This window comes from Oncorhynchus masou, chromosome 33 (assembly GCF_036934945.1).
Source record: "Oncorhynchus masou masou isolate Uvic2021 chromosome 33, UVic_Omas_1.1, whole genome shotgun sequence".
NCBI lineage: Eukaryota > Metazoa > Chordata > Actinopteri > Salmoniformes > Salmonidae > Oncorhynchus > Oncorhynchus masou.
In genome coordinates this window covers 20,386,845-20,458,787 of record NC_088244.1, presented here as the reverse complement: position 1 = coordinate 20,458,787, position 71,943 = coordinate 20,386,845, and the positions used below count along the sequence as shown (strand labels likewise).

The following is a 71,943-nucleotide window of genomic DNA, read 5'->3' as shown; positions in this document are numbered from 1 at the left end:
CTCTCCTCACCTTCTATAAGAGGCTTTGAATTAGGGGGGTATCTGGTAACAAATCAGGGCATCCTCAATAGTATTATTATATTAACATGGGCACTATGTGTTTTAAACTCATGTGAAATTTTAAACCTGCCTCTAAATGTCTTCCTTCCTTGGTCTGTGACCTCTATCAGCCTCTACCTGGCTCCTCATATCCTCCCTTTCTGTCTTTGTCTTTGTCTTTCACAGGGTGCACAATACAAGTGCTATCCTCTCTTTAAGAATGTAATTGGAAATGTGCCAATTAGGTTGTTCACATTTACATAAGATTGATCTAATATCATATCATACATTCATCATCTATTATTCAGTGTAGAGAATAACTTAGAGTTGACTCTTGATAAGTGTACTTTGATTAAGGTGAAAATGGGGCTTGTCGGTGGTGTTCAACCTGTCTTCAGGTTGTGTTTTTTTTAAATCTGTGAAGTTGTGTAGGTCAGTGTGTGGTGTGACCGACTGTTTTGTGTTAACACTCTCTTTGTGTAAGAAGAACCAATGTTTTAGTAAGGTAATAGACACAATAGCTGGTGAATTGACAAGTGTGCATCAACTACACTACATTGCCAAAAGTATGTGGACACCTGCTCATCGAAAATCCATGTCCAATGATAAACCCCTTTTGTTCATTCTTAAATTTGGTCTGGTTGCCTTTCTATTTTTTAACTAAGTGTTTTTTAAATTAAGCTAAATCATTTAACTTTTATATGGTATATTGGAACTTTTTCCATCCTATATTTTCTTTATCAATATACAATTAATTTTATTTAATTATCAGATGTTTCAGTATTTATTATTCTGTTTCATTCTAATAATAATTAGATTAGATTAGATTAGATTTTCTGTGTGCTACCACATATTTTTGAGTCTATAGCCTATTAGAGTACAAACATGAAAGTCTTATTAGCCTTGTGTCTTGTTGAATACATAACCCAAAGTATTATTGTTGCCAATTGGGTTTGGATTTTGCTTCAACTGTCTTAGCCCATATGAATAGATTTTTCATTTAAAAGAATGACGTTCTTACGAAATTGATGTAGTCATAGCCTATGTCTGTGAGTGCATATGACATACTGACATATTTGGTTTCCAGCAACTAAAAAGTTTGCCATTTGTCTTGCTCAATTGACTATATTTGATGTGATCATAGATCAAGTTTGGGGGTAAGGCCTTCATGTTATAGAAGACAATTGTCAAATCAGTTTGTCACACAAACACATTGCCTTATTATTTATTGACAAAGTACAATAAAGAGATTTTGTAAAAAGATTTTGTGCTGGTTTTTATTTACCTCAAAAGATTTTATCATTTTTGAAAATCATGGTATGCTTTGTTGTATAGGCCACCATTAATATATCCCCTGTAATAATCATAGTAATGTCAGACTAGAACTTTCCTAGATGGTGCTGAAATGATATGAATCTCATAAGGGGACAGCACAACTCATTACACCTGGAAGTTGCCATAACTTACCAAGACAGTGGGAATATCTGGCTGTCAAACAGCTCACCTGTATGTTAAATTAACTATACAGTGACAATCATAGGCTTCTTTAAATTGCATAATAATGTATTATTATCCCTAGCCGTGTCCTCAGAGCATGTGCAGACCAGCTGGCTGGAGTGTTTCCAGACATATTCAATCTCTCCCTATCCCAGTCTGCTGTCCCCACTTGCTTCACGATGTCCACCATTGTCCCTTTACCCAAGAAAGCAAAGGTAACTGAACTAAATGACTATCACCCCGTAGCACTCACTTCTGTCATCATTGAGAGGCTAGGTAAGGATCATATCACCTCCACATTACCTGATACTCTAGACCCACTTCAATTTGTATACCGCCCCAATAGATCCACAGACAATACAATTGCAGTCACACTGCCCTATCTCATCTGGACAAGAGTAGTCCCTGTGAATAGTCCCTGCGAATAACATTGAATAGTCCCCGTGATATGCAACTGTTCAGAGAAGTCAGGAACCAATACACACAGTCAGACAGGAAAGCAAAGGCTAGCTTTTTCAAAGAGAAATTTGCATCCTTTAGCTCTAACTCCAAAAGGTTTTGGGACACTGTAAAGTCAATGGAGAACAAGAGCACCTCCTCCCAGCTGCCCACTGCTCTGAGGCTAGGTAACACGGTCACCACCGATAAATCCATGATAATCTAACATTTCAAAAAGCATTTCTCTACGGCTGGCCATGCTTTCCTCCTGGTTACCCCAGCCAACAGCTCCGTCCCCCCCGCAGCTACTTGCCTGAGCCTCCCCAGCTTCTCCTTCACCCAAATCCAGATTGCAGATGTTCTGAAAGAGCTAAAAAACCTGGACCCGTACAAATCAACTGGGCTAGACAATCTGGACCCTCTATTTCTAAAACTATCCGCCGCCATTGTTGCAACCCCTATTACCAGTCTGTTAAACCTCTCTTTCGTATAGTCCGAGATCCCTAAAGATTTGAAAGCTGCCGCGGTCATCCCCCTCTTCAAAGGGGGTGACACTCTGGACCCAACTGTTATAGACCTATATCCATCCTGCCTTGCCTCTCTAAAGTCTTCGAAAGCCAAGTTAATAAACAGATCACTGACCATTTCGAATCCCACCGTACCTTCTCCGCTGTACAATCCGGTTTCCGAGCTGGTCACAGGTGCACCTCAGCCATGCTCAAGGTGCTAAACGATATCTTAACCACCATCGATAAGAAACATTACTGTGCAGCCGTATTCATTGATCTGGCCAAGGCTTTCGACTCTGTCAATCACCACATCCTCATCGGCAGACTCGACACCCTTGGTTTCTCAAATGATTGCCTCGCCTAGTTCACCAACTACTTCTCTGACAGAGTTCAGTGTGTCAAATCGGAGGGTCTGCTGTCCGGACCTCTGGCAGTCTCTATGGGCGTGCCACAGGGTTCAATTCTTGGACCGACTCTCTTCTCTGTATACATAAATGATGTCGCTCTTGCTGCTGGTGAGTCTCTGATCCACCTCTACGCAGACGACACCATTCTGTATACTTCTGGCCCTTCTTTGGACACTGTGTTATCAACCCTCCAGGCAAGCTTCAATGCCATACAACTCTCCTTCCGTGGCCTCCAATTGCTCTTAAATACAAGTAAAACTAAATGCATGCTCTTCAACCGATCGCTACCTGCACCTGCGCCCCTGTCCAACATCACTACTCTGGACGGCTCTGACTTAGAATACATGGACAACTACAAATACCTAGGTGTCTGGTTAGACTGTAAACTCTCCTTCCAGACCCACATAAAACATCTCCAATCCAAAGTTAAATCTAGAATTGGCTTCCTATTTCGCAACAAAGCATCCTTCACTCATGCTGCCAAACATACCTTGTAAAACTGACCATCCTACCAATCCTCGACTTCGGCGATGTCATTTACAAAATAGCCTCCAATACCCTACTCAACAAATTGGATGCAGTCTATCACAGTGCAATCCGTTTTGTCACGCTCCAGCAGGTATATCTCTCTAGTCACCCCCAAAACCAATTATTTGTTTGGCCGCCTCTCCTTCCAGTTCTCTGCTGCCAATGACTGGAACGAACTACAAAAATCTCTGAAACACTTCTCCCTCACTAGCTTTAAACACCAACTGTCAGAGCAGCTCACAGATTACTGCACATGTACATAGCCCACCTATAATTTAGCCCAAACAACTACCTCTTTCCCTACTGTATTTATTTAGCTCCTTTGCATCCCATTATTTTTCTTCCACTGCAAATCTACCATTCCAGTGTTTTACTTGCTATATTGTATTTACTTTGCCACCATGGCCTTTTTTTGCCTTTACCTCCCTTTTCTCACCTCATTTGCTCACATCATATATAGACTTGTTTATACTGTATTATTGACTGTATGTTTGTTTTACTCCATGTGTAACTCTGTGTCGTTGTATGTGTCAACTTGCCTACTTGGTTAAATAAAATAAATAAATATACATTGAAGAATCTCAAATATAAAAAAAAATGTTTTGGACTGGTACTGTATATACAGTGCCTTGCAAAAGTATTCGGCCCCCTTGAACTTTGCGACCTTTTGCCACATTTCAGTCTTCAAACATTAAGATATAAAACTGTATTTTTTTGTGAAGAATCAACAAGTGGGACACAATCATGAAGTGGAACGACATTTATTGGATATTTCAAACTTTTTTAACAAATCAAAAACTGAAAAATTCGGCGTGCAAAATTATTCAGCCCCCTTAAGTTAATACTTTGTAGCGCCACCTTTTGCTGCGATTACAGCTGTAAGTCTGACTGAAAGAGAGACTGAAATGTTTTCCCATTCCTCCTTGCAAAACAGCTCAAGCTCAGTGAGGTTGGATGGAGAGCATTTGTGAACAGCAGTTTTCAGTTCTTTCCACAGATTCTCGATTGGATTCAGGTCTGGACTTTGACTTGGCCATTCTAACACCTGGATATGTTTATTTTTGAACCATTCCATTGTAGATTTTGCTTTATGTTTTGGGTCATTGTCTTGTTGGAAGACAAATCTCCGTCCCAGTCTCAGGTCTTTTGCAGACTCCATCAGGTTTTCTTCCAGAATGGTCCTGTATTTGGCTCCATCCATCTTCCCATCAATTTTAACCAACTTCCCTGTCCCTGCTGAAGAAAAGCATATATATATATATATATATATATATATATATATATATATATATATAAAAGCAGGCCCAAACCATGATGCTGCCACCACCATGTTTGACAGTGGGTATATGGTGTTCAGGGTGATGAGCTGTGTTGCTTTTACGCCAAACATAACATTTTGAATTGTTGCCAAAAAGTTCAATTTTGGTTTCATCTGACCAGAGCACCTTCTTCCACATGTTTGGTGTGTCTCCCAGGTGGCTTGTGGCAAACTTTAAACTACACTTTTTATGGATATCTTTAAGAAATGGCTTTCTTCTTGCCACTCTTCCATAAAGGCCAGATTTGTGCAATATACGACTGATTGTTGTCCTATGGACAGAGTCTCCCACCTCAGCTGTAGATCTCTGCAGTTCATCCAGAGTGATCATGGGCCTCTTGGCTGCATCTCTGATCAGTCTTCTCCTTGTATGAGCTGAAACTTTAGAGGGACGCCCAGGTCTTGGTAGATTTGCAGTGGTCTGATACTCCTTCCATTTCAATATTATCGCTTGCACAGTGCTCCTTGGGATGTTTAAAGCTTGGGAAATCTTTTTGTATCCAAATCCGTCTTTAAACTCTCGGACCTGCCTGGTGTGTTCCTTGTTCTTCATGATGCTCTCTGCGCTTTTAACGGACCTCTGAGACTATCACAGTGCAGGTGCATTTATACGGAGACTTGATTACACACAGGTGGATTGTATTTATCATCATTAGTCATGTAGGTCAACATTGGATCATTCAGAGATCCTCACTGAACTTCTGGAGAGAGTTTGCTGCACTGAAAGTAAAGGGGCTGAATAATTTTGCATGGCCAATTTTTCAGTTTTTGATTTGTTAAAAAAGTTTGAAATATCCAATAAATGTTGTTCCACTTTATGATTGTGTCCCACTTGTTGTTGATTCTTCACGAAAAAATACAGTTTTATATCTTTATGTTTGAAGCCTGAAATGTGGCAAAAGGTCGCAAAGTTCAAGGGGGCCGAATACTTTCGCAAGGCACTGTATATAACCAATTATGAATGTTTAGCTGCTTGTTCAGCTTCGATTTATTTTACTGTTTTAATACGTAAAATAAATCGACTTTCCGCTAGTTTTGTATCCGTATTGTATTATTGATGAATTATTTATTTGCTGTGCTTTTTGACCCACCGTAGGTCCCGTAGGTAGATCTCGTTGAAGATGACATTCAAAATAGGTACCGTGTAGCTCATTTGATCTAAAAGCTACATATTACTTAGAGTTGCAGATGGCGATGTTATGTGTAAACTCTAGATAGATTATTGTTGTCATTTGTTATCGATTTAATTAGCTAGTCCGTTTATTGACGGTGATTTCGTTAACTAGCAATAGTAGCTAACATTAGCTTGCAGGCTACAGCTGGTCTAACGCAGGGTTTTCTGGGTGCACGTTTTGGTTTTTGCCCTAGATCATCACAGCTGATTCAAATAATCAAAGATTGAAGATGGGTTGGTTATTTGAATAAGCTTTGTAGTGCTAGGGGAAAAAAAACTAAACGGTGCTCAGGACAGAGTTTGGGATACCCTGCTTTAACGAAACGAGGTCAGGGCTACACTGGCTGTCTCACTACGAAATAACTACGGTCTATCCTCTGAGATTACATTAGATTATTTTGCAATGTTAACTACATTGACCAAATTTCAAAGCCGAAGATGGTTTGTCCAAGAGATAAGTCGACGATTTGCCCAAGTTTGCGTTAGGCACGAGTTCATTGGCAGCTTGTTGCTAGGGCTCAAAAGCAACTTGGCAGCACAGAGGAAAACAACTGGAATCATGAATGTCAGCACGTCCTGTGCATTTTACGCCAAACCTCGAATTTCTAAAAAGAAGGAACTTTCAGAAAAGAAACTGGTATGTCATGATATACTAGTCAGATGGCTATCTCATATCCGCTGTCCTCATCACACTAGCCAAGCACACGTTGGTTTGTTTATATTTGCAATACCCAAGTTAGCTAGTTTGTTTAGATTGCTTGTTTTCTTGGTCTTCTGCTCTATCATGCACTCACACATGGATAAGTAGATATTGATGACACTACGACTTAAGATGAAACATTGGTGCTATGCCAGTCCAGTGTGATATGAGTTTAGACCAATGACTTGTGTATATAGACTGCAGGTGGCTAGTTAACAAAGCTTATGTTAATGTTCACTTTGGGTCTCTCTCTGTTGCTCAGACTCGCCACTTTGTGGACCACCGCATTGTAAAGCTACAGGCTGGAGCAGGTGGAAAAGGGGCCTGCACCTTCCACAGTGAGCCCCGGAAAGAGTGGGGTGGACCAGACGGAGGGAATGGAGGAGATGGTGGGAACATAATCATCAAAGGTGTGTCGGACACACCGTCACACTCACGTGTTGCACTGTTCCCAAACAGAATTGTTTATTAGAGGTCGACCGATTATGATTTTTCAACGCCAATACCGATTATTGGAGGACCAAAAAAAGCCGATACTGATTAACCGGCCAATCTTTTTATTATTTTTTAAAAACATTTTTATTTGTAATAATGACAATTACAACAATACTGAATGAACATTTATTTTAACTTAATATAATATATCGATAAAAATCAATTTAGCCTCAAATAAATAATGAAACATGTTCAATTTGGTTTAAATAATGCAAAAACAAAGTGTTGGAGAAGTAAAAGTGCAATATGTGCCATGTAAAGAAGCTAACGTTTGAGTTCCTTGCTCAGAACATGAGAACATATGAAAGTTGGTGGTTCCTTTTAACATGAGACTTCAATATTCCAAGGTAAGAGGTTTTAGGTTGTAGTTAATATAGTATTTCTAGGACTATTTCTCTCTATACCATTTGCATTTCATATACCTTTGACTATTGGATGTTCTTGTAGGAATTATAGTATCGCCAGTGTAACAGTATAGCTTCCGTCCCTGTCCTCGCCGCTACCTGGGCTCGAACCAGGATCACATCGACCACAGCCACACTCGAAGCAGCGTTACCCATCGCTCCACAAAAGCCGCGGCCCTTGCAGAGCAAGGGGAATAACTACTCCAAGTCTCAGAGCGAGTGACATTTGAAACGCTATTAGCGCAAAGAGCTGCTGGGAAAAAAAGCACAAAAGTGCTGTTTGAATGAATGCTTACGAGCCTGCTGCTGCCTACCATCGCTCAGTCAGACTGCTCTATCAAATCATAGACTTAGTTATAACAACACACAGAAATACGAGCCTTTGGTCATTAATATGGTCGAATCCGGAAACTATCATCAAAAACAAAACGTTTTATTTCAGTGAAATACGGAACCGTTCAGTATTTTATCTAACGGGTGGCATCCCTAAGTCTAAATATTCTTGTTACATTGCACAGCCTTCAATGTTATGTCATAATTACGTAAAATTCTGGCAAATTAGTTTGCAATGAGCCAGGCTGCCCAAACTATTGCATATACCCTGACTCTGTGTGCAATGAACGCAAGAGAAGTGACACAATTTCACCTAGTTAAATATTGCCTGCTAACCTGGATTTCTTTTAGCTAAATATGCAGGTTTAAAAATATACTTCTGTGTGTATTGATTTTAAGGAAGGCATTGGTGTTTATGGTTAGGTACAGTTGTCCAACGATTGTGCTTTTTTCGCAAATGCGCATTTGTTAAATCATCCCCCAGCTTTGCATCGATTATATGCAACGCAGGACACGCAAGATAACTACACATGGTTGATGATATTACTAGTTTATCACTAGTGATTATGATTGTTTTTTTATGAGAAGTTTAATGCTAGCTAGCAACTTACCTTGGCTTCTACTGCATTCGCGTAACAGGCAGTCTCCTTGTGGAGTGCAACGAGAGGCAGGTGGTTATAGCGTTGGAATAGTTTAACTGTAAGGTTGCAAGATCGGTTCCCCCGAGCTGACAAAGTGAAAATTTGTCGTTCTGCCCCTGAACAAGGCAGTTACCCCACCGTTCCTAGGCTGTCATTGAAAATAATAATAAACTTGAAATTGTCCCTAATTAATCGGCCATTCCGATTAATCGGTCGACCTCTACTGTTTATACATTGTTTATAATCTCGTTACAATGTGTTGGTCTTCTGAGGTGCTCTCGTTTGGCTATTCAGATCAATGTTTTGATCATCAGGAGATCCACAATAGGCTTACAATTTCACACAAGGATATAATCAGGCCGAAGAACATTTTTTTTTAATTTGTAGGGATATTTTAACCAGGGCATTGGAGACTGTTTTCGTATGTGTACTTCAAGTCCTATTTCCGAATATCTGTGATTTGCGTGCCTCCAGTCGACCTGCAGGTGAAATCCCTGGCGCAGGTCGCCCCCGTTTACAAAGGAGACAACGGTGATTCAGGAGGCAGTAAGAACTGCTACGGACGCAACGCCAGCACAACCTACATCGCTGTGAGTTAGTTCCCATGACTACAGCTGGGGTGTTGTTTTTAATTAGGGGTTCTTTATATTATCATTTTTTAAACTTTCGTTTAGCCGTGTAATTGCCACAAATACCAGATACTAAAATGCCGACTGTAAAATAGTGTAACTGAATATTGTTTGTTATTTTGTGATGGTGCAGGTGCCAGTGGGCACGGTGGTGAAGGAGCAAGGGAAGACGGTGTCAGACCTCTCCCAGCACAACCAGGAGTATGTGGCTGTGTTTGGGGGGGCAGGGGGAAAGGGAAACCGCTTCTTCCTGTCCAATGAGAACCGCGCCCCCATGACGGCCACCCTGGGAGAGAGGGGACAGGAGAGGGTCCTCCAGCTGGAGCTGCGCACCATGGCCCATGCCGGACTGGTGAGACACGGAAGAGGGACTCACTCCACTGACTAGGCCTATCTTATTAAATGTGGGCTGGTTAAAATAATATCGTAGAAATATAAATGGTATGCACTCTATCCCCCAAAAATGTATAACATTTTCTTGATTTACCTGTTGGTGTGTGTCTTCCACTCCAGGTTGGGTTTCCCAATGCAGGGAAGTCTTCCCTTCTAAGGGCCATATCCAATGCCAGACCTGCTGTGGCTGCCTACCCCTTTACCACCCTTAACCCCCATGTGGGTATTGTCAACTACAGGGACCATGAGCAAGTGGCAGGTAAAGGAGTTTTTGATTTTAGTGTTGTATATTATGTTGGACACAAAGGTTGGTGTTGTAGTTTACTGTCCCCATCCTCTTGTCTAGTGGCTGACATTCCTGGTATCATCTGTGGGGCCCATCTAAACCGAGGCCTAGGGATCTCCTTCCTGCGCCATATTGAGCGCTGTCGCTTCCTTCTCTTTGTCCTGGACCTGTCCTCCCCAGAACCCTGGACTCAGCTCCAACAACTGCGCTATGAGCTGGACCAGTACGAGCCCGGCCTCACCCACCGGCCCCACGCTATCGTAGCCAACAAAATGGACCTGCCTGGGGCTCGGGGAAACCTTGAGGCCCTCCGGGGCCACGTGGCCCACAGGGTAATCCCTGTGTCTGCCCTCACAGGCCAGAACACAGAGGAGCTGATCCTGCACCTCAGGGAGTTATATGATGGCTATCTACAGATCCATGGACAGGGCAGTGGACATGACATGCCCACCAGGTGGTAGGTCTGCCCTGGAAAAGGACTGAGACTTCCATGCCTTTTCCTCACTGCTCCTCACCTGCTAGGTGTATTTTGTTTAAATTATAGAACTAAATAAATACACTGCTCAAAAAAATAAAGGGAACACTAAAATAACACATCCTAGATCTGAATGAATGAAATTCTTATTAAATACTTTTTTCTTTACGTACTTGAATCTGCTGACAACAAAATCACACAAATTATCAATGGAAATCAAATGTATCATCCCATGGAGGTCTGGATTTGGAGTCACACTCAAAATGAATGTGGAAAACCACACTACAGGCTGATCCAATTTGATGTAATGTCCTTAAAACAAGTCAAAATGAGGCTTAATAGTGTGTGTGGCCTCCACGTGCCTGTATGACCTCCCTACAACGCCTGGGCATTGTCCTGATGATGTGGCGGATGGTCTCCTGAGGGATCTCCTCCCAGACCTGGACTAAAGCATCCGCCAACTCCTGGACAGTCTGTGGTGCAACGTGGCGTTGGTGGATGGAGCGAGATGATGTCCCAGATGTGCTCAATTGGATTCAGGTCTGGGGAACGGGCGGGCCAGTCCATAGCATCAATGCCTTCCTCTTGCAGGAACTGCTGACACACTCCAGCCACATGAGGTCTAGCATTGTCTTGCATTAGGAGGAACCCAGGGCCAACCGCACCAGCATATGGTCTCACAAGGGGTCTGAGGATCTCATCTCAGTACCTAATGGCAGTCAGACTACCTCTGGCGAGCACATGGCGGGCTGTGCGGCCCCCCAAAGAAATGCCACCCTACACCATGACTGACTCACTGCCAAACCGGTCATGCTGGAGGATGTTGCAGGCAGCAGAACGTTCTCCACGGCGTCTCCAGACTGTCACGTCTGTCACATATGCTCATTGTGAACCTGCTTTCATCTGTGAAGAGCACAGGACGCCAGTGGCGAAATGCCAAACGTCCTTCACGGTGTTGGGCTGTAAGCACAACCCCCACCTGTGGACGTCGGGCCCTCATACCACCCTCATGGAGTCTGTTTCTGTCCATTTGAGGAGACACATGCACATTTGTGGCCTGCTGGAGGTCATTTTGCAGGGCTCTGGCAGTGCTCCCCCTTGCACAAAGGCGGAGGTAGCGGTCCTGCTGCTGGGTTGTTGGCCTCGTCCACGTCTCCTGATGTACTGGCCTGTCTCCTGGTAGCGCCTCCATGCTCTGGACACTACGCTGACAGACACAGCAACCCTTCTTGCCACATCTTGCATTGATGTGCCATCCTGGATGAGCTGCACTACCTGAGCCACTTGTGTGGGTTGTAGACTCCATTTCATGCTACCACTAGAGTAACAGCACCGCCAGCATTCAAAAGTGACCAAAACATCAGCCAGGAAGCATAGGAACTGAGAAGTGGTCTGTGGTCACCAACTGCAGAACCACTCCTTTTTTGGGGGTGTCTTGCTAATTGCCTATAATTTCCACCTGTTATCTATTCCATTTGCACAACAGCATGTGAAATTTATTGTCAATCAGTGTTGCTTCCTAAGTGGACAGTTTGATTTCACAGAAGTGTGATTGACTTGGAGTTACATTGTGTTGTTTAAGTGTTCCCTTTATTTTTTTGGGCAGTGTATCTATTCAACTGTGAAAATGGAATTGATTTAATAAATGCGTTTCAGTAAATCTGATTCCTCATTGTTTTATTTACACAAGTACTGAGATCTGTGTACAAAGGTCAGTACTGATGACATCAGATAGTTATTGTGATGTCATATGTACTTGTGTTTTCCCTTATATCAACATCACACATTTTACCCCTTGGGGATGTCTAGAAACACACTTCATCAAAAATGCAAGTACTGGTACATCTTAGACATTTGGATTATTTTAACTACGCTGATAAAAAATATTAACGCAACAGGTTTCCTTATATGAACTGTAGCTCATTAAAATCTTAACTTGTTGCGTTTTATATATTTCTTCAGTATAATGACAGGAATTGTCATTGATGCATCTGTCACCTTCTCTAAAGGATTTTTCTGTGTTTCTTGGTTGAAAAACAAAACAGCAGTGAGTTTCTGCTGACCCTTGACCTCTGAGAGCAAACGAGATCAGGTATGGGCTGGCACACCATGGCTAGGTTTCATTCTAGAAAACTGATCCCTCTGTCCTTGTTATATGGCAGAAACTAGGTGGAGCTATTGTATGTAAAGGGGAAACAATTAGAGAATAGAAGGGGATAAAATAAAATGTAGCGATGGGGTTGGGTCTAGTCATGTGACAAACAAAACAACATCCAATTTAAACTTGAGTGGGTGTGCAAGCAGGTTAGCAGGAAATAGCTAGGCTTTAACAGCAGTAGAGCTCTGCTGATGGTTTCTCACAGATATTTCACTTTGGAACCTTTCAGATGCGTCTACTTCTTTCTTCTCCACTTAGAAACACAATCATCAGCCTGCACTCAGACCAGTCAGAATCAAATAAAAATGGACAAAGACAGTTATACACTAATGCCGCGTTCGTGCTTTAAGAATTATCGGAAGCTCTATGTTCCCTGTGGGAAATTTCGCTTGATAGACACACCAAATCGTAATTACAAGTGGGAAACAAATTGTTTGCCAAGTTGTGACTTTTCACTCACAGACCTTTTACCTTTTCAACCAAAAGATGACAATAAATCAGTTTATTACAATACATATTGACCTTATCAATATGTATAATGTAGCTAATTTGACCATATGTCAATGTTAAACAAGCTAGCTAATAACTGGGAACTCGGAAAGAAATGTGGTCAAATCATGACATCAGTGATCTTCAGGTCAGAAAGTCGGAACTCTAGTTTCCGATTTAGAATTCCGTGTTGGATGACCGTTCAAAACGATTTATCCTAATCGGATATCGTTTTCCCTCTAGTTCCCAGTTGTCTTGAACACGCTATAGCCGGAGATTTACCAGTTCCTAGTTGTTTTGAACGCGGCATTACAGAGACTCACCAACCAATCGAATAAGAGAAAGGAGGCCTAATCAGCCGGTCGGATAAAGAGTAAAATGTAAATTAGCCAATGAGAGTTAGACTGAGCAGCTGGATATAATTTAGACCAGCCAATCACAATAATGCCATAGAGTGGAATATGCAGTGGAATATGCCGGAACATTGGCAGTGCATCCTGGGTAAGAAAACATTGACAGGTGAATGAGAACAGTCGAGTTAGGGAGAGTATCGCGCAGGATGAAAGAAAGAGACCTGGATAGAGAGCCGCTGGGGTGTGTAAAGCTTTCATCCCTGCGACAAATGAGAAATAGAACGACAATTCTAATGGCTTCTGAATGATGTTCGGGAGTTAATGAGTTTAACACTGGTGCAGTGCAGTGTAGTGTGTTGAGCATGGCCACGTCTGCAGCAGACGTCTGTACTTTTAAAGGATGACCCACGACACCTGCCCTCAGGGCGCTGTTATTGTGGTCGGCATGCTGCTGTTGCGTCACATGTTCATTGTCAACTCGACGGGCCTCTACTACAGCTCAGTTTGTTCTCCCCTGAGGTGAGGTGGAGTGCCTCCTCTCCACACATGTATTTAATGAGGACATTGTTGACCTGTGAAAAGGTCTACTTTTAAGTATTGATTCATTCAGTATCATGTTGTTTATTCCATTTGGTTCTGCATTTGAAGTGTCTTTCTCTCCCACAGACCAGCATGTGAGAGAAATGGACAAAGAGAGTGAGAAGTGGGCCAGAATTCTGTGGGACTACCTTTGTCTGCCCCATTCTCTGGAAAAGGCAAGCCTTCATATCTGATTGTACAGACACATAAAATACGTTTTGACTGGATTTAAAATGAACTGCAATCAGAAATGTAAGCAGTATGATGCTACATCCTTCCGCATTATCTTTTGATTTGATATGATTATATGATATGCTCTTCTGGCTTCACCAAAAATAACAACATAATGATCTGTACTCTTTTAGGATGATGTCATACTCCTAGATTTTCTCTCAGGGTTTTGTAACAATCAATGCTGTCTCCGTTGTTGAATAATCAAGTATGTTCTGTCAGTGATGTCATAATTTGAAATGCCATGATGTCCTCTGAAGTGCCATAATCCTGTCATAGTGATGTCATAATTTATGTATCTGAAATTGCATCATAATCCTGTCTGATCTCAGAGTGATGTCATAATAGGCCTGGGTTGCCATGATGTGCGTGTGGCGGAGAGGTCAGCCGCTCTCTTCCTGGAAGGGTGGGCTCCTTGGCTGCTCTTCACTGGTTACAAAGGCAACCAGACTGCAGGTCAGCAAGACTGAGCATCATTCTCTCTTTCTGTCCCTCTTTCTGCCAATGCAAGAAAGCACAAAGGCACGCACACACACCATTTTTCTACCCAATGTCTCTGATGTGTATCTTGTGTGGTCCAGGTGTGTGGTCGAGGCCAGAGGCTGACGTGTTCCTGGATGTGGCTCTGAGGATGGGAGTGCCCAGGGTGAACATACTGCTGGAGACAGAGGCCACCAACACTGGAGACAACATCTGCTTCTCATACAGGCTCCTCAAGGAGAGAAACATCCCAGGTGAGAGACTCCTCATTAGACACCATGATGGAGAACCTTTCTTATGAAATGTCTGTTATTGTTGTTGCATTATTCTACAGCTAGGGGGCAGGACAGCACAACTGAATCACTGGAACACATTTCAGCCAAGCCAATATTGTATTCCTATTACAGGAGGCTGTTGAGGGGAGGACGGCTCATTATAATGGCCTGAACCGAAAAAATTGAATGGGATCAAACACATGGTTTCCGTGGAATGGCATCAAACACATGGTTTCCGTGGAATGGCATCAAACACATGGTTTCCGTGGAATGGCATCAAACACATGGTTTCCGTGGAATGGCATCAAACACATGGTTTCCGTGGAATGGCATCAAACACATGGTTTCCGTGGAATGGCATCAAACACATGGAAACCGTGGAATGGCATCAAACACATGGAAACCGTGGAATGGCATCAAACACATGGAAACCGTGGAATGGCATCAAACACATGGAAACCGTGGAATGGCATCAAACACATGGAAACCGTGGAATGGCATCAAACACATGGAAACCGTGGAATGGCATCAAACACATGGAAACCGTGGAATGGCATCAAACACATGGAAACCGTGGAATGGCATCAAACACATGGAAACCGTGGAATGGCATCAAACACATGGAAACCGTGGAATGGCATCAAACACATGGTTTCCATGTGTTTGATGTATTTGATCCTATTCCGCTCCAGCCATTACCACGAGCCCGTCCTCCTCAGTTAAGGTGCCACTAACCTCCTGTGATTCCTATGTACAGTATGCTGACGTGTATTTTGTCATGTCTACCCCAGCCAACAGGGTGATCCTGGTCCAGCAGCCCTTTATGGAGCGCAGGGTCTCTGCAACATTCCTGCGCCAGTGGCCTGACCAAGGGGAACACACGCATGCCATCGTTACCTCCCCCCAGATGGGCATCTCTGCCTACCCCCATCCCACTGTGGGCACTGCCACGGACCTCATCACATACATGCTAGGTATGTTCTCTGTCCATAATCCCAGGACTTGTGTGTTGTCTTAAAGCATTTAGACCATGTAAAATAAATATTTATATGGTAAGCCCACCTGTCATCTTTCTATTGCAGAAATGTATGAAGGATTTCAGAATCAAATATTCTAAAAGACGTGTAGAAACAACAGACCAGAGTATGATGCTGTGAGTAAGGTGTAAACGTGTGTTCCAGGTGTTCTAGAGAGGATCCGTGACTACCCACAGAAAGGTTTCCAGGTGGAGCAGGAGATCACACCCAGTGCTCTCTCTGCCTACCACTGGTTCCTGCAGGCTGGCTACATTCCCAAATGAATACACAACACACACACACTTGTGCTTAAGTTTCGCTATGGACATGTTGATGCTGCTGATGGTTGGGAATTTAACATTAAATTGCAGTAAATTCATATTGTGACGATGGTTGTTTCATTGATACCGTGACTTGAGGTTTATGAAAATATGCCACAACTCAATTTGTGCTTAGCCTTATTTACATAGAATATACATTAAAAGACAACCTCAAAATATACACCCAAATAAAATAACTGGACTTAAGCCCAAGTGTTTAATTGATAATAATCTTTAACATGACCATCATATATAACATCATTAGACTATTTGTCTTGCCATATGTTGGTAAGAGATGGTATGTTAAAAAAATGACCTCTTTCTCTCTCACCATTATAGCACTATTTCATTGTAGCCATCGCATTTGTAAAATCAGAGCTTAAAAGTAATTGACATTCAAGTATTTTCCACTCCACGTTGCTCACTTCCCTGGTCTGTTCTCAGTGCAGAAATCCTTTTGTTTTTTGCTGGCTGGTAAAACCTACATAGCTACTGCCCATGTAAGATCCATTGGTAAATTGCATTTATTTTCCTTCCAGCACGGAGTTCCATCTTGGTCTTTGTATTGGACATTGAGCTCCATAGTCCTGTGTATTTTATGCTTTAAAAAAAAAAGTAAGTTTAACATTGCTTGTTGTTATACAGATTTTCCAAGAGCAGGTTTGCTGTTCTACCTCATTTTTAAGCATGAGTGATCCAGTTCAATTTCTAATCCATGAAAGCGGCCGGTACCTAGCCTGTTATGCCCATGCTAACTAGCCAGTCCTGGCAGAGCCTCTTGCCCAGGAGGGTGAGGTGGGCTTAGGATGGTATGGGGTGTTGCAAATGGAGGCCAGCGTGTTGAACCTGGCGCCCAAGTAGAGTAGCAGAATTAACATCGTCTGGAGAAGGAGGGAGGGATTGGAGGTCACAAAAGGTTAATGAAGGGATAGAGTTCACCAGAGATTTAAAAAATAAACATTAGAAACTTTTTTTTTTGTCACAGTCATGATTGTTTATGACTGTTGCACATTGTTACATGATTGAGTAGAGTCACCAAGGGCCTGGTGTTATGGGGAGAATTATTCTCTCAATAAGGATATCTTGTTTTTGTCATCATTGATCTGCTCATTGTTGACCCCTGAGTGATCAGAAACATACTCTACACACACAACCAATACAATGCAACATTAAGCAAGTCAACTACTTTTTCTGAGAGTTCCACAAGTTTAATTGAAATTATAGATATACCTGTCCATAACCATTGGAGTGTAATTTTGTGGGCGCACTCTGAAACCAAATTCAAAATGTTGCTGTTCAGTGCCACTGAAAATGTAATTGACAGGTCAAAAGTGGATGAAGGTAGTAGATTTATTAGACTTATATAGCCTACCTTGCGCAGAGAGGTTCCTCGTTGAAACTGTTCCCGTTGCTCTTGGTATGAGGAAAAATATCCTGAACATACCGGTGCTCGCATACTGGTGGACCTCTGTTCAGCCTGGGGAAAGAGCATCATATTTACTTTGCATGGATCAACAATTTTCGATTTGCCAAATATGCCCAGTGTGAACCAAAACAGTACTGATGAATGGTGATTAAATATGGCTGGTTTCCTAACTGGCATCTTGATTGGTAGAAAAGCAGCTTTTGTTCCCAGCAAACTGTCCACTTTGAGTGTGATACATGTAGGCACCTATGATCAAAATAGCATATTGTGTGATTGGAAAAAAAGCAATGACCAGAGATGAATGTGATGGTAATGTCTGTTACCTTGCAATCAGTTCCTGGGATCTCAATGTTAGATTTGATCTGACGTTCTTCAGAGTTTTCATCTGTAGAGATCAGCTTCAGTTCTCTTTTACTGGTCAACAGGAGGGACAACAGAAAACCGAGGATTAACTCATACTTGAATAAATACAGATCTCCACACACACTGAAGTTCTAACGAACTATACCAAAATCAACACTGGGTGGGGATGTAGGCCAGTATGTCTTAAGTGTAAGATTCAGATCAGTGGTGAAGTTTTCCCTTGGCACAGAACTAGGATCAGCTTCCCTTCCCCAATCCTAACCTTAACCATTAGTGGGGAAAATGCAAAACTGGCCCACAATTAACATCTAGGGGAATCTTCAACCTACGCCTAAGATTGACTTACTTAGCAGTAGCAGCGTGACACCGATGACAATCCCTACAGCCCTCGCTCCAATCTTGGTTCCAGAGGCCCTGCCGGGACTGCAGCTGGCCACCAGAGCAGTCATACACGGTGACAGACAGGTTGTGGAGGGCTCCCTGACCCTGCTGGTCCAACACCATGAGCAGCAGGTCGTAGTGACCTGCGTACCCTGGGTTCTCCTTCACCAGGTTCACTGTGTATCCTGGAGGGATGTGTAGTAAGAAAGAGTCATTAACAGCATTAGTTTAGCTAGTTTATGACTGCATGAAGTGTAGGCTAATAGTATGAGACTTGGGCCTACTTGAGGTGTGAAACCTACAATAGTGGTGTGTAAAGGTCAAAGAGACCATACGTAATAATGGATGAGGAATGAGATTCCAGATAGTGTGTACACTCTTTAAAAAAGGTGCTTTCAAGAACCTAACAGGGTTCTTCAGCTGTCCCCATAGGAGAACCCTTTGAAGAACCCTGTTTGGTTACAGGTAGAACCCATTTGGTTCTAGGTATAACTTTCCACTGATGGTTCTACATGGAACCCAAAAGGGTTCTATCTGAATCCAAAAATGGTTCTACCTCAAACCAAAAAGAGTTCTCCTATGGGGACACCCGAAGAACAGGTTTTGACGGTGTGGGTGAAGATTGGCAGATCGTTGACATCCTCCACCGTGACTGTCACCTGATGTGTTGTGCACTGAAGTCCACAAGCAAAGGGAAAATGTGTTCAGAGGAAAGCGCGTAGATGCGAGAAGGAATTCTACAACGAGCAAAATTATCATGCTGTTTGTATGTGGCTGCTATGAAAGGGAACTGTGTTTGCGTGTGATCAGGGGTGTATTAATTACGCCGATCCTGTTGAAAAACGTTTCTTAGACGTAAAGAATTGGGGATAAACATGCCTGAATTTGTCCAATAGAATATCTTGTTTGCAACTATTGGACTGATTACACCCTAGATCAGCTAGACGCAGACAAGAGTGTGCAAGGCGGTATTGAATGTGTCACTGTCTGCCACCTTCATTACAAAATGTTCCTCTCGACCTGTTCACCTAAATTGTAAACTTTCATTCATAGACTAGGTTTTAGCAACCTCATGATAAGTATAGAGAAATATTAGTATCATGTAGTAGACTAAACCTATCGATGTTACATTGAGCTGGGTGAATGGAATATGAATGACAGTCTATTACCAATATGCTGTAATAGAAATGGCCATGCTTATAAAAAAAAACAACGTCACCGACTGCCATTGGTAATCCTAGTCTGAATGAAAACAGATGGTTCGGTCCCTCTCACAATAAAACTCCTATTCCACAAGTCACCAGAGGGAATCTCAAATGGTCTTCCCAAACTGTGTCCTAAATGAATTGTTGCGCATGATAAACCACTGTGTCTGTCTGCCCGTCAGTCCATTGACCCTGCATCCCTCTATTCAGCAGATAATCGATAGCAAACATCAATCCTTACCAGTAACATGAGCAGACATGTAGTTGTAGTCATGCCCATCATGTATCCAGATGTGAAATTATGTTACTCCAATGCCACAGAGTGTGGGCTTGATCCCTAAGTACAATATAGATCCAGTCCACCTGAGGTGAAAACACAGCTCAAGAGACGTGTCCTGGCTTCAGTATTTATCTCTCTCTCTCTCTCTCTCTCTCTCTCTTTTACTGTCTCTCTGAGGCCTTAGTCAGTCATGCAGTAACTACAGTACCAGTCAAAAGTTTGGACACACCTACTCATTCAAGGGTCTATTTTCTACATTGTAGAATAGTGAAGACAACAAAACTATAAATAACACATGGAATCATGTAGTGACCATAAAAGTGTTAAACAAATCAAAATATATTTTACATTTGACATTCTTCAAAGTAGCCACCCTTTGCCTTGATGACAGCTTTGCACACTCTTGGCATTCTCTCAACCAGCTTCATGAGGTAGTCACTTGGAATGCATTTCAATTAGCAGGTGTGCCTTGTTAAAAGTTCGTGTGGAATTTATTTCCTTCTTAATGCATTTGAGACAATCAATTGTGTTGTGACAAGGTAGGTTTGGTATACAGAAGATAACCCTATTTGTTAAAAGTCAGAGTCCATATTATGGCAAGAACTTCTCAAATAAGCAAAGAGAAATGACAGTCCTTCATTACTTTAAGACATGAAGGTAAGTCAATTCAGAAAAATTTCAATAACTTCAAGTGCAGTCGCAAAAACCATCAAGCGCTATGATGAAACTGGCACTCATGAGGACCGCCACAGGAACGGAACACCCAGAGTTACCTCTGGAGGAGGATTAGTTCATTATAGTTAACAGAGTTAACTGCACCTCAGAATTTGCAGCCCAAATAAATACTTCAGAGTTCAAGTAACAGACACATCTCAATGTCAACACTTCAGAGGAGACAGCGTGAATCAGGCCTTCATGGTTGAATTGCTGCAATGGAACCACTACCAAAGGACACCAATGTGAAGAAGAGACTTGCTTTGGCCAAGAAACACGAGCAATACGCCATCCCATTAGGGTTGTGCTTAGTGGGACTATCATTTGTTTTTCAACAGGACAATGACCCAAAACACACCTCCAGGCTGTGCAAGGGCTATTTGACCAAGAACGAGAGTGATGGACCCCCACATTTTTAGCAAAAAAATAACGTTCTTTGGGCTTGCCTGTTTTGCATGTTATTTTGGTATTAATACGTGTCACATATAAGTTTGCAAACAATGTAAAAAAAAAAAATATATATAATTGAGTTAATAAAACCAAGTACAAACATGGTCTCTTTTTTGTTTTCTTGAATAAGGCAGCTACAAAATGCAGGTGTTTCAGCCTAGCTCAGTGCTTTCTGTGGTGGTGGGGCAGCCAGCAGAAAATACGGAGTATTCTGTCACTCATGGGGACACTACTTCACTGCAAAGTCTAAGGGGAGACCTCAAACATTCTAGCCCCTTGGGTGATGCCATAGAGTTACATTAGAAGTGCCCATCCAAGAAGGGTCAAGGACATTAGCCACAGATAAAATGACATCAAATCAATGGTCTTATCAGTGGTCTTCTATGTCTTCCATTTCCTAATAATTGCTCCCACAGTTGATTTCTTCAAACCAAGCTGCTTACCTATTGCAGATTCAGTCTTCCCAGCCTGGTGCAGGTCTACAATTTTATTTCTGGTGTCCTTTGACAGCTCTTTGGTCTTGGCCATAGTGGAGTTTGGAGTGTGACTGTTTGAGGTTGTGGACAGGTGTCTTTTATACTGATAACAAGTTCAAACAGGTGCCATTAATACAGGATAGTGGAGCCTCTTAAAGAACAGGTCTGTGAGAGCCAGAAATCTTGCTTGTTTGTAGGTGACCAAATACTTATTTTCCACCATAATTTGCAAATAAATTCTTTCAAAATCCTACAATGTGATTTTCTGGATTTGTTTCTTCTCATTTTGTCTGTCATAGTTGAAGTGTACCTATGATAAAAATTACAGGCCTCTCTCATATTTTTAAGTGGGAGAACTTGCACAATTGGTGGCTGACTAAATACTTTTTTGCCCCACTGTAGCTGGATATACGCTGCACTTGCAAGATAGAACAGCACACTCCGGTAAGACAAGGGGGGGTGGTCAGTGCATATTTGTAAACAACAGCTGGTGCACGAATCTAAGGAAGTCGCTAGATTTTGCTTGCCTGAAGTAGAGCATATTGTGATTGCATGCCATAATAATTGCCTAGAGACTTTTCAGCTATACTTTTCGTGGCTGTTTATTTACCAGCAGAGACAGATGCTGGCACTAAGACCGCACTCAGTCAGCTGTATAAGGAAATAAGCAAACAAGAAAACCACTCACCCAGAGGTGGCACTCCTAGTGGCCGGAGACTTTAATGCAAGGAAACTTAAATCAGTTCTTCCAAATTTCTATCAACATGTTAAATGTGCAACCAGAGGGAAAATAATTATAGATCACCTGTACTCCACACACAGAGATGCGTACAAAGCCCTCCCTCACACTCCATTTGGTAAATCCAACCACAACTCTATCCTCCTGATTCCTGCTTACAAGCAAAAATTAAAGCAGGAAGCACCAGTGACTCGGTCTATAAAAAGTGGTCAGATGAAGCAGATGCTAAACTACAGGACTGTTTTGCTATCACAGACTGGAACATGTTAAAGGATTCTTCCGATGGCATTGAGGAGTACACCACATCAGTCCCTGGCTTTATCAGTAAGTGCATTGAGGATGTTGTCCCCACAGTGACTGTATGTACATACCCCAACCAGAAGCCAAGGATTACAGGCAACATTCGCACTGAGCTAAAGGGTAGAGCTGCCGCTTTCAAGGTGCGGGACTCTAACGCGGAAGCTTACAAGAAATCCTGCTATGCCCTGCGACGAAACATCACACAGGCAAAGCGTCAATGCAGAGCTAAGATCGAATCATACTACACCGGCTCCGACACTCGTCTTATATGGCAGGGCTTGCAAACTATTACAGACTACAAAGGGAAGCACAGCCGCGAGCTACCCAGTGACATGAGCCTACCAGATGAGCTAAATCACTTCTATGCTCGCTTCGAGGCATGCAACACTGAGGCATGCATGAGAGCATCAGCTGTTCTCGACGACTGTGTGATCAGGCTCTCCGAGGCCGACATGAGTAAGACCTTTAAGCAGGTCAAAATACACAAGGCTGCGGGGCCAGACAGATTACCAGGACGTGTGCTCCGGGCATGTGCTGACCAACTGGCAGGTGTGTTCACTGACATTTTCAACATGTCCCTGATTGAGTCTGTAATACCAACATGTTTTAAGCAGACCACCATAGTCCCTGTGCCCAAGAACACAAAGGCAACCTGCTTAAATGACTACACTCACGTCCGTAGCCATGAAGTGCTTTGAAAGGTTGGTAATGTCTCACATCAACACCATTATCCCAGAAACCCTAGACCCACTCCAATTTGCATTCCTCCCTGCTGTTTCATTACAAAAGTATGATTTGATTTGATAAATTGGACACACCTGAGTGTCATTAATGTCTCTAGGACGGTCTAATAGGATAAAATGCCAGGGCTGAATTCTTGTCCCAGTCCATCCGTGACGGGAAGTCAATTCAGACCCAATGTCATTTACTTTAGAAGGTGGATACTGTATAAAAAATATTAGGACTTGCAATAATGTTACTAATAGAAATTGGTTTTCTAGCAAATGCATATGTATTATAAACAAATCAAACTGTTAGCTCCTCATCGATCCTCTGCTTAGGATATGTATTACATAAAGTTGCAGCTCTACTGCAACATAGAGGACAATATTATCTAGTGCTTGATGTTGTGTGCATACTGTTTTTTATATGGCACAAACTTTACAGAATCAAGTCTTGTACCGCACCTCTACACACTCTAGGTCTCTCCACTCCTCTATTCTGTAGTATTACAGAACCTTTTCTTCAACTTTGTCTGTAGCATCAACAGGAAGGGAGGTTCAGAGCATGTACTATCAGCATGATTCAAACTCAGTTTGCTGAGGGATCATTAGAATGGGTTAGATATGGGTACAAATTTAGATCTTAATTTGAGACAGTTTGCTAGAGCAGGAAAATAATCATGCAGCAACAGCAAATGTGCATTATTATGTGTATTATAATTAATGGACATTTTTGTAAGGGTTGATATATTCTTCATAAGAGAAAATCAAGTCTGAAATGTCCAAGTGGAAATTACGAACTTCAGAAGCCTTTTTAAACCTCAAATACACTACACGTTTTAAGATATCCTGCAAAAGACTGGGCAAATTAGTGCCAGGACTACACAAAAAATGACCTTCTCCTATTCACATGAATGGTTACAGTGGCTGTGTCAGTTTTACGGAGAACACAAGGGGGTGTTCCAAGGAATCCATGTCATTGAAGTGACTTCATGTCCATTTAGGATCATAATCGTGTTTGTTGTGAGGTATGGCTGAGAGATACGGAGACATATCTCCATGACGCGCATACTTTAATCAAATTTGAAATATAAACAAAAACATTTTGATATATTGACTATTGATACAAAAGCGGCACAGTGGACGTTAGCAGGGAGTAAAAGAGAAACAAGTCAAAAAGAAAAAAAAGACCAGTGCGCAAAAGTGAAGGAAACCAAGTCTAGTATTATACAGTGAACCTTTACGTTATGTTAAGGATACACAACAGTACAACTTTGATTGCTCTTAAAGGTTTGGTGAGGGCAGGGCACACACTGGTTCCAGGCTCTCAGATTAGCCATGGTTAGGCATTGCCACTTTTCTGCAGATAGGTGAGGATTCCAAAATAGCTATCAATTGTTCTCCTGAATCTGCTGTGTCCCAATTCTATACTACCAGATATCGTGTGGGATTCTACTCCATCGAGGTCAAGAAATTAGTTGAAAGCAACATGTGTAAATCATTATCCTAAACAGAGAGAGGTTATGAATTATCATTAGCACAATAGTAAAACTCCCACAGAGGTGATGATGACGTTTCCATTCAAGTGTTGGCATGCAAGTTATCCCATTCTGGCATAGCTCGTAGATCAAGAGATGATAAGCTGCTGCTGAAAAGTACTGTGAAGCGTGATGATAAAAAACACATTAAACAACAAAACAACAGTGGTGGACAAGTACCCAGTTGTAATACTTGAGCAAAAGTAAAGATACCTTAATAAAAAAGTAAAGTAAACGTGAAAGTCACCCAGTAAAATGTACGGATAGCCAGGGGTACACTCCAACACTCAGACATTATTTACAAACAAAGCATTTGTGTTTAGTGAGGTTGCCAGATTAAAGGCCCTATCGATGAACAGGGATGTTCTCTTGACAATTGTGTGAATTGGAAAATGTTCCTGTCCTGCCAAGCATTCAAAATGTAATGAGTACAAAATGTAATGAGTTATTTTCTTTAGTAATGTATTGGAGTAAAAATAAAAGTTGTCAAAAATATAAATAGTAAAGTACTATGAAGTATTTATGCTCAAGTACTTACACCACTGCAAAACAATCACCATACAAACACATCCCGGCCCTGTCAAAACATAAATCAATAAATCCATCCGAGCATGATGTGGTTTATTCAGTGCAGTGATTCATTGTGTCTTCAGACATCCAAAATATCAAAAGTGTCTCTCCCAGTCCCTCCTTGTGTGGGTAAAAGCCAATCCAGCTTGGTTTTGGTCGGTATTTTTTCCCCCCCTGTCGTATATGACGCAAAGCATGATCCAGAATCTCAATGGACGATGTTTGGTGTAACTGTGTCCTCTTCTCCAGCTGATGGCTCTTACCCTATCAGTGTCGTAGAGCAGTTACGTTAGAACCATCTCCAGTCCCAGTCCTGCCAGTTGTGTGTGTTTGTGTTCATGTGTGTGCGTGTCTACAGCCTGATGTTCCTCTCCTGCATGTCCTGCCGACAGATGCCCCCCAAGGTGTTGAACTTTGACCCCAGGTCCCCCAGGAACTCCAGGTTGTCATCTAGATTGTTTAGCGACAGCTCGTCCAGTGACTGGCACTTGCTGCCTGTCCCCTCGTAGACATACCCGTAGGGTTGGTAGTCCACCTCGTCTCCAATCATATGCAGCTTCTGGAGATCCAATGTGTCAATGTTAGAAAAAAGTTATCTTAAATCATATTTGAATTAGATTCTACAAAATCTTATAAAACTCTCAATACTAGTAACTAAACAAGTAGGGTATTTATATGTAATAGATCCAATAGAGGGATACTTCTTACATTACAGAATTTGTATTAATGATAAGACAAATATTACCACCATTTGTTCTTGTTTTCAAGACCACATGGTGCTTCACACACATCTTTACCTAAATGTCTCTCTCTGTTCCAACACCACAGGCTACTTACTGTATGTAACCTTTTCCACATGTCACCATGACACTTTCTGCATGTCACATACAGTACCAGTCAAACATTTGGACACACCTACTCATTCAAGGGTTTTTCTTTATTTTTTACTATTTTCTACATTGTAGAATAATAGTGAAGACATCAAAACCATGACATAACACATATGGAATCATGTAGTAACCAAAAAAGTGTTAACCAAGTGAAAATATATTTTATATTTGAGATTCTTCAAAGAAGCCACCCTTTGCCTTGATGACAGCTTTGCAAACTCTTGGAATTCTCTCAACCAGTTTCATGAGGTAGTCACCTGGAATGCATTTCAATTAAGTGGTGTGCCTTGTTAAAAGTTCATTTGGGGAATTTCTTTCCTTCGTAATGCATCTGAGCCAATCAGTTGTGTTGTGACAAGGTAGGGGTGGTATACAGAGGGCTCCAGTATAGCGCAACGGTCTAAGGCACTGCATCTCAGTGCTAGAAGCGTCACTCCAGACCCTGGTTCGATTCTAGGCTGTATCACAACCGGCTGTGATTGGGAGGCCCATAGGGCGGAGCACAATTGACCCAACGTTAGGGTTTGGCCGGGGTAGGCCGTCACTGTAAATAAAAATGTGTTCTTAACCTCTTGAAACTCTAGGGGCGCTATATCATTTTTGGATAAAAAGACGTGCCCGTTTTAAGCGCAATATTTTGTCACAAAAAGATGCTCGACTATGCATATAATCGATAGCTTTGGAAAGAAAACACTCTGAGGTTTCCAGTACTGCAAAGATATTCTCTGTGCGTGCCCTAGAACGTGAGCTACAGGCAAAACCAAGATGAAACGGCATCCAGGAAATCAGCAGGATTTTTGAGGCTCCGTTTTCCATTGTCTCCTTATATGGCTGTGAATGCGAGATGAATGAGCCTGCCCTTTCTGTCGTTTCCCCAAGGTGTCTGCAGCATTGTGACGTATTTGTAGGCATATCATTGGACGATTGACCATAAGACATTTACCAAGTGGACGTTGGACGATTGACCACCACATTTACCAGGTGTCCGCCCGGTGTCCTGCGCCGAAATTGGTGCGCAAACCTCAGCTGCAAGTATTTTTCCATGGAATTCAGAGAAGAAAGCAGGCTTCCACGAACGATATATCAATGAAGAGATATGTGAAAAAACACCTTGAGGATTGATTCCAAACAACGTTTGCCATGTTTCGGTCGATATTATGGAGTTAATTCGGAAAAAGTTTGACGTTGTTGGTGACTGAACTTTCGGTTCGTTTCGGTAGCCAAATGTGATGTACAAAACGGAGCGATTTCTCCTACACAAAGATTCTTTCAGGAAAAACTGAACATTTGCTATGTAACTGAGAGTCTCCTCATTGAAAACATCCGAAGCTCTTCAAAGGTAAATGATTTTATTTATTTGGTTATCTGGTTTTTGTGAAAATGTTGCGTGCTAAATGCTACTCAAAATGCTAAGCTAGCTTAGCATACTCTTACACAAATTAGTGAATAGCTATGGTTCAAAAGCATATTTTGAAAATCTGAGATGACAGTGTTGTTAAGAAAAGGCTAAGCTTGAGAGCAGGCGCATTATTTTCATTTTATTTGCAATTTTCAGAAATCGTTAACGTTACATTATGCTAATGAGCTTGAGGCTATAACTGTATACAGGTTTTTTTCATAGCCAAACGTGAACAAAATGGAGCGATTTGTCCTACACAAATAATATTTTTTTGAAAAACTGAACATTTGCTATCTAACTGAGAGTCTCCTCATTGAAAACATCTGAAGTTCTTCAAAGGTAAATGATTTTATTTGAATTATTTTCTTGTTTTTGTGAAAATGTTGCTGGCTGAATTCTAGGCTTATAGCTATGTTAGCAATCAATACTCTTGCACAAATGCTTGTTTAGCTATGGTTGAAAAGCATATTTTGAAAATCTGAGATGACAGTGTTGTTAACAAAAGTCTAAGCTTGAGAGCAAATATATTTATTTCATTTCATTTGCGATTTTCATGAATAGTTAACGTTGCGTTATGCTAATGAGCTTGAGGCTATAAATAGAATCCCGGATCCGGGATTGCGCGACGCAACAGGTTAACTGACTTGCCTAGTTAAATAAAAAAAATAAAACCTGAAGATCGCCCAATAAAACATTTAATACAGAAGATCACCCTATTTGTTAAAAGAGCAAGTCCATATTATGTCAAGAACAGCTCAAATAAGCAAAGAGAAACGATCATTACTTTAAGACATGAAGGTCAGTCAATGCGGATTATTTCAAGAACTTTGAAAGTTTCATCAAATGCAGTCGCAAAAAACATCAAGCTCTATGATGAATCTGGCTCTCATGAGGACCACCACAGGAAAGGCAGACCTAGAGTTACCTCTGCTGCATAGGATAAGTTACCAGCCTCAGAAATCGGCAATTAACTGCAACTCAGATTTAAGCCCAATTAAATGCTTCACGGAGTTCAAGTAACAGACACATTTCAACATCAACTGTTCGGAGGAGACTGCATGAATCAGGCCTTCGTGGTTGAATTGCTGCAAAGAAACCACTACTAAAGGACACCAATAAGAAGAAGAGACATGCTTAGGCCAAGAAACATGAGAAATGGACATTAGACTGGTGGAAATCTGTCTTTTGGTCTGATGAGTCCAATTTTGAGATTTTTGGTTCCAACCGCCATGTCTTTGTGAGACGCAGAGTAGATGAACGGAGGATGTCTGCATGTGTGGTTCCCACCGTGAAGCATGGAGGAGGAGGTGTGATGTTGTGGTGGTGCTTTGCTGGTGACACTGTCTGTGATTTATTAAGAATTCAAGGCACATTTAAACAGCATGACTGCAACAACATTATGCAGCAATGCACAATCCCATGTGGTTTGCACTTAGTGGGACTATAATTTGTTTTCAATAGGACAATGACCCAAAACACACCTCCAGGCTGTGTAAGGGCTATTTGACCAAAAAGGAGAGTGACGGAGTCCTGCATCAGATGACCTGGCTTCCACAATCACCCGATCTCAACCCAATTGAGATGGTTTGGGATGAGTTGGACCGCAGAGTGAAGGAAAAGCAGCCAACAAGTGCTCCGCATATATGGGAATTTCTTCAAGACTGACTACCTCATGAAGCTGGTTGAGAGAATGCCAAGAGTGTGCAAAGCTGTCATAAAGACAAAGGTTGGCTACCTTGAAGAATCTCAAATATTAAATATATTTTAATTTGTTTAACACTTTTTTGGTCTCTTACCCGGTCTATGTGCTCTGAGATGTGCTGGTTTGACAGCAAGCCGAAGGAACGGGAATACCTCGAAGAGTTACTCTGAGGAGAGAGTGGAGAAAACACAAAAAAACAAACATGGATGATTGATGGAGGAACAACAGTGTATGTCGTGTGTATGTATGTGTCAATGGTGTGGTGTCAAGTCGACCACATCCTGATAGTGCACGGCAACACTTACCCTCATGGTATTGTTCCTGCTTGTAGTCTGGTACTGCAATTAGAAAATACACATTCATATTATAAGGATCGACTGCATTAATGCACCCACTTCACTGTATAATTAACCAGATTAACCTGTAGTTAATTAGTAATAACCTGTATCTATACACCTGTCAAATCATACAGCACTATGGTAAAGAATTCATAAAAGGAGGGTTATGTTTCCCTCTAGTGGCTGCCTGGAGATGTCACTCACCATGCCCCTCCCACCCTGGCTTCTCAGAGTTCCGTTGGCCTCGCCCATTCTCTGGAATGTTTCCCCTCCTGAGAACCCTCCCTCTCCTGACGAGGACACCTGGGTGACCTGGGGAGAGATGGAGGTTGAGTTCTGAGACACAGGCGCTGCTGCTGGGACTGTACTGGATGGCCTCTGTTTTGCAAGCTCTGACCCAACTTCACTATTTTGTGATTCTTTTGTCATTCACTTTTACTTTACTTTCATGAAATGTATCCTCTATCATTTCTTACAACCGACAAGAACATTTGAACATCAGATCAGCAGTTAATTACCTAAATTCAGCCTTCATCTTCAACTCATCTTCCCTGAGTTCTTTTTGTAATTCCGACCCATTTTTTGGGATACGCAAGAGGAAACGGCGGCATTACAGAGGCAAGAGAGGAAGGATCCTGAAGAGTGTAAGGCGAAGGGAAAACCGGCCACCTCTTCCCTCCATTGTACTTTCCAATGTCACTTGATAATAATTGGCTTCTAAAGTAATTCTCGAACTGCAATATTCTCTGCATTTCTGAAACATGGCTCTCGGTCTCCCTCACCACTAGGGGTGATAAAGTCGTTGACCACTGTTATTTTACCCACAAGCAAGCATACAAGGCCCTCCCTCGTCCGCCATTCGGCAAATCAGATCATAACTCTGTACTCCTGCTTCCTGTTTACAAGCAGAAGTTCAAACAGAAAGTACCCGTGACACAATTTATTGAAAAATGGTTACAAGAATCAGAGAATATGCTACAGGACTACTTTGCTAGCGCTGATTGGAATATGTTTTGAGACTCCGCTAACAACTTCCCTCACCGGCTTCATTAGGAAATGCATTGGCGAATTTGTCTCCACAGTGAAGGTTCGCTGCGTCCCCAATCAAAAGCCCTGGATTAACACTGAGGTTGGCGCTAAACTAAAGGATAGGGCTACCGCAGACAGGGCTTTCGCAGCCAACCCTGAGGCTACGGCTGAGGACTGCAACAAGTACAAAAAGTCCTGCTATGTCCTCCGCAGAGTCATCAAACGAGCAAAAGGACAATCTAGGAATAAGGTGGAATCATATTACACATGCTTAGACACCCGCCGCATGTGGCAGGGGCTACAGTCCATTACGAATTACAAAGGAAGACCCCGCCGTAAACTGCCCAACATTGCCTCTCTATCAGACGAACTCATTGCATTTTATGTATGCTTCGACAATACCAACATTGTGCCGGGTGTGAGGGCCGTCACCGAACCCAGATGATTGGGTGATATCTCTCTCCGAGGTCGACGTGACTAAAGTCTTTAATCAGGTCAACACTCACAAGGCCTCGGGGCCCGACAGTATTCCAGGGCGCATTCTCAGAGCATGTGCAGAACAGCTGCCAGGCATATTCACAGTCATTTTCAACCTCTCCCTCTTCCAGTCTGTAATCTCCACATGTTTTAAGATAAAAGACCATCACTCCTGTTCCCAAGAACTATAAGGCTTCAAGCCACAATGACTACTGCCCTGTTACACTCACATTTGTAATCATGTGGTGGTTTGAGAGGCTGCTTATGGCACATATCAACTCCAATTTGTACACCAACAGATCCATAGATGACAAAATCTCAATTGTACGCCACACTGCCCTCACCCACATAGATAAAAGGAATACCTATGTGAGAATGTTGTTCATTGACTACAGCTCAGTGTTCAATGCCATTGTCCCCTCTAAACTCGTAACCAAGCTTACGACCCTGGGACTAAACACCCAGGTGGTGAGGGTAGGCAACATTACCTCTGCCACGCTGACCCACAACATGGGGGCCCCACAGGGGTGTGTGCTTAGTCCTCTCCTGTACTCCCAGTTCATCAATGACTGGTGGCTATGCATGATTCCAACACCATCATCAAGTTTGCTGATGAGACGATGTAGGTAGGCCTGATCTTCGGCATTGATGAGACAGCCTACAGGGAAGAGGTCAGTGACCTGGCACAACAATCTATCCCTCAGCGTCAGTAAGACCAAGGAGATGATCGTGGACAACAGGAAACGGGGGGCACACCCCCATCCACTTCAACAGGGCTGCAGTGGAGAGGGTGTCTAAATCACTCAAACTTAAAATGTTGACAGTTCCTCTTCCACCTCAGGAGGTTGATAAGGTTTGGCAAGGGCCCTCAAATCCTCAAAGTTCTACAGCTGTACCATTGAGAACCTCTTGACTGGCTTCATGACTGCCTGGTATGGCAATAACACCGCCCTCGATCACATGGCGCTATAGAGAGTGGCATGAACAGCCCAGTAGGTCATTGGGGCCGAGCTCCCCGCCATCCAGAACCTCTATCAGGCGGTGTGAAAGGAAGGCCTGGAAAATCGTTGAAGACACAAGCCACCCAAGCCATAGACTTTTCTCTCTACTTTCGCACAGCAAGTGGTACTGGTGCATCAAGTCTGACACCAACAGGCTCCTGAACATCTTCTATTCCCAAGCCATAAGACTGCTAAATAGCTAACAAAATGGCTACACACACTATCTGAGTTAACCCTTGTCACACACACTGACACTCCAACACACGTAAACACTCATTCCATAGTTTGCTCACGCACACATACATTTATACTGACGCTACACTCACCCACTCATATCCAATCATAATTTACTCTGCTGCTACTCTGTTTATCATATATCCTGATGCCTAGTCACCTTACCCCTATACAGTACATGTCTACTTCTAGCGATCCAGTATCCCTGCACATTGTAAATATGGTACTGGAGCTGACCCTGTATCTCGAATGCTTACTTACTTTCTCATGTTCTTCTTATTTCTTATTTTTTATTTCTTGCGTGTTTTTGTTCTACTTTTAATTTTTTTTGGTATTACATCGATATTGATTACTGCATTGTTTATAGTTTGCAAGAAAGGCATGTGACATCAAAACTTGAAAGGTTATATACATTTTAATGTAGACTGATGCCCTACTCCATCAGCTGACTGAATTGTGTACCACTGTTGTCACCACTATTTTGTTGCATTAAGTATCTAACATGGTATGAGCATGTTAGATAATGACATAGTAATAGGGAAAATGCACAAAGTGCAAAATGAAAGCATAACTGAGGATTATGAAGAGTTCAATTCTGTTATGTACACTGTGATGTAGTATCACTCAGTGTAGAACTACGGAAAGTCTACCACTGAGACAGGTAGGAAGGGCATTTAAGATCTACACTCTTTGAAATGTCTCTCACAAATAGTTGACACAGGTCAAATGCAATGTGTATCAGTGCTATTGACCAGTCAGGACAGACCAACGGGGTCAAGCTAAATAAAACATAGGCTAATATCCTCCCTGAAACAACGTTTCCCCCAGTTCAGATTGAGCTGTAGCCAGTGAACAAGGGCAGGCATGAACTGCAAGTATTTCACACTGCCCAAGTGGTTTGATGTGAGACTTCCATCGACTAGAGATGAGATGCATCCAAAAGGGAACAGTATTTCAAGGTATTTAAAAACACATACTTAAAAAAAAGAGTTTTAAAACAATGCATTGATGTTTAAGGCTGAAACTTCAATGCTTGAAAATTGTCATTGTCAGTAAGGATGTCACTCACAATGGTCCTCCCTCTGGTTCTGGTCTCTTGGGTCATCTCATTAGTCTTCTGAGTAAACTGTCCAATCAGAGAGCAAGAATTAAGCACAGAATAAACAATAGTTATTTAGACTGTGATCAAAGTGTTGTAGTAAGATGGTAGAAGATAAAGTAACTAGTCTTGTTGTTGGTGGTGACAGAAATAAGAATATAATAATATTTACATTTTAGTCACTTAGCAGACACTCTTATCTAGAGCGACTTACAGTTAATGAGTTCATACATTTCATTATTTCTTTTCTCCATGCTGGTCCCCCGTGGGAATCAAACCCACAACCCTGGCATTGCAAGCGCCATCCTCTACTGTACCAACTGAGCCACATAATATGATATACAGGTATGTGGAGTAGAAGTTCTCTAACGGTGGCAAATGAAGTGGTGTAGTACAGATGTAGGATCTTCATTTGATCCCCCTGTTGCAGGAGAACTTTTCACTTATTCTGTATTTGAGGTTTTAAAAGGCTTCGGAAGTTTGTAATTTCCACTTTGAAATTTCAGACTTGATTTTCCCTTACGAAAATCTATCAACCCCTACAAAAAATCTGTCCATTAATTATAATCCACATAATAAATCACATTTCCTGTTGCTGCAGAATTATTTTCCTGCTGTAGCAAACTGGCTCAAATTAGAATCCTACTTCTGTAGCAGATAGAAAGGTAGGGACAGGTATATAATAGGTAGTTCTGTTCAAACAGTAGCACTATCTTACAGATAGGAGACTTGGCTCCAACTCATTCTCCATGGGCAAGCATATGATACATATTGCTTGTAAATCCCCCAATCTTAGGAAACTATCATTTAATGTTACATTATATATACAAAAGATATATGGGCACCACTTCAAATGAGTGGATTCAGATATTTCAGTCACACCCGTTGCTGACAGGTGTACAAAATCGAGCACACAGCCATGCAATCTCCACAAACAAACATTGGCAGTAGAATGGCCTTACTGAAGAGCTCAGTGACCTTCAACATGGCACCGTCATAGGATGCCACCTTTCCAACAAGTCAGTTTGTCAAATTTCTGCCCTGCTAGAGCTTTCCCCGGTCAAATGTAAGTGCTGTTATTCTGAAGTGTAGGAGCAACAACGGCTCTGCCGCAAAGTGATAGACCACACAAGCTCACAGAACGTGGTGGTGTAAAGCTTGCTGCCATTGGAGTCTGGAGCAGTGGAAATGTGTTCTTTGGAGTGATGAATCACGTTTCACTTTCTGGCAGTCCGGTGGACGAATTTGGGTTTGGCTGATATCAGGAGAACGCTACCTGCCCATGCATAGTGCCAACTGTAAAGTTTGGTGGAGGAGGAATAATGGTCTGGGGCTGTTTTTGATGGTTCGGGCTAGGCCCCTTAGTTTCAGTGAAGGGAAATCTTAACGCTACAGCATACAATTACATTCTAAATGATTCTGTGCTTCCAACTTTGTGGCAACAGTTTGGTGAAGGCCATTTCCTGTTTCAACATAACAATTCCCCCGTGCACAAAGTGAGGTCCATACTGAAATGATTTGTCAAGATCGGCATGGAAGAACTTGACTGGCCTGCACAGAGCCCTAACCTCAACTCCATTGAGCACTTTTGGGACGAATTGGAACATCGACTGCGAGCCAGGCTTAGTCGACCAACATCAGTGCTCGACCGCACAAATGCTCTTGTGGCTGAATGGAAGCAAGTCCCCAACATCTAGTGGAAAGCATTCCCAGAAGAGTGAAGGCCGTTATAGCAGCAATGGCGGGACCAAATCCATATTAATGCCCATGATTTTGGAATGAGATGTTCAACGAGTAGGTGTCCACGTACTTTGGACATGTAGTGTATGTCAGTCAGCACCCTTCTAAATCTTCTGAATCTCACTGATGTGGTCCACCGGGCCTACTTCACCATGCACGCTGTGTCCTACACAATCCAATACACTCAATATCTTAGTACATAGTAATTCGCTCCATAATATCTGTACACTCTATAGATCTCTGGTACACACTACTTAGATGTGGCCTATACTTAGCTCTTTAGTAGTCACATCTGTACTGTATTCTATAATTAATCTTCACCCTTTACAAAATGCAAGTCTCCTCCAAGACTTGTAAGCAAATGTTTAGATTTCTAAAACTGCCAGAGTCCTCTTCCCTGCACAGTCAGCCTTACCATATAATTGTGGTTTGGAGAATGTGGTCAGTGTTGTAGGCTTACTCACTCTGTATGTGGCACATGTTCTCATGAGTCACACCAAAATCATGGATGTGATCTCTTTCACTCTCTCATTGGTACTACAGAAACGAAATGATGCTAATAGTGACCGAACCTGCTTCATTCAGTATGTTTTAGAGGGAAGCACACACCCTACACAGAAACCACTAATTACCTGTAACTGTCGTGATATTTATTCCTTTTCCCTCCATCATATGACACCTCACACACTCTCACACGCTCTCTCACACAACTCCACCTAACCGTGCAGAATACACCCACAGACACGACATTGACAAATCTCAGACCTTGTGTTGACCATAGACTGTTTTTTGTCTTCTTAAATAGGGGTTGTGACACAGAAAAATATGAGTTACAGAAAGAATGAAAAAGAAGACAAGAAGAAAGTAAGAATAGTGGCCAGTTTACCGGTATGCCTGGGGTGGCCTGCTTCATTCCATCTATCACTTCCCTGTTAGGAGTGGTGGGGGTCAGGATCAACATGGGCTCACCCTAAAAGGTGGACACAGGAGGAGAGGGAGAGAAGAAGAAAAAGGAGGATATGGGTATTAGAGCAGAAGAGAGGAGACAGGAGAGGTAAGTAGAGAGGATAAGAAAAGAACAAGAGTTTATGATTGCAGAGGAGAGGAAAGAGAAAAGAGACGAGGAGAGGAAAGAGAGGAGAGGAGAGGAAAGAGGAGAGGAGAGGAAAGAGAAAGAGATGAGGATAGGATAGAGATGAGGAGAGAAAAGAGAAAGAGATGAGGAGAGGAAAGAAATGAGGATAGAAAAGAGGAAAGAGATGTGAGGAAAGAAATTAGGATAGAAAAGAGATGAAAGAGAAAAGAGAGGAAAGAGATGAGGAGAGGAAAGAGGAAAGAGATGAGGAGAGAAAAGATAAAAGAGATGAGGAGAGAGATGAGGAAAGAGGAAAGATATGAGGATAGAAAAGAGATGAAAGAGAAAAGAGAGGAAAGAGATGAGGAGAGGAAAGAGGAAAGAGATGAGGAGAGAAAAGATAAAAGAGATGAGGAGAGAGATGAGGAAAGAGGAAAGATATGAGGATAGAAAAGAGATGAAAGAGAAAAGAGAGAGGAAAGATGAGGAGAGGAAAGAAATTAGGATAGAAAAGAGATGAAAGAGAAAAGAGAGAGGAAAGAGATGAGGAGAGGAAAGAGAAAAGAGATGAGGAGATGAGTAGAGGAAAGAGGAAAGATATGAGGATAGAAAAGAGATGAGGAGAGGAAAGAGATGAGGAAAGAGGAAAGAGAAAAGAGATGAGAGGAAAGAGATGAGGAGATGAGGAGAGGAAAGAGGAAAGAGATGAGGAGAGGAAAGAGGAAAGAGGTGAGGAGAGGAAAGAGGTGAGGAGAGGAAAGAGATGAGGAGAGGAAAGAGAAAAGAGATGAAAGAGAAAAGAGATGAGGAGAGGAAAGAGTAAGAGATCAGGAGAGGAAAGAGATGAGGAGAGGAAAGAGAAAAGAGATGAGGAAAGAGGAAAGATATGAGGAGAGAAAAGAGATGAGGAGAGGAAAGAGATGAGGAAAGAGAAAAGAGATGAGGAGATGAGGAGAGGAAAGAGGACAGAGATGAGGAGAGGAAAGAGGAAAGAGGTGAGGAGAGGAAAGAGGTGTGGAGAGGAAAGAGGTGAGGAGAGGAAAGAGATGAGGAGAGGAATGAGTAAGAGATGAGGAGAGGAAAGAGATGAGGAAAGGAAGAAGAAAAGAGATGGAGAGAAAATGAACATTGAAAGTTATTACAAGATGAAACATGTCAGACTACAAACTGTTCACATACCAGAGGAAGAATACCTGTCTTGCCAACAGTAAAAACATGTCTTACCCAGACTCAATGACAACAATAACATTATTAGGGTTTCAAAGCTACTGGTGATTTACCAAAGATTCCCGGGAATCTTCAGTAATTTTGGTTATTTACAGAACATCTATGGCAACCTATTGTAACTTTGGTCAATTATACTGGAATAACTTAAATGTATATATATTTTATATATCTGTGTCAATATCATCCATGAGTAACTAGTAGATAGACCATATGGTTCAAAAGAAAATAGCCCAATTCATGAATAAAGCATATAACTAACATGGCATTATTTTCAATTACCTCTGAAACTCTTCAACTATTGACTTTTTCACAACTGCCACCAGTTTGACGCCCAAACATTGACAACAAATACATACTGACATGGTAAAATAACTACATACTGACATGGTAAAATAACTACATACTGACATGGTGTAATAACTATATACTGACATGGTAAAATAACTACATACTGACATGGTAAAATAACTACATACTGACATGGTGTAATAACTACATACTGACATGGTGTAATAACTACATACTGACATGGTAAAATAACTACATACTGACATGGTAAAATAACTACATACTGACATGGTAAAATAACTACATACTGACATGGTAAAATAACTACATACTGACATGGTAAAATAACTACATACTGACATGGTAAAATAACTACAAGTGTGTAAAATATATAGAAAGGATATTTCATGCTGAAACCCTCATATTAAACACCAATGGTATTCACTAAGTTGATAGTTTATATTTAGGATGATGTTTTACAGCTTTGTCATTCTATTTTTATTTTAAAATAATCTTGTTTAATTATTACATATTTTACATGTGATAAGGCCACACAGAGTGCCAGAGATCAGACACCTGTGATATTCTGAAGTACCCAAGAAGGTCGCGAGATGTCTTGTGATAGATAACATCTGTGAAAGACACACAAATTCTGGTAGTTTCCTGGTAAACTTAGAAAGTTTCCATTAATATACCCTCCCTTTGCAACCCTACACATGACAGCTCAGTAAGTGATTGTATTGTACACTCCTGTCTTTGTGCTGGACACCCAGACACATAACTTAATGTATACAGATATACATGCACGCATGCATGTGAACATCTACACCCACACACACCTTGCATGCACTGCCCCCTGCCTCCTCGTTGTATTTGATGAGAGTCTGGTTGCCCTCTTCTTGCAGGTTGAGGGGGAGGTGTGTGAACGTCTTACCGCCACACTCACACAGCAGGAGGAAAAGCAGTAGCACTGGGAGAGGGACATACAACCACAGTCACCACTAACAGTCATATCTCATAGCATTTTACCATACAAAAATGAATGCATGTTTAGTCATGTTTTTATAACTTTTCATAGCATGCTGTATCACTGCTATCTATCAACATGTTTTAATTACAATAATGCATCAAAGGTTTGCTCTCAATTTGATAGATGTGATTTAGTTTAGACTGAATTGGTGTCTCTCTATTTTTTCCACTCTGAATTTCAGGCCACAAGCACTAAGTTCTACGAGTGTCTGAGTAACTGACTTACTGATTATCCTTCTACTCTATAACTATCCCTTATCCCTGTATACAGTACTCCATTCCTATTCCCTTCTAACTCACGTAAGAGGAGCAGCAGTCCAGCCAGCAGTAGTCCTATAGCGGCAGGGCCCAGGCTGGAGCTCCGGGGGAGAGAGGCCCTACACTTGTCTCCTTTCCCACAGTCACACACTATCACCTGGACAATGTCATGTGCCTCATTGCTTTGCTGGTCGAGGATCACCAGAGGCACCGTGTAGTTACCGTACGGCAGGGTCTTCAGACTGACCAGACCCGCCTCCATACCTGACCACCGGGGGGAGAGCGAGGGAGAGTGGTGAACGGAGAGGAAAATAAGGTAGGAGGTTAATTAAGCAATAAGTCCTGAGGGGGTGTGGTACATGGCCAAAATACCACGGCTAAGGGCTGTTCTTACGCATGACTCAACCCAGAGTGCCTGGATACAGCCCTTAGCTGTGGTATATTGGCCATAAGGACCTGGCGTCTGAGTAGTGGTATTTTCTAGGTTAGCAGGTTGTATGGAGATAGTTAGATGGATAAAAGCAGTGCTTTGGTGTGTGTGTGTCCGTGTGTGTGTCCGTGCGTGCGTGTGTGTGTGTGCGTGTGTGCGTGCGTTTATGGGTGTGTGTGATTCTGCTGACCATTGGCAGGGTCCAGTTTCCAGTGGCTCTTCAGTGTTTTGTCTCCATTGTCCACTCCCAGGGAGAAGGAACAGGGGCATCCATAGGGAGGTTTGTCCTTGTCTTCTACTGGCACAATCACTTTGTTACCACACATGACCAGCTCCTTCTCCACCAAAGAGGGTATGTTATCATTGATATCCCCCAGGTGAACCAGAATGGTGCCTGTGCCTGTGGCAGGAGGTTTGCCTGAGAGAGGAAGAAATTCTTTAAATACTTTATTATGCTCAATAGCATATACTGTGCATATGCATACGTACGTACACACACAGCTACATGCATGTTCACACGCACACAGGTGCACACGCAGGCACACACACAAACACTCACACACAGACACAGACAAGCGCACACCTCACGCACTAACCGTCATCTATGGCATGGATTAGGATAGTGTATATGTTGTCTTTGTTGACGTGAGGTGACTCCCGGTCCATCTTCTTCACTGTGGTAACCGCTCCTGTCTTGTTATCTATGGTGACCCAGCCTGCTGGGTCCTCAACTAACTCATACCTGGTCAGGACATGGATGGGACAGATAGATGCTTACTTTGAATGCATACTGTACATACAAAATAAGTTGTGGTTTTCAATTTCACAACCCAGGTGAATCTGAGTAATCACATGTTGCCACCTACCTGATTTTTCCCACATCTGAGTCAACGTCAGTGACCTTGGGCGTGTACAGCACCTTCCCTGTCACCTCCTCCTCCTTCGCGTACACGTCTACCACCTTTTTGTCAAACTCCGGGGGGTCGTTCACGTCAATCACCTTCACCGCCACGTTCACTCTCTGGGGGAGCGCGGTCAGGGTTTTAGGGGAGTTGGGCCCTCCTGAGCCACACACAAACAGAGGCTCCTCGTTCTCCACGGCGATCTCCATGTTGTTCACCGTCGTCCTCTCAAAATCCTTCCCCTGGGAAATGTAGTCAATAAGTCAATACAGAACAAAAATTGAAAAAACTACTTGGAACTAATATTATCTTAATTTGACCAGTTTCTCACAGCAGGAAAGTAATCCTGCATCAACAAGACATATGTGGAGTATAATTAATGGTCATTTATGTAGGGGTTCATACATTTTTCATCAGGGCAAATCAAGTCTGACATTTTAAGGTGGAAATTACAAACTTTTGAAGCCTTTTTAAACTTTGAATACACTAAAAGTTTGCATTTACTGTTGTGCAGGAAAATGATCTGCAACAACAGAGTGATCAAATTAAAATGGCATATCTGTAAGTGACGTTGATGCTCAGAACCTTGTATAAGGTCATAAGGTCAAACAGACTCACCTTGATGACAGTCAGTATACCCTCGTTGGTCTTGGGGTCGGTCTCAATCTTATAGTTCCCTTCCTCGTTCCCCTTCACAATGGAGTAAACAGCCCGCCATGCGGGGGTGTTGGGGGTGTCTGCGTCAGTCACAGCCACTCGGAGTATCTCCCTATTGGACTCCATCTCCATAACCTGAGTATTGTACTGCACAGAAAGAAGGTAAAGTAAATATTTGTGTTTCACAAATTACTTAAGACATGTTCACTCAATCAATCAGTTGATCAATTTATCAATCAACCAACAAATCATTGAATCAGTCAATCAACCAGTCAACCAACTTGGAACTTACAGTCTTGTTTTTGAACACTGGCTGGTGAGTGTTGGAGTCCATTATGTGGAGGTTGACCACTGCAGTTGAGGACAGGGCTGGTTTCCCATGATCCTTAGCTTCAACAGTCACTTTATACATCTTTACTTTCTACATGACGAACAAAATAAATAAAAAATTGATCCCACCATTTTAAAATACAGATTAAAATACATATTAAGAACACCTTTGTAATATTGAGTTTACACCCCCTTTTTGCCCTCGGAACAGCCTCAATTCTTCGGGGCATCAATTCTTCGGGGTTGAAAGTGTTCCACAGGGATGCTGGCCCATGTTGACTCCAATGCTTCCCACAGTTGTGTCAAGTTGGCTGGATGTCCTTTGGGTGGTGGACCATTCTTGATACACACAGGAAACTGTTGAGCATGAAAAACCCAACAGCATTGCAGTTCTTGACACAAACCGGTGCACCTGGCACCTACTACCTTACCTCATTCAAAAAGGTGCTTAAATATGTTGTCTTGCCCATTCACTCTCTGAATGGCACATACACAATTCATGTCTCATTTGTTTCAAGGCTAAAACACCCTTCTTTAACCTGTCTCCTCCACTTCATCTACACTGATTGAAGTGGATTTAACAAGTGGATTTAACAAGTGACATCAATAAGGGATCATAGCTGTCACCTGGATTCCCCTGGTCAGACTCCCCATGTCATGTTCATAATGTTTTGTGTATGTGTTTGTGCGTGGGTGCGTCAAGTGGGTGTGTGTCTGTGCATGTAATGGCTTGTCTGTGTGTGCGTGTGTGTTGTAGTGGAATCTCACGTCGTAGTCGAAGCAGCCGGTGAAGGTGAGCTGGCTCATCTTGGTGCCCTCCACCTGCTTCAAGTTGATCTTGGGCTCAGCTGGCTCCTGAGACAACACCCTTAAACTGATGGCGGAGTTCTCTGTGGTCGCCTCATCCATGTCCTTGACTATCAGAGGCACTGGCAGATAGCCTAAGACGGGGAGACGAGGGCAGGAGGGGAAGATCAGGAAGGATGAGAAGAAATATTGGGGAAGAGGAGAGAAGGGGAAATTAGTTCCCCTTTACATGTTCTCTCTGCTCAAAAAGAGCACCCACTTGACACTTGATTTCTCAGCTGAACGCAATGACTGATTGCTTCTTGTGCGAACAGTCTAGTTCAGTATATTTTGTGCAAGGCCTACATGCAGGCATATGATTTACAGCCTTTCTGTGTACTGACCCTCTGGTAAACTTTCTTTCACACTGGCTTTCGTGACAAGGTTCTCAAAGTAAGGCTCATTGTCATTGATGTCCTTAATCGCCACGTCGAACCCCAGAGTCCTGTCCACGGGATTACCTGTCTCCTTGTCCATGATGTCAAAATTAATCTGTAGGAAATAATATTATGATTGTCAATTTATGTTTAGATATTCTTTTTGGTTAAGATAGTTTTATCTGTCTGTTCTGTAGTTTATCTGTAGTTTTATATTTTATCTGTCTGTTCGTCTGTCTGTCTGTCTGTCCGTCCTTCTGTCTGCGTGTGTTGATGCTCACGTGAAAGAAGGGGTATGTCTCCCTGTCGATGGGCTTGTGTACAGAAACCACTCCGTCCGTTTCGCCGATGGAGAACACGCCCATCGGTTCCTCGGTCACTCCGGTTCCACTTATACGGAACTGGTAGTTGTTTATGAGCATTGGTGTTCTATCGTTGAATATCTGGAAAGACAGCCTTGTTGATTAGCAGTTTGCAGTGCTATGAATACTGGATCCCTGGTTTAGGAGAAGCCCAAAATGGGTCCAGGGTTTACAGTATGACTTACCACAGAGTTATGTTGGAAGCAACTGTTCTTCTGATGAATGACTATTAGATGTATGATGTGTTTACCTGTGTGGCTATCTTGGGAAAAGGTCCAGGGTCCTCCTCCACTAGCTCAATGGTGGACAGGACCCACCTTCTTTTGGAACGCACCAGCAGCTCCTTTAGGAAAGGGGATGAGGGCCATTGTACTTCTTTCTTTAAACTCAAAAATGTATTTCAAATTGTTCTCTCTTTTTGTCTGGAAATGCCCATGACATACCCGCTTTTTCCTCTTGTTCATTGTATAGTTGCCAGTATCGTGTGCCAGTGCTAATGCAACCATGATTGAGACCTGATGACATAAACAGTGCAAACATGCAATTAGAGAGAATATATGTGTGCATAGTAAAAGAAAATACACAAAGATGAAGGTGTGGTTCATCCAGTCATATTCCCACCCTGGGTTCGATCTAATAGCCTGCAGGTGAGTCATTGTAGGTGACAGACCTCTGGGAGACATGAGATCGAGATCTCTCTCTCTCTCTCTCTCTCTCTCTCTCTCTCTCTCTCTCTCTCTCTCTCTCTCTCTCTCTCTCTCTCTCTCTCTCTCTCTCTCTCTCTCTCTCTCTCTCTCTCTCTCTCTCTCTCTCTCTCTCTCTCTCTCTCTCTCTCTCTCTCTCTCTCTCTCTCTCTCTCTCTCTAGACATTTGTATAGACATAATAAAAAACACAAGTTATACCTAATGAATCATTCAGTGAGGTAGCCTAGCGGTTAATAGCGTTGGGTTAGTAACCAAAAGGTTGAGTGTTTGAATCCCTGAGCTGACTAAGTGAAAGATCTGTTGATGTGTCCTTAAGCAAGGCACTTATCCCTAATTGCTCTGAATAAGACTGTCTGCTAAATTACTCAAATGTACATTTAATTAGAAGGAAAACTAAGAGATGGACACTTATAGTTGGTCAAGGGATGGTCAAATTCGAAAGTTGCACCACAAATTACCAAATTAAAAAGCTGAATAATATGTTTATTCAGGGTCAGGCATTAAAAAGCAATGGGGTGTGTATTATGATGATTTAAGCAAAGCTCTTACGGTTGAAGGCAAGGTGAAGGTTTATAACAATTGATTTGGGATTATATTTACTGCAATCAATTGACATGTATATTACATAATAAGTAGTTTGAGAATGTGGGGCTACACCCCAATGAAGGCTGTCCGCTCACATCGACAGTTTTGGCTCAGTCCAGTAAAGAAGTTCAGAGTGAAAACGCAATTCGATAGATCTGTGATGATCAAATTCTGGAGAATGTTACAAAGTATGACGTGAAATGAGGGCACTTGCATTCTCACCACCATGGATTCTGATAAAGACTTCAGGTTTATTTATCCTCCAGAAGCCCTGCATACTCAGCTTTCAACACCCATTCAATGATGTCCCAATTATCATGGAAGATTTTCAAAGTCACTATTGATTCAAAGCTCAGTGAACTCCCTACATGCTCAGACAGGTCGTTTTAGTAGAGAGTAGTTTTGCATTAACATTCCAAGAAAGTTATTTAGCATATTTCAGTAAGTGATGCTGTGAAGAGATGAGACGAGACAAGCTTCACAAAATAATGGTGGTAAAAGTTTGAGGGAAGGTGGTATATTTACAGTTAAGTAGAGTGTGTGCAGAGCATTGGAGAACATAATTACTTACGCCTGACATGATTTTCAACAGAAAGTCTAGTTGAAAAAAGTTCACCAGATTATACCAGTTTGCAAGCTAGATTCAGCTAGCCTACAGTACAGCTAGCTAATTTCTCCGAGGGGATTCGGCTAGCAAGACAGCTAATATTGACATAATCAGCTTTGTAAAACTTGGATGAACTTGACTGATGCTCCAATAGGCAGAAGTAGAGATTCAAAGAAGACGGAAAATAGTCTCTTCCCATCAGTTGTTGATGTTTTGATTTGTAGTCTACTGGCCTGAAGCACACTTCGCAGCTGAATCTAAAATAATAGGCATCCTTGCACATTCACACTTAAAACCTCTTAAGGATCCGCTCCTTTTTTCAATTTTCACCTAAAATGACATACCCAAATCTAACTGCTTGTAGCACAGGCTCTTTAGCAAGGATATGCATATTCTTGCTACCACTTGAAAGGAAACACTTTGACGTTTGTGGAAATGTGAAGAAAAAAAACAAGAGAAAAAACAACAAAAATGTGTGTATTTTTTTGTACCATCTTTGAAATGCAAGAGAAAGGTCATAATGTATTATTCCAGCCCAGGTGCAATTTAGATTTTGGCCACTAGATGGCAGCAGTGTATGTGCAAAGTTTCAGAATGATCCAATGAACCATTGCATTTCTGTTCAAAATGTTGTATCAAAACTGCCCAAATGTGCCTAATTTGTTTATCAATAACTTTTCATGTTCAAAACTGTGCACTCTCCTCAAGCAGTAGCATGCTATTCTTTCACTGTAATAGCTACTGTAAATTCGACAGTGCAGTTAGATTAACAATAATTTAAGCTTTCTGCCACTATCAGATATGTCTATGTCCTGGGAAATGTTCTTGTTTCTTACAACCTTATTAGCTTACGTCAGCTCAACCGTCCCGTGGAAGGGACACCGATCCCGAAGAAGTTTTCAAGACAATGTCAATCAGATGGCAATGAAATCTCCCATTTGTCCAAAGTGTAATGGGTATATGCCTATATGTAGCCTAACTGAACATCAACGGCACCAGGCAGCCTAGTGGTTAGAGCGTTGGGCCAGAAACCAAAAGGTTGCTAGATTGAATCCCTGAGCTGACAAAGGAAAAATCCGCCCCTGAACAAGGCAGTTAACCTACTCTTCCTAGGCCGTCATTGTAAATAAGAATTTGTTCTTAACTGACTTGCCTTGTTAAATACAATGAAAAGCCCCAACTAACACACCTGACTCCAATAATCAACTAATCATGATCTTCAGTTAAAAATGCAATTAGTTTAAGTCAGGTGTGTTTGCTAGGGATGGAGAAAAGTGTGACACCAATCAAGCCCCGAGGACTGTAATTGCCCAGGACTGCCTGGAGGGTTAAAACCCCTGGTAGGTATTTTGTGCCATTTTTTACGAGGTAGGCTAGAGATACTAAAAAAACGTTCAACATTCAGAGAGAAAACACTCAAAGCATTGCAGAGTGGCATACTAATGTTATAACATGATATATTGCACCCAGATGACACTTCTGTGATCAATATTTCAGGTATGTTTACATTTATACCAGGGGTTGGAACCGGTTCATGGAACAGAACCGAAAATAAGAAAATATTTTTTTTTTGAGGAACATTACCAGAACCGAGAACAAAAGTGATCTATACTGTTCCGGAACAGAACTGTTATTTTAAAGCATGGGAACAGGTTATAATGTTGTTTTACACTCTGGACATTTTTTCTCCAATCCCACAAAAAAACACAACAAAGCGCCTATGCAAAACCCTCACTGTCACTCCGAAATGTGTCTGCCTGCTGAAAATCTTTGCCAGTGTGTGTGTGTGTGTGTGAAGCCCACCTGCCCCTCCCTCTGAAGCATGCATAGGGTACTGTAACTACTGACGTTACAGGCTTGATTCAGAAATTAGGGAGAGATTTTAATTAGAGAACAATGGATACACTTTTTCAATGCCAGTTAACAATATTAAAGTTATCACGTTTCACATAGTATTTATCAACTACAAAAAGGTAAGAAGTGTTTTTATTTTAATTCTGGTGTTGCTCCACACATACAATCTTGTTAGCTAGCTAGCTTGTTAGCTAATAATGCATGTCATAACAACAAGATGCCCAGTGCCTCATGCCCAGAGCTCTCTTCATCCTGAAAATGTAGGTCGCATGTTGCACCCTACACTACACTTCTTTGAACAATGCATGTACATAGCTTGCCCACTCCACAGCAAGCTACTCTATCCATTGGTGAAGCGATTTAATGTCAAGCTAAATGTAAAAAAATGTTTTTTTTTTAATTGAGATTTACAAAGGAACAGAGAGGAACAATATTACCATGACTTATTTTGGGTCGAAACGTTTCAGAACTTTATTTTGCTGGTCGGAACAGTGAAACTGAACACAAAAAAAATCAGGGTTCTGTTCAGAACGAAACGATTGGAAAATAATTTTAGTTCCAACCCCTGGTTTAGACAAATGTGCCTATTTTGTCAATGCTAATCTACTTCAGCACAATGAATTCTGTAGAAGCTGGTTTTGTACTCACTATCAGCTGAAGCAAGGACAACTTCCCCATTTTGGACCGTTCTGCTTGATATCCTCTGGGTGAATGTCAACAACTCACCTATGGTAGAGGAGCTTGAGGCACTTATGTAAGGGACGTATGTGAGGGACGGCCCACTATCCCTCCAGGCATAACAGGCGTGTTTGATCCTGTGCGTGTGTGTGTGTGTGTACATTATCAGGATCCTAATGTGCTAACAAATCACCAGAATGTCCTAACGAGGTAGGAGAACAAGAAGATTTTAGAAAATTCTGAACTTTTATCATGTTCTGAATAAGTTAAAATGCTCTTTTAGGCTTAAGGGTTACACTCTTAGAAAAAAAGGTGCTATCTAGAACCTAAAAGGGTTCTTCGGCTGCCCCCATAGGAGAACCCTTTGAACAACTCCTTTTGGTTGCATGTAAAACACTTTCCACAGAGGGTTCTACCCACTGTTCTTTCTAAGCTGTTCGCTGCACAGGACTGCGCGGTCCCCGGGACTGCCCAGGCAGAGAAGAACCAGAGTGAACTTCACTCCACTAGAGATTTCCCTGTTAGTTAGCACTATCAACGTTTCCCTTTACTGTGGGAATTGTGATCGAATCAACGCAATATTAGCCACTTTCAATGCAACATACTGAAACAAAACTAACTATGCTTTTGTTGTAGGCAGAACGCACTGGAGAGTAGGATTCTATTGCATTGACAGGCACTACTCAGGCCCATACTCTTCTACACAGACCTGTGCGCCATAACCAGTCAGAGCTGCAGTACGCCTATATGCAAATAGACCAGTGCAATGTACTGTACGGATCTGTGCCCTTCAGCGGTTGTAATTAGATGAGCTTGTTTTGAGATCAAAGAGAAACCTACATGTAGCGACGTGGGCACATGTGTACATTTGTTCATATCCTTTGCTTGGAAGTGATTTATTAGCCCCGTTACAGATAATGTGTATTCAGCAATGGAGGAGTGATTACCTCCTACAAGAGCACAAAACGTGTGCATTTCTAGACATTGTTGACCAATAAAATGTATAAAAATTCAAAATGAATTTACCTTTCGTCTCTCTGTGTCAATTAGCAAGTGGCTACTCACAGGAGAAATCATCCGAGTGAGGGAAACAGTGCCCCTCTGTCTCAGTATGTGTAGCCCATGTATCTGATGCGATCTGGAACAAAAGAGTATGACATGTTGCCGCCATAGGATTTGATTGATTGATGCTCGCAAGCATTTGGCCTCCCTTGATCATTTTTCAAAATAAAATAATTAGCCAATCAGCGTTGAGCTGAGCTCAATTGTGGGTTGTCCTGGCACAGAAAAATGCCCCCCAAGGGAAGTCAGTTTGGATTTGCCTTACACCAATCAAGTCACATCCTAAGCTAAACGTCATCGTTATCAGTCAAACGTGTCTGTTTCTGGTCTGCTTGTGTTGATGTCCTGCAGTAGCTAGCTTGCTAAATCAGCCCTTTCCTAAACCATGGATGGAGTTTGGATTTTGACTTGGGGTTTTGACTGAATTCTCTGTACAGGCCAATGATTATGAAGGCGATTCTGATCTAACCATGAATTCATATATTGTGCCACTGGTCTGTGATGATTTAATTTCAATATGTAGCCTTAACTAGCTAGCTAACTTAGCTGATTCCTTTTTGCCCATGCATTTTAGCAAGGTAGCCTATGAAAACTAAAACTAAAAGAGTACTGTATGACAGACCCATAAACCATTCAACTAATCTACAAGTAGGGTGAGTCAACATTATTTTGTTTAACTTGTGCATGCATGCAAGCACGAACACACACACACACACACACACACACACACATACCCACACCCACTGACAGAAATCAGTACCATTGCAAGCCACATGATACAGTGCATTCTGAAAATATTCTAAAATTGATTCAATTAATTGTGTTCCTCATCAATCTGTACACAATACCCCATAATGACTAAATTAAAACATATTTTTTAGATTTTTTTGCTAATTTATAAACAAAAACCTTATTTAAATACATACCAGTCAAATGTTTACTCTTTCTTACATTGTAGAATAATAGTGAAGACATCAAAACTATAAATAACATATGGAATCATGTAGTAACAAAAGAAATGTTAAACAAATCCAATATATATTTTACATTTGAGATTCTTCAAATTATTCACCATTTGCACACTCATGGCATTCTCTCAACCAGCTTCATGAGGTAGTCGCCTGGAATGCATTTCAATTAACAGGTGTGCCTTGTTAAAAGTTTATTTGTGGAATTTCTTTCCTTCTTAATTAGTTCGAGCCAACCAGTTGAGTTGTGCCAAGGTAGGGGTGGTATACAGAAGATAGCCATATTTGGTAAAAGACCAAGTCCATATTATCACAAGAACAGCTCAAATAAGCAAGGAGAAACGACAGTCCATCATTACTTTAAGATATCATGAAAGTCAGTCAATCCGGAAAATTTCAAGGACTTTGAACGTTTCTTTAAGTGCAGTCTCAAAAACCATCAGGAAAGGAAGACCCAGAGTTACCTCTGCTGCTAAGTTCATTAGATTTAACAGCCTTCAGAAATTGCAGCCCAAGTGAATGCTTCACAGAGTTCAAGTAACAGACACATCAACTGTTCAGAGGAGACTGCGTGAATCAGGTCTTCATGTTCGAATTTTTGCAAAGAAACCACTACTAAAGGATATCAATAAGAAGAAGAGACTTGCTTGGGCCAAGAAACATAAGCAATGGATATTAGCCTGGGGGAAATCTATCCTTGGTCTGATGAAACCAAATTTGAGATTACTGGTTCCAACCGCGGTGTGTTTGTGAGACACGGAGTAGGTGGACAGATGATCTCCGCATGTGTGGTTCCCACTGTGAAGCATTGAGGATGAGGAGTGATGGTGTGAGGGTGATGGTGTGGGGGTGCTTTGCTGGTGAAACTGTCAGTGATTTATTTAGAATTCAAGGCACACTTAACCAGCATGTCTACCACAGCATTCAGCAGCGATACGCCATCCCATCTGGTTTGTGCTTAGTGGGACTATCATTTGTTTTTGAACAGGACAATGACCCAACATACCTTCAGGCTGTGTAAGGGCTACAAATACAAAATATATTTAGATTTGTTTAACACTTTTTTAATTACTACATGATTCCATATGTGTTATTTCATAGTTTTGATGTCTTCACTGTTATTCTACAATGTAGAAACCCTTGAATGAGTAGGTGTGTCCAAACTTTTGACTGATACTGTAAGTATTCAGACACTTTGCTATGAGACTTGAAATTGAGCTCAGGTGCATCCTGTTTCCATTGATTGATCATCCTTGAGATGTTTCTACAACTTGGAGTCCATCTGTTGATTTGGAAAGGCACACAACTGTCTATATAATGGTTAACAACTCATGGTGTAATTGTAACAACATACAGGAACTCAAGTCATTTAGTTCACCTAAACTAGAATTCTTCTCCCACAAGAATTCTCTTCCGTTATTGTCACAGCCGTGTATATCCCCCTCGAGCCGATACCATGACGAAATTCACTGGACTTTATGCAAACTGGAAACCATATATCCTGAGGCTGCATTTATTGTACCTGGGGACTAACAAAGCTAATTTAAGAACAAGGCTATTTAAATTCTATCAGCATATCGTCTGTAGTACTTAAGCTGAAAAAAAGCAGGACCACTGACCCTCCTTTCAGCAAATCTGACCATGACTCCATTTTGCTCCTCCCTTCCTATAGGCAGAAACTCAAACTTGAAGTACCCGTGCTAAGGGCTACTCAACGCTGGTCTGACAAATCAGAATCAACGCTTCAAGATTGTTTTGATCACGCGGACTGGGATGTTTCGGGTAGCCACAGAGAATAATATTGACGTATATGCTGACACGTTGAGTGTGTTTATAAGGAAGTGTATAGGAGATGTTGTACCCACTGTGACTATTAAAACCTACCCTAACCAGAACCGTGGATAGATGGCAGCATTCATGCAAACTGAAAGCATGAACCACTGCATTTAACCATGGAAAGGTGACTGGGAATATGGCTGTATACAAATAGTGTGGTTATTCCCTCCGCTAGGCAATCAAACAAGCAAAACGTGATTATAGAGACAAAGTGGAGTCGCAATTCAAAGGCTTAGATACGAGATGTATGTGGCAGGGTCTACAGACTATCACAGGCTGCAAAAGGAAAACCAGCCACGTCACGGAAACCGACGTCTTGCCTCCAGACAAACTAAACACTTTCTTTGCCCGCTTTGAGCATAATACAGTGCCACTGACGCGGCCCGCTACAAAGAACTGTGGGCTCTCCTTCTCCGTGGCCGACATGAGTAAGACATTTAAATGTATTAACTCTCGCGAGGCTGCCGGCCCTGACAGCATCCCAAGCCGCGTCCTCAGGGCATGCGCAGACAGCTGCCTGGTGTGTTTATGGACATATGCAATCTCTCCCTATCCCAGTCTGCTGTCCCCACATGCTTCAAGATGGCTTGGGGGTAGATCTGTTAAGAAGCCTTTTGGACCTAGACTTGGTGCTCTGGTAGCGCATTTTAGCGGCAGGGACTGGGAGACTATTCAGGATCAAGGGAAAGATTAACGGAGCAAAAAGACCCCTTGATGAAAACCTGCTCCAGAGAGCTCTGGACATCAGACTGGGGCAAAGGTTCACATTACAACAGGACACCGACCCTAAGCACACAGCCAAGACTACGCAGGAGAGGCTTTGCGACAAGTCTCTGAATGTCCTTGAGTGGCCCAACCAAAGCCCCGTCTTGAAACCGATCGAAACATCTCTAGAGATGTCTCATCTCTTAGCACTGAGACGGCACTTGTGAAGGTGGTAAATTACATTTTAATGGCATCGGACCGAGGCTCTGCATCTGTCCTCGTGCTCCTAGACCTTAGTGCTTCTTTTGATACCATCGATCACCACATTCTTTTGGAGAGATTGGAAACCCAAATTGGTCTACACGGACAAGTTCTGGCCTGGTTTAGATCTTATCTGTCGGAAAGATATCAGTTTGTCTCTGTGAATGGTTTGTCCCCTGACAAATCAACTGTAAATGTCGGTGTTCCTCAAGGTTCCGTTTTAGGACCACTATTGTTTTCACTATATATTTTACCTCTTGGGGATGTTATTCGAAAACATAATGTTAACTTTCACTGCTATGCAGATGACACACAGCTGTACATTTCAATGAAACATGGTGAAGCCCCAAAATTGCCCTTGCTAGAAGCATGTGTTTCAGACATAAGGAAGTGGATGGCTGCAAACTTTCTACTTTTAAACTCGGACAAAACAGAGATGCTTGTTCTAGGTCCCAAGAAACAAAGAGATCTTCTGCTGAATCTGACAATTAATCTTAATGGTTGTACAGTCGTCTCAAATAAAACTGTGAAGGACCTCGGCGTTACTCTGGACCCTGATCTCTCTTTTGAAGAACATATCAAGACCATAAAAAGGACAGCTTTTTTCCATCTACGTAACATTGCAAAAATCAGAAACTTTCTGTCCAAAAATGATGCAGAAAAATTAATCCATGCTTTTGTCACTTCTAGGTTAGACTACTGCAATGCTTTACTTTCCGGCTACCCGGATAAAGCACCAAATAAACTTCAGTTAGTGCTAAATACGGCTGCTAGAATCCTGACTAGAACCAAAAAATTTGATCACATTACTCCAGTGCTAGCCTCCCTACACTGGCTTCCTGTCAAAGCAAGGGCTGATTTCAAGGTTTTACTGCTAACCTACAAAGCATTACATGGGCTTGCTCCTACCTATCTCTCTGATTTGGTCCTGCCGTACATGCCTACACGTACGCTACGGTCACAAGACGCAGGCCTCCTAATTGTCCCTAGAATTTCTAAGCAAACAGCTGGAGGCAGGGCTTTCTCCTATAGAGCTCCATTTTTATGGAACGGTCTGCCTACCCATGTCAGAGACGCAAACTCGGTCTCAACCTTTAAGTCTTTACTGAAGACTCATCTCTTCAGTGGGTCATATGATTGAGTGTAGTCTGGCCCAGGAGTGGGAAGGTGAACGGAAAGGCTCTGGAGCAACGAACCACCCTTACTGTCTCTGCCTGGCCGGTTCCCCTCTTTCCACTGGGATTCTCTGCCTCTAACCCTATTACAGGGGCTGAGTCACTGGCTTACTGGGGCTCTCTCATGCCGTCCCTGGAAGGGGTGCATCACCTGAGTGGGTTGATTCACTGATGTGGTCATCCTGTCTGGGTTGGCACCCCCCCTTGGGTTGTGCCATGGCGGAGATCTTTGCGGGCTATACTCAGCTTTGTCTCAGGATGGTAAGTTGGTGGTTGAAGATATCCCTCTAGTTGTGTGGGGGCTGTGCTTTGGCAAAGTGGGTGGGGTTATATCCTTCCTGTTTGGCCCTGTCCGGGGGTGTCCTCGGATGGGGCCACAGTGTCTCCTGACGCCTCCTGTCTCAGCCTCCAGTATTTATGCTGCAGTAGTTTATGTGTCGGGGGGCTGGGGTCAGTATGTTATATCTGGAGTACTTCTCCTGTCCAATTCGGCGTCCTGTGTGAATCTAAGTGAGCTTTCTCTAATTCTCTCCTTCTCTCTCTCGGAGGACCTGAGCCCTAGGACCATGCCCCAGGACTACCTGATATGATGACTCCTTGCTGTCCCCAGTCCACCTGGCCGTGCTGCTGCTCCAGTTTCAACTGTTCTACCTTATTATTATTTGACCATGCTGGTCATTTATGAACATTTGAACATCTTGGCCATGTTCTGTTATAATCTCCACCCGGCACAGCCGGAAGAGGACTGGCCACCCCTCATATGCTCTCTCTAATTCTCTTTCTTTCTCTCTCTCGGAGGACCTGAGCCCTAGGACCATGCCCCAGGACTACCTGACATGATGACTCCTTGCTGTCCCCAGTCCACCTGGCCGTGCTGCTGCTCCAGTTTCAACTGTTCTGCCTTATTATTATTCGACCATGCTGGTCATTTATGAACATTTGAACATCTTGGCCATGTTCTGTTATAATCTCTACCCGGCACAGCCAGAAGAGGACTGGCCACCCCACATAGCCTGGTTCCTCTCTAGGTTTCTTCCTAGGTTTTTGCCTTTCTAGGGAGTTTTTCCTAACCACCGTGCTTCTACACCTGCATTGCTTGCTGTTTGGGGTTTTAGGCTGGGTTTCTGCACAGCACTTTGAGATATCAGCTGATGTACGAAGGGCTATATAAATAAATTTGATTTGATTTGATTAGAGAGACCTGAAAATAGCTGTGCAGTGACGTGCCCCATCCAACCTGACAGAGCTAGAGAGGATCTGCAGAGAAGAATGGGAGAAACTCCCCAAATACAGGTGTGCCAAACTTGTAGTGTCATACCCAATAAGACTCGAGGCTGTAATTGCTGCCGAATGTGCTTCAACAAAGTACTGAGTGCAGAGTCTGAATACTGTAAAATTTCAATCTATTTTTAGACATTTTGAAAAATGTTGAAAATGTTGCTTAGTTGTTATGGGGTATTGTTTGTAGATTGATGAGAATAAAACAAAATCGATTATAATCAGTGTGCACATGGGCGGGGTCCCAGGTCTCCTCCGAGCGCTTAAACCATTCGTCCACCGCAGGAGCTTTGATCTGGCTTTGATGCCAAGGTGCCAGAACCGGCTGATACCCCAGTATGCACTGGAAGGGAGAGAGGTTAGTGGAGGAGTGGCGGAGTGAGTTTTGGGCCATCTCTGCCCAGGAGATGAACACTGCCCACTCCCACGGCCGGTCCTGGCAATATGACCGCAGAAACCTACCCACATCCTGGTTTACTCTCTCCACCTGCCCATTACTCTCGGGGTGAAAACCTGAGGTAAGGCTGACCGAGAACCCCCAGACGTTCCATGAACCCTTTCCAGACCCTGGACATGAACTGGGGACCCCGATCAAAGACTATGTCCTCAGGTAACCCGTAGTGCCAGAAGACGTGAGTGAACAGGGCCTCTGCAGTCTGTAGGGCTGTAGGGAGACCGGGCAAAGGGATGAGACTGCAGGACTTAGAAAAACAATCCAAAACGACCAGGATGGTGGTGTTGCCCTGTGAGGGAGGAAGATCCGTCAGGAAGTGCACAGACAAGTGCAACCATGTAACCTCCTTCTGGGCAGGTGCCTGGGAGCCTTGTACTGGGTGCACACCGAGCAGGAGGAAACATAAACCCTCACGTCCTTGGCCAAGGTGGACCACCAGTATCCACTAAGACAACGCACTGTCCGACTGATGCCAGGGTGACCAGAGAGGGGGTGACGTGTGGGCCCAATAGATCAGATGGTCGCGGACAGCAGACAGAACGTACAGGCGACCCAGCTGGACACTGGGGGGGAGTGGGATCTGTGCGTAACGCCCGCTCGATGTCCGCGTCCAGCTCCGACACCACCGATGCCACCAGGCAAGAGGCCGGAAGTATGGGAGTGTGATCCATGGACCGCTCCTCTTTGTCATACATCCGGCTCAGTGCATCTGCCTTAGCATTCTGGGAACCTGGTCTTTTAGGACAGGGTGAAAACAAAATGGGTAAAGAACATGGCCCACCTTGCCTGGCGAGGGTTCAGTCTCCTTGCCGCCTGGATGTACTCCAGATTGCGGTGGTCAGTCCAGATGAGAAAAGGGTGTTTAGCCCCCTCAAGCCAATGTCTCCACGCCTTCAGAGCCTTGACAACATCCAACAGCTCCCGGTCCCCCTCATCACAGTTTCGCTCCGCCGGGCTGGGCTTCTTCGAAAAGAAAGCACAGGGGCAGTGCTTTGGTGGTGTGCCCGAGCACTGAGATTGCACGTCTCCAGACTGATGTGTCCCAGGCCAACGTCACCCAGGCAAACTACAGGCAGACTGACGTGTCCCAGGCCAACGTCACCCAGGCAAACTACAGGCAGACCGACGTGTCCCAGGCCAATGACAACCAGGCCAAAGTCTCCCAGGTGAACAACAGCCCAGACAACATCACACTCAGATACCCCCCTGACTCCGGACAGCCCGGATGACACTGTCACCCTGAACTCAATCTCAGTTGACTCCCTATCCCTCCTGACAAAGGGAGGAAGAAGGATGAAGAAGACATGTATGTTTAGTGCCTTGGAACATTTTCACAAATCCACATCTGATTCTGATCTTTGTGTTTAGTACCTTTATTGGCACTAAAATATGTAAATTAAAAACAAAACAAAGTCTTGCTCTAACAAATCTTGGTAGCTGCCTGAGGTGGGTGTAGGAACAGTGAAAATATATTAAGATGCCGTTTTTAGATCAGAAGTAGTTGAGTACATAAGGCTCCGTAACTGCAACAGAGTGATACTTCTGAAGATGTAAGATAAGTTGGGTAGTATGTGAAGTTGCACTCAAGAACAGTATTCCCCTCTCTTGTCTGTCTCTGATCTCTGTCTCCCCTTCTCTTGGCTCTTTGAACTCTGTGGCTCATTCAATAACTCGGCTAGCCTCACAGTTGCATTCCCAAGCAGGAAATCTATAGATGATTAGTGTTTGTAGTTAAGGTCATCTTGTCTTTTTGTTGTTGAAAGGGAACTTAGTCATTCTGCTTTTGATATTGCAGTGTACACAATGGAGAATGGCCAGTGAAGTCCGTGATCAGGGAAAGGTTGGGCCAGGCAAGGCACAGAAAGAGAAAATAAATGTGATCGTATAACCTACTATACGTATTATTGAAGATCAATAAAAATGTCCCATGTTTAGGACCTTGTGTTTTGTGCAATCATTTCACATAGCCTGAGGATGGTTTAAATAAAGGTACAAGTACAGGCATTTCACATGATTTCACAAAACACAGGGTCGTACCCATGATTTCCCAATAGCAGTGGTACATAAAGGTGACGGAACCCATACAATTACCACAAATTCCTCTTTTTGCCAAGTTCTCCATATGGTACATTGCTCTCCGTTACTGTTTTTTTGTATGGTCATTAGCAGGGTATACATGAGGCCAATTTTAGCTTCAAGACACAGGCAAAAAATGAAATAATATATTGTGCTGATTCACTGGTATATTGAACCATATCGCTCGCCGTAGTTTAAAACCTCAGTGTGGATAGTGTTAACAATAACATTTTGGGATTCTGCCATCTATGCACCTTCCCCATTGTATCTCAGCTGATACATTTGATTAATTTATGTTTTTTTCTTTGCAGTGGGATGACATTTGGCCAATTTGCTGTAGTGGTGGCGACTACAGTAGTAATGGTGGTAGTAATGGCAGATAGTCCACTTAAACATTTTGTCTTGCCCATTCACCCTCCGAATGGCACACATACACAATCCATGTCTCAAGGCTTAAAAATCCTCCCCTTTAACAAGTGACATCAATAAGGGATCATAGCTGTAACCTGGTCAGTCTGTCATGGAAAGAGCAGGTGTTCTTAATGTTTTGTACACTCAGTGTGTACACTGATTCTACAAGAATATAAATGAAAAATGTCATGAGCTAAGTACAATTACATATGTCTGCCTCACTCTCAGAGAAAAAAGTAGCACTGCAAGGTTTTACACAGTCAAATGTGACCAACAAAGAACTGTACAAATAATATATTTGTGACATGAATATTTAAAAATAAATATATTTAAACATTTATCAATAGAATAATATGACAGTACAATAATATGAGATATAGGGTCTGGTCAAAAGTAGTGCACTTGGGAATAGGGTGCCATTTGGGATGAGACCTAACTCTAACCAAACACTATCGCATGAAGCCAGATTTATGATGATTTGAATTTGTATGTTAATATACGGGACACAAACATATTCCAACTAAACAATGGATATATTATCTAAGGTGCTTCGCTACGAAACTATAAAATCTAGGAATTAGTCATATTTTACAAACACAAAGGTACCCTCATGCATAATATTTCTGATGGAAATAAACTCTTGTTGACCACCGTATTCCCTCCTTAGGTTTTATTAAGCTATTGTTTATAAACACCAAAGAAAGCTCAGTCATATGTTTAACATTGTGTGGAAGGCATGGACTTTCAGTCCTTACATCTAAAGTGCTGTTTAAGAATTTAAGAGGGCTTACATTTTCCCAGGACCATCCTTCCTCTGTAGCCAAAAATAAGTGTCGGGCTGAGAGGTACAGAGAATTTAACTAAATGAGTCCCCCTTAAATGAAAGGGTGGTACTGTGGGGGACAGATTCACAGCTGCATGGAGTGGGCTTTTAGTGAAGGTAGATGGTATGACAGCTGTCTTCTGAAGCAGCTCTTCCTGCTCTCAGGAAGGGAACCTGAACTGCACTTGTCTATTACATAGTAAGAAAAACAAAAAGCCTAATAAAATGTATTGAAGTCATAGTAAGCCATCTGTAATGAATGTATGTACATGTAAAAGACTACGCACAAAAACAAATAACAATGTAAAAACTATGGTAACTCATAAAAGCTCAAGGCAACAAAACAACATCAGTATAATTAAAAGGTACTGTAGTACCTAGGTTGCTCCCTCTTCTGCCTCCTCTTCATCATCACCACTGCTAATGTAGTCATATCCCTTCTGTTCCTCCTCATCCCCATCTAAAAGAAGAGAGGAGTTCAGACCCAAAGCAGTCTTGGACATTTGCCTGAGTAACTTAAGCCTCCCCCAAATATCTGCGAGTCTCAGTAGACCTGTGTGTCCTTCTGCAGAATGTCCTGAAGTATAGGTACAAAAGAAAGACATAAAATGATTAACATACAGATACAAAATCACAAGACTGGTCAAATAAATACATTAACTTGGTGGGAATTGACAGAACAATTTCGGAATTTGTGTGAAACCAAACTAGCTGAAAATGGTGGGTATGAGAGGAACCTGCCATCACTTGAAATCTGGGTCCTAAGGACCAACGCAAAGCTGTTCAGAGAGGAACAGTGCTGGGCCATCTCCCTGACCAGAATTGTTTTCTCCCCCAGAAGGAGCATGCTCCGCACGTGCTGATCGTGGACCTTTTTCTTGGTCAGGGTTGTAACAGATGATCCTGGAACAATTACAACCACATTAATTATGTATGGACCAAAGAAAACTCCAGCATCCGCTAATTACATTTCAAACACGTACAACTGCTATGGATTTCCCAAGGCCAGATCTGCACTTAGGAACCACTCTCAGGATCAACCAGATTCCCCTCAACGATTTTAGGGAGTGCGCACAGGTGTCTATTCTGTGTTGAGAGGTTAACAAAGAAATATGTACACCTATATCAAATCAAAATCAAATCATAAACACGTGTTTACCAGATGTTATTGTGGGTGTAGCAAAATGCTTGTGATTCTAGCTCCAACAGTGCAGAAATATCTAACAATTTCACAGCAATACACACATCTAAAGTAAAAGAATGGAATTAAGAATATATAAATATTTGGATGAGAAATGTCTGTCCCGTTCATATAAAGGATCGGGAGACAGATGCAGGAATGCGTAGCAGTTTTTTCTATTACTACCCAAATTACAGCATGCCCTGTTAAGGCACGGGACAAAGACCAAACAAACACGTATACAAAACACAGGGTTGAAACCCGAAGAAAAGAGTGAGGAGTACCTCGAAAAAATACACGGGACGAGACCTGAAAACACAAGCGTACAATGATACAATACGGGACGAGACCCGTAATCATCTGCACACTACAAGCGACATGAAAGCCTAAACAACAAGGCACAGGTACTCACATGACCAACGGACATGGGAACAATAATCAACAGCCCAATGGTGAACCAAAGGGCACATTTATACAAATATAAATCAGTGAGGAAATGGGGACCAGGTGTGTGCGTATTGGCACAGTTCAGTGCCTAGAGGCCGGTGATGTAGACCTCCGAAACTGGTGCACGGAATGAGCAACAGTGCCAAGGGCTGTTGTTGTGACGATCTCAGAGCGGCATAGACTAAGATACAGTAGACTAGAATAGAATACAGTATATACATATGAGATGAGTAATGCAAAATATGTAAACATTATTCAAGTGTTAAAGTGACTAGTGTTCCATTTATTAAAGTGGCCATTGATTTGAAATCAATGTATATATGCATCCTGTAATGTGCTAGTGATGGCTATTTAACAGTCTGATGGTCTTGCGATAGAAGCTGTTTTTCAGTCTCTCGGTCCCAGCTTTGATGCACCTGTACTGACCTCATCTTCTGGATGATAGCGGGGTGAACAGGCAGTGTCTTGGGTGGTTGTTGTCCTTGATGATCTTTTTGACCTTTCTGTGACATCGGGTGCTGTAGGTGTCCTGTAGGGTAGGTAGTTTACCCCCACAACTGCGGTTGTGGGCATTGCAGTTGCCATACCAGGTGGTGATACAGCCCGACAGGATGCTCTCAATTGTGCATCTGTAAAGTTTGTGAGGGTTTTAGGTGCCAAGCCAAATTTCTTCAGCCTCATGAGGTTGAAGAGGCGTTGTTGCGCCTTCTTCTCCACACTGTCTGTGTGGGTGTACCATTTCAGTTTGTCAGTGATGTGTACGCCAAGGAAGTTGATAGATTTTTATGCATAATTTAGAGTTATTAATGTAACTTTATTTGTTCTATATGTTTGGATTTTTAATACATTGTAAGGCTGCATGATGAGACTAATGACGATTTGAATAAAGTTGCTTGAAAGTCATGAGCTGTGCAGGCTGTACACACTTCATCAGTTTCACATTCACAATTTGACAAGCACTTGAAAATGCCTCAAATTTCACGGCGGCATCCCCTTTGTGTGACCGTAATGCATCCTAAAAAATCCAGGCCTTTTGTGCCCAGTGGCATTTGTGCCCTTGGCCCGGAGTGCTGCGTTGTGCTCTTCTCCCTGAGTGCTGCGTGCTCTGAAACACATCTCACTCACATGGCTCTCCATCACCTGATTGGGTCTTTCTCACAGGCTACAAATGAAACAGACACATCGGGAACGCAACTGCACGTGTCCTTATCCAATTCCGAGGTGCATATTGAATATATTGGAAGAACTGTCCACGGTAAATTTTGTCAGCCAACAAGGTGAGTAGGCCCAACAAACAGCAAAAGCACTAGCCTATGTCCATCTACTATCCCCCATAGTACTATTCTATTCTGTCCGAGAAATTAATATTCCAAACATATTCTGCCACAGTTGGGGATATGATAGATCACAAACTAATACAACCACTGGCATCAAAAAATATATTTTTTTCACAATGTGGCTGACACATCAGATCAGTATGTTTAGCTTAAAATGTTGATAAACTATTCAGCTAGTTCTTCACATTATAAGCTCACCAATGTGCATATGACAGTAGGCTATAGGGAAAACACCATTATCATAAGTGACAGAAAATGTGATCATGCATGTAATGCTTTTATTATGAACTTGAAACTCATGCGCTGCTTATGTATGCCAGTTAGGCTCTACACCCTTTGATTTAATTTATACATTTCACATTTTTGTTATATTTTTTTACCCCTTTTTATCCCCAATTTCATGGTATCCAATTGATAGGTACAATCTTGTCCCATCGCTGGTAATTCCCGTACAGACTCGGGAGAGGCGAAGAAACACAACCAAGCCAAGCCACACTGCTTTTTGACACAATGCCCGCTTAACCCGGAAGCCAGCTACACCATTGTCTCGGAGGAAACACCGTACACCTGGCGACCATGTCAGCGTGCACTCGCCCGGCCCACCACAGGAGTCGCTAGTGAGCGATGGGACAAGAACATTCCTGCTGGCCCTATCCTCCCCTAACCCGGACAACGCTGGGCCAATTGTGCGCCGCCCCATGGGTCTCCCAGTTGCGACCAAGCCTGGACTCGAACCAGTATCTCTAGTGGCACAGGTTAGCACTGCGCCACTCGGGAGGCCATTCTACACCCCGTTTAAAGTGGATTAATGTGCTTAATTTTAAGAAGTTATTTGTCCACTTTAGTTGTGATACAAACCTTGTCAAAACATATAGGCCTATTGGCTAGGCTACATGAGCTGTGCGAATATGAAAAGGCATTGTTTCTTTCCTTATGCTGGGCATCATTCACAAGTGATAGGCTAATATTGTCACCCATCAGGCTATTCTTGAATTAATATTGTCTTTACATATACTAAATAACATGTGTGTCTCGAAACATGGGCAGCGGGAAAAGTACATGTCATCTATGCTTTTAAATAGAGAATGGAGGTGTCACGCCCTGACCTTAGATCATTTTAATTCTCTATTTGGTTAGGTCACGGTGTGACTAGGGTGGGCAAACTATGTTTTATATTTCTTTGTTGGCCTGGTCTGGTTTCCAATCAGAAGCAGCTGTCTATCGTTGTCTCTGATTGGGGATCATATTTGGACAGCCTTTTCCCACCTGTAGTTTGTTGGGATCTTGTTTTTGTGTAGCTGCCAGTGAGTAGCCCAGAACGTTACGTTTCGTTTTCTCCTGTATTGTTTTTGATGAGTTGCATATTTATTAAACAGATGGAACTGTAAGTACGCTGCGCCTTGGTCCATTCATTCCAACGACCATGATGGAGATACCTAGGTGTCTGGCTAGACTGTAAACTCTCCTTCCAGACTCATAATAAACATCTCCAATCCAAAATCAAATCTAGAATCGGCTTTCTATTTCGCAAACAAAGCCTCCTTCACTCACGCTGCCAAACTTACCCTAGTAAAACTGACTATCCTACCGATCCTCAACTTCAGAGATGTCATCTACAAAATAGCTTCCAACACTCTACTCCGCAAACTGGATGCAGTCTATCACAGACTCACATTTTGTTACCAAATCACCTTATACCACCCACCACTGCGACCTGTATGCTCTAGTCGGCTGGCCCTCGCTACATATTCGTCGCCAGACCCACTGGCTCCTGGTCATCTATAAGTCTATGCTAGGTAAAGCTCCACCTTATCTCAGTTCACTGGTCACGATAACAACAGCCACCCGTAGCACACGTTCCAGAAGGTTTATCTCACTGATCATCCCCAAAGCCAACACCTCATTTGGCCGCCTTTCCTTCCAGTTCTCTGCTGCCAGTGACTGGAACAAATTGCAAAAATTGGAGACTTTTATTTTCCTCACCAACTTTAAACATCAACTATCTGAGCAGCTAACCGATCGCTGCAGCTGTACATAATCCATCTGTAAATAGCCCACCCAATCTACCTACAGTATCTCATCCCTATACTGTTTAAAAAAACTTTTCTGCTCTTTTGCACACCAGTATCTCTACTTGCACATCATTATCTGCTCATTTATCACTCCAGTGTTAATCTGCTAAATTGTAATTATTCTCTCCTATGGCCTATTTATTGCCTACCACCTCATGCCTTTTGCACACTGTATATAGACTTTCTTTTTTTCTACTGTGTCATTGACTTGTTTATTGTGTTGTTGACTTGTTTATTGTTTACTCCATGTGTAACTCTGTGTTGTTGTCTGTGTCACACTGCTTTGCTTTATCTTGGCCAGGTCGCAGTTGTAAATGAGAACTTGTTCTCAACTAGCCTACCTGGTTAAAAAAAGGTGAAATGAAAATAAAAAACACAAGTTAAGGCCATGTAACCTGAGTTGAATGCTGCGTGAGGTGCACATGTATAGTACATAAACAGATGCATGCGCCATATATTTGTGGTGGACACTTGTTACGGCCACATGATAATGTTTTGGTATGTCACAAAATCATGTTACGACCACACGATAAGTCTTGCTAAGTGGATGGTCTCTACAGAAGGTGTAAATGGTTGCAAATACTTGCATAGTAGCAATATCATAAATAGATAGTGTCAATATAAATAAAATATACCGTATGTACAATATCAATAACGATATCAGTGATAGATGAGGTAGTTATATACAATCAGGGGTAAAGTGGCTGAGCAGCAGAATTTTTAAAAAATGTAGCCGCAACGTAGGAGAGAGTCATTTGACTAAAGGCACTGCAGGTAGAGCTGATCCAGACTGTGGTGGAGCTTGTGCATGGTCCTCCAGGCACAATACCAGAGCACAAACTTGTTCTTGTTTTGGCCACTGCAGTTATCACAATTCAGGTCCACATGTGTTTCCCCAACTCCGTAGTTGGTGAAGAAATGGTGCATGTAGTTGATGACTGCGCTGCTGCCTTCTTCAATCAAGTAGTTGACTTGTTGTGGTATTCCTTCACAGCAGACACCAAACAACCAACATTTGCGAGGAGTTAAAATGTAGATTGGACCTGGCTGCATAGGTTCAGAAGGGTAGTGCAGCTGCAAACAACAAAAGAACATTAAGATCATTTACAATTAATTGTCTCACCCCTGTCAGTCTTTACACCGCTCAGTGAAATGTATTCAAATATGTACATATATATTTAAAAAAAATAATACTTTTGTATATTTTTTTGTGTATATTTATCTATCCATCTATGTTCTTAATCAGTATAAAGGAGGGCATGTTGCTTACTTGTTAAGCAAAATCAAAGTTGTAATGCATCCTGATGTCTTTGCATGCTGGTTCAGTAGGGGCCCCCCAGAGACAACTACAGGTCTTGACAGATGGTCTTACAGTCAGCAACCATCGTCTTGTAGACAGACCGCTCACTCTGAACAAGCAGGAGATGCTGCTCTTGCTTCTTCAGCTTGGCTGACTTAACAGCTTCTGGCAGATTGGCAGATCTGAAAACCTGAGAGTTGTTCCTCTGGCACTGCCAGCACAGGTCTGTCCTCAGCTTCGTGCTTGAGATGTGGGGCAGCAATTTTCTCCACAGATTCCTGAAGGACGACCACCCGACTACACGTACCTCTGGAAAATACAGAAAAAATGTGAGGTCAATAAAAGTAGTGCCAATCATGTTGGAGGTCAATTAAATAATCAAAATGTGTTTATGCTTTACATACCAAGTGTTGTCATCAATTCCTTGTAGAGATGCCACACTGCTGCTTTTGTCACATGGGATGGCAGCAGCTTTCCACCAAAGCGTTTGTGTCCTGGGTGGCGTCCTGGTAATACTATTCCACTATCCTCTGCATAGTTGTTGATGAAGTTCACCACTCAGCAAGTCCATGTGCTTTAGGTGTAACCAGCAAGCTTTAACTTGGGATCTTTTGTTTAGACATGTAATGTTAACGTTAGCAGGCAATGTTTTTTTTTACTAAAATCACAATCCATAGAGTAACGTTAACAAGCCAGCCATCTAACCTCTGCTAACATTAGCTAGCTAACAGCAAATTTTAACTTGGTCTTTTGTTTAGACGTTAACGTTAATGTTTTTACCTAAATCAATATGTAACATTTCAAGAACTTTGAAAGTTTCTTCAAGTGCAGTCACAAAAACCATCAAGCATTATGATGAAACTGCCTCTTATGAAAACCGCCACAGGAAAGAAAGACCCAGGTTTACCTCTGCTGCAGAGGATAAGTTCATTAGAGTTTCCAGCCTCAGAAATTGCAGCCCAAATAAATGCTTCACAGAGTTCAAGTAACAGACACATCTCAACATCAACTGTTCAGAGGAGACTGCGTGAATCAGGCCTTCATGGTCAAATTGCTGCAAAGAAACCACTACTAAAGGACACCAATAAGAAGAAGAGACTTGCTTGGGCAAAGAAACTCGAGCAATGAACATCCGACTGGTGGTCTGATATCCTTGGTCTGTCCTTTGGTCTGATGAGTCCAAATTTGAGACTTTTGGTTCCAACCGCTGTGTCTTTGTGAAACGCAGAGTGGGTGAACGGATGATCTCTCCATGTGTGGTTCCCACTGTGAAGCTTGGAGGAGGAGTTGTAATAGTGTGGGGGTGCTTTACTGGTGACACTCTCAGTGATTTATTTAGAATTCAAGGCACACTTAACCAGCCTGGCAACCACAGCATTCTGCAGCGATACGCCATCCCATCTGGTTTGCGCTTAGTGGGACTGACTATCATTTGTTTTTCAACATGACAATGACCCAACACACCTCCAGGATGTCTAAGGGCTATTTCACCAAGAAGGAGAGTGATGGAGTGCTGCATCAGATGACCTGGCCTCCACAATCACCCAACCTCAACCCAATTGAGATGGCTTGGGATGAGTTTGACCGCAGAGTGAAGGTAAAGCAGCCAGCAAGTGCTCAGCATATGTGGAAACTCCTTCAAGACTGTTGGAAAAGCATTCCAGGTGAAGCTGGTTGAGCGAATGCCAATAGTGTGCAAAGCTATCATCAATGCAAAGGGTGGCTACTTTGAAGAATCTCAAATATATAATATATTTTGATTTGTTTAACATGTTTTTGTTCACTACATGATTCCATATGTGTTATTTATTGTTTTGATGTATTCACTATTACTCTTCAATGTATAAAACAGTACAAATAAATTAAAACCCTTGAATGAGTGCACTGTAGGTGTGTCCAAACTTTTGACTGGGACTGTATGTAAGTGTGTGCATGTGTGCATGTGTGGGTGTGTGCTTGTGTTGGTGTGTGCCATTAATGACCAGTTGCTGTGATGTGTCACCTCAGGTCCCCAGGGCTTTAATAAGGTGCATTGTGTGGCAGGTGAGGCTCATGTGTACACAGTTAGGTTCTCATCCTGATGCTCATCCTACAGTTAATTGATAATGCCCGAGAAGCCAGTGTTTGGAAGATATATTGTCACGGTTGTTGTCAGGCCCGATAGCCAGCAAACCCTGCCAATATATCCTCCAAACACTGGCTTCAAGGGCATTTACCACTTTTATACAATTGGTTAACAACATATTCAAATAATGATTTACATATTTTGATTAAAACCGTTACATTTATGAATTAATTCATATAATTTCATCCTTCCACAAGATATAGTCCCGACACAAATCTAGGGTTGCTACGCAAGCCGGCTGGTCATTGGTTCTATCGGTTCGGTCGCCAGTCATTCAGTCTTTTTGTTCTGTATGTATGGAGACGACGCAGTCGTTCGTTCTAAATGTTCCATTGTCATACAGGCTGGCAATGTTCTTATCCCTCGCTTGCTCGCGAGCCAATTACGGCTAATTTAGTCACTTCAAACAGTTAAGCCAGAATAACAACAGTATTTGTATTTGTTAAATCTGTTTACTAGTGACATTTATTTGGACACATCCATAACAATGAGGTAATGAGGCGTGATTTTGCCTGGAATAGAAAATGCGCTCTCTCATCAGGACATTGTTATTCAGAGGACATAGCCAACAACACAGCTAACAATATCACTTCAAACTGAAACTGGAAAGACTGCAAACTAGCTGCACTTTGCATTGTTTGACCTTTTTTCTATTGACATTTCTTTGTATATACAGTTGAAGTCGGAAGTCTACATACACTTAGGTTGGAGTCATTAAAACTTGTTTTTCAACCACTCCACAAATTTCTTGTAAACAAACTATAGTTTTGGCAAGTCGATTAGGACATCTACTTTGTGCATGACAAGTAATGCTTCCAACAGATGTTTACAGACAGATTATTTCACTTATAATTCACTATCACAATTCCAGTGGGTCAGAAGTTTGCATACACTAAGTTGACTGTGCCTTTGAACAGCTTGGAACATTTCAGAAAATGATGTCATGGCTTTAGAAGCTTCTGAGTCATACTTTGAGTCAATTAGAGGTGTACCTGTGGGTGTATTTCAAGTCCTACCTTCAAACTCAGTGCCTCTTTGCTTGAGATCATAGGGAAATCAAAATAAATCAGTCAAGACCTCAGAAAAAGATTTGTAGACTTTCACAAGTCTTGTTTATCCTTGGGAGCATTTTAAAAACGGCTGAAGGTACCACGTTCACAGTAAAATTAGTCCTATATCGACATAACCTGAAAGGCCGATCAGCAAGGAAGAAGCCACTGCTCCAAAACCGCCATAAAAAAAGCCAGACTACGGTTTGCAACTGCACATGGGGACAAAGATCGTACTTTTTGGAGAAATGTCCTCTGGTCTGATGAAACAAAAATAGAACTGTTTGGCCATAATAACCATCGTTATGTTTGGAGGAAAAAGGAGGATGCTTGCAAGCCGAAGAACACCATCCCAATCATGAAGTACGGGGGTGGCAGCATCATGTTGTGGGGATGCTTTGGAGGGACTGGTACACTTCACAAAATAGATGGCATCATCAGGAGGAGAATTATGTAGCTATATTGAAGCAACATCTCAAGACATCAGTCAGGAAGTTAAAGTTTGGTCGCAAATGGATCTTCCAAATGGACAATGGCCCCAAGCATACTTCCAATGTTGTGGCAAAATGGCTTAAGGACAACAAAGTCAATCTATTGGAGTGGCCATCACAAAGCCCTGACCTCAATCCCATAGACAATTTATGGCCAGAACTGAAAGTGTGTGTGAGCAAGGAGGCCTTCAAACCTGACTCAGTTACACCGGCTCTGTAAGGAGAAATGGGCCAATATTTAACCAACGTAATGTGGGAAGCTTGTGGAAGGCTACATGAAACTTTTGAACCAAGTTAAACAATTTAAAGGCAGTGTTACCACATAATAATTGAGTGTATGTAAACTTCTGACCCACTGGGAATGTGATGAAATAAATAAATGCTGAAATTAATAATTTTCTTGACTATTATTCTGACATTTCACATTCTTAAAATAAAGTGGTGATCTTAACTGACCTAAAACAGGGAATTTTTACTTGGATTAAATGTCAGGAATTGTGAAAAACTGAGTTTAAATGTATTTGGCTAAGGTGTATTTAACCTTCCGACTTCAACTGTATATCCATAAAAATTATGACCGCTGATTCATGATTTCAACTGGCTGAGAAATGTAGCCTGCCAGTTTATCTCATCTCGATTCCCGACTCGTTCATAACTATGGGACAGCTGTAGATCGAAGTTGAAAATTGAAACAATGTTGCAAATGTCGGAGAAACAAACAGTAAGGTTTATACAAATCTGAGGTGGAGATTGTCACACCCTGACCCTAGAGATCCTTTTTATTCTCTATTTTGGTTAGGTCAGGGTGTGACTAGGGTTGGTACTCTAGTTTTTGCATTTCTATGTTGGCCTGGTATGGTTTCCAAACAAACAGCTGTCTATCGTTGTCTCTGATTGGGGATCCTATTTAGGCAGCCTTTTTTCCACCTGTTTTATGTGGGATCTTGTTTTTGTGTAGCTGCCTGTGAGCAGCCCAGAACGTCACATTTCGGTCTATATTATTTTTGGTGAGTTGCATATTTATTAAACACATGGAAGTACGCTGCGCCTTGGTCCATTCATTCCAACGACCGTGACAGAGATCACGTTTATGAATTGCCTGGCTGGGCTGAGACAGTGGACTGCAGTCAGATGCCACAGAGTAAATTTTAAGGGCATAGATTTATCCGGTGGTAACTTGTGGAACAGACACTGGTTGGAATGTGTTGTGTTTGTTACCAATCAGCATTCAGGATTAGACCCACCCATTGCATAACAAGAGAACTCATCCTAGACACCAGTGTTGTAGTACTCAAGGCCCGTCTCGGTCTCAAGACTACATATTGAGTGTCTCGGTATTGTCTTGGTGTCCGATACATTTGGTCTGAGACCAGCTGAGTAAAAAAAACTATCAGAAAAATGATCAGCTTCCATTCAGTCAGTGCATTAAACCACTTCCCCAGGTCAAATATATATATACACTCTTTTATTGAAACATTTATCTTATTGCCTATTAAACTGGGATTTTGACTTTTGTTCTAACATTACTGTCCTTTACTTTCATTGAAAAATATCCTCAAACTTTGTCAGAATTTTCTTCATTTAATGGCAGGGAAGAGTGGGGGAAATTCTTGAAAAGTTCATTCACTCAGAATTAAGTGAATGGCCAGAAACAAAGGTATTTGTTTCTGGCCATTTTGAGCCTGTAATTGAACCCACAAATGATGCTCCAGATACTCAACTAGTCTAAAGAAGGCCAGTTGTATTTCTTCTTTAATCAGGACAACAGTTTTTAGCTGTGCTAACATAATTGCAAATGTGTTTCCTAATGATCAATTGCTTTTCTTTCAAAAATGAGGACATTTTTAAGTGACCCCAAACTTTTGAATGGTAGTGTGTGTGTATATATATATATTAAATGTTGTTATTTTATAAATCCCTCATTGTTCCCATCTGTGCTTGGGTTGGCAATAATTTGTAGATTGGCTTTATTTGGCTGCAGTATGCATGTTTTCACCATTCTGAATGTCTAAAGAATCCAGATGTTCTTCTGAAATATGAACCCAGAAATACTGGACATTTTGAACTCTGATTGTGGTGGTGATTTGACAAAATTATAATCATTGTCTTGAATTAGACTTAGACTTTCTGGTCTTGGTCTTAATTAACTCGGTCTCCCCTCCTCTCCTCTCTGGTCTTGACTTTGACTCGATTCACCCCGGTGTTGGTTTTGAATCAGTATCGCCTTAGGTGGTCTCAAACTCTACACTGATAGACACTACCCAGATCTCAGAAATGATTTTATAGGCCTACAGAAAATATGGTGAACATTCCAATCTGAAGGCAAGTCGTTTGTTGTTTTGAAAGTGTATTTGAAATGTCCTAGTAGCTAGCTAACATTTTAGTTTGGATCTCGCGAGGCAGTTGGCATCAGTTGCCAGTGATCCTGCCGACCAAGGACGGGTCTGAGGAGCTATTTGGGGTTGCAGTTAGCCTAGCTGCTAGCTAGCTGCATATCAAGATAGCAGGATTTTCTTGAGGGCTTGAACGCAGGCTATGAAGCGGTTGGCCATTGTGGTAACAGCGTAACCTATGTTGCTAGCTACCATGACAAAGACCAAAGCCGGCGATCAAAGATCAACGACATTTTTCATTGAATCAGATGGCTTATTCACCACAACCGTTTGATGTTGCCAATTATTTTAATGATTACTTCATTGGCAAAGTGGGCAAACTTAGGCAGAAAATACCAACAACGAACAGTGAGCCATCGTATTCCTGCATAAAAACACTAATAATGAAAGAAAAGTATTGCAAATTTGATAGTGAATCGTGTAGCTGTTGAACAAGTTGAGGGGATTAAATTACTTAGCGTTAGCTTAGATTGTAAACTGTCATGGTCAAAACATCAAAATTCAATGGTTGTGAAGATGGAGAGAGGTCTGTCCGTTATAAAGAGATGATCTGCTTTTTTGACACCACTCTCCAAAAAGCAAGATCTGCAGGCTCTAGTTTTGTCTTGTCTTGATTATTGTCCAGTCGTGGTCCAGTGCTGCAAAAAGACCTAGTTAAGCTGCAGCTGGCCCAGAACAGAGCGGCACTTCTTTCACTTCATTGTAATCAGAGGGCTGATATAAATACTATGCATGCCAGTCTCTTGGTTAAGAGTTGAGGAGAGACTGACTGTATCACTTCTTCTTTTTATAAGAAACATTGTGTTGAAAATCCCAAATTATTTGCATGGAAACTTGCACACGCCTCTGACACACACACTTACCAGGTCAAATATATATACACTCCTTTATTGAAACATTTATCTCATTGCCTATTAAACTGGGATTTTGACTTTTGTCCTAACATTACTGTCCTTTACTTTCATTGAAAAATATCCTCAAACTTTGTAAGAATTTCCTTGATTTAATGGTAGGGAAGAGTGGGGGAAATTCTTGAAAAGACATGCCAGA

General features: G+C 42.1%; 4 protein-coding genes across 11 annotated transcripts in view; 3 read left to right on the top strand and 1 right to left on the bottom strand.

Moving 5' to 3' along the window:
* LOC135527993 (calcium-responsive transactivator-like) overlaps positions 1-1,294 on the top strand; it is a 21,045-nt gene extending 19,751 nt beyond the window's left edge. For all 6 annotated transcript variants that reach the window (XM_064956732.1, XM_064956731.1, XM_064956729.1 and 3 more), the window contains one exon: positions 1-1,294. This exon is cut by the window's left edge and continues 278 nt beyond it. The gene's annotated coding sequence lies outside the window, so the exon portion shown is untranslated.
* A 4,539-nt stretch (positions 1,295-5,833) lies between these two features.
* On the top strand, positions 5,834-11,926 carry mtg2 (mitochondrial ribosome-associated GTPase 2). 2 transcript variants are annotated; one of them, XM_064956725.1, is made up of 6 exons: positions 5,834-6,547; positions 6,873-6,999; positions 8,958-9,073; positions 9,246-9,464; positions 9,626-9,764; positions 9,852-11,926. In XM_064956725.1, exons 1-6 carry the CDS (start codon positions 6,314-6,316, stop codon positions 10,250-10,252), a joined length of 1,236 nt encoding a protein of 411 aa, XP_064812797.1. In that variant the 5' UTR covers positions 5,834-6,313; the 3' UTR covers positions 10,253-11,926. The 2 variants fall into 2 exon arrangements, with proteins under 2 accessions (XP_064812797.1, XP_064812796.1); XM_064956724.1 differs by having other exon boundaries at positions 6,873-7,020.
* A 1,243-nt stretch (positions 11,927-13,169) lies between these two features.
* LOC135527533 (uncharacterized protein SCO4629-like) lies at positions 13,170-16,226 on the top strand. 2 transcript variants are annotated; one of them, XM_064956033.1, is made up of 6 exons: positions 13,170-13,414; positions 13,933-14,021; positions 14,409-14,532; positions 14,658-14,810; positions 15,623-15,805; positions 16,013-16,226. In XM_064956033.1, exons 1-6 carry the CDS (start codon positions 13,375-13,377, stop codon positions 16,129-16,131), a joined length of 708 nt encoding a protein of 235 aa, XP_064812105.1. In that variant the 5' UTR covers positions 13,170-13,374; the 3' UTR covers positions 16,132-16,226. The 2 variants fall into 2 exon arrangements, with proteins under 2 accessions (XP_064812105.1, XP_064812106.1); XM_064956034.1 differs by lacking the exon at positions 13,170-13,414 and adding an exon at positions 13,426-13,785.
* Positions 16,227-24,279: 8,053 nt separating this feature from the next.
* LOC135527991 (cadherin-like protein 26) lies at positions 24,280-47,508 on the bottom strand. Its single transcript, XM_064956723.1, has 19 exons — positions 47,421-47,508; positions 43,465-43,536; positions 43,272-43,364; positions 42,941-43,102; positions 42,627-42,774; positions 42,205-42,377; positions 41,399-41,527; positions 41,068-41,253; positions 40,414-40,691; positions 40,144-40,289; positions 39,738-39,965; positions 39,160-39,381; positions 38,670-38,800; positions 36,127-36,210; positions 33,471-33,527; positions 29,865-29,972; positions 29,628-29,660; positions 29,417-29,488; positions 24,280-25,890 (listed from the first exon to the last, which is right to left on the bottom strand). The coding sequence occupies exons 1-19, from the start codon at positions 47,448-47,450 to the stop codon at positions 25,684-25,686; spliced, it is 2,559 nt and encodes an 852-aa protein (XP_064812795.1). The 5' UTR covers positions 47,451-47,508; the 3' UTR covers positions 24,280-25,683.
* Between the last annotated feature and the right edge of the window lie 24,435 nt (positions 47,509-71,943).

What these genes read in the sequence shown, in the direction of transcription:
- mtg2 (XM_064956724.1), top strand. Translation starts at nt 6,314, where the DNA reads ATGTTAACTACATTGACCAAATTTCAAAGCCGAAGATGGTTTGTCCAA. An exon ending in CCAGCACAACCTACATCGCT is followed by an intron (nt 9,074 to 9,245) that starts GTGAGTTAGTTC and finishes GTGATGGTGCAG; the next exon opens with GTGCCAGTGGGCACGGTGGT. An exon ending in GGACCATGAGCAAGTGGCAG is followed by an intron (nt 9,765 to 9,851) that starts GTAAAGGAGTTT and finishes CCTCTTGTCTAG; the next exon opens with TGGCTGACATTCCTGGTATC.
- LOC135527533 (XM_064956033.1), top strand. Translation starts at nt 13,375, where the DNA reads ATGCAGTGGAATATGCCGGAACATTGGCAGTGCATCCTGG. An exon ending in ACATTGGCAGTGCATCCTGG is followed by an intron (nt 13,415 to 13,932) that starts GTAAGAAAACAT and finishes TCTCTCCCACAG; the next exon opens with ACCAGCATGTGAGAGAAATG. An exon ending in CAAAGGCAACCAGACTGCAG is followed by an intron (nt 14,533 to 14,657) that starts GTCAGCAAGACT and finishes TGTGTGGTCCAG; the next exon opens with GTGTGTGGTCGAGGCCAGAG.
- LOC135527991 (XM_064956723.1), bottom strand. Translation starts at nt 47,450, where the DNA reads ATGGGGAAGTTGTCCTTGCTTCAGCTGATA. An exon ending in TGAACAAGAGGAAAAAGCGG is followed by an intron (nt 43,365 to 43,464) that starts GTATGTCATGGG and finishes CCTTTCCTAAAG; the next exon opens with GAGCTGCTGGTGCGTTCCAA. An exon ending in GCAGGAACAATACCATGAGG is followed by an intron (nt 29,489 to 29,627) that starts GTAAGTGTTGCC and finishes CTCTCTCCTCAG; the next exon opens with AGTAACTCTTCGAGGTATTC.